Below are 72089 nucleotides of genomic sequence, written 5' to 3' on the forward strand. Positions count from 1 at the left end.
CGTGGACCGGTCCTGGTTCGTGGCCTGTTAGCAACCGGGCTGTGAGTTGTATAATTATTTCATTATATATTACAATGTAGTAATAATAACAATACAACGATGTTGGATTTATATCCTACCCTCCACTCTGAATTCTCAGAGTGGCTCACAATCTCCTTTACCTTCCTCCCCCAGAACAGAGACCCTGTGAGGTGGGTGGGGCTGAGAGAGCTCTCCCCAGAAGCTGCCCTTTCAAGGACAACTCTGAGAGAGCTATGGGTCAAAAGTTTTTTTATTTTCCAACATACATATTATAAAGAAAATAAGACATACCTATATTGCACCAACTAAAGCAAACAAACAATAACAAAAAACAAGCTTGAGAGTAAGGGTTAAAGTCTGTTATTTACAATATATCGCATCATTCATATTCTCATCTACTACTTTTCCTTGACCTGTTTCATTTATTTCTGGTTTCTACAACATTCTTACTTACTATATTTCATTTTCACTTCATTTCATTTTCATCTGAGAGAGCTATGGCTGATCCAAGGCCATTCCAGGAGCTGCAAGTGGAGGAGCAGAAAATCAAACATGGTTCTCCCAGATAAGAGTCTGCACACTTAACCACCATACCAAACTAATAGAAAAAAAGTGCACAATTGTATCATCCCAAAACCATCGCGGCCCCTCCCCTGGTCTGTGGAAAAATTGTCTTCTACAAAACCGGTCCCTGGTGCCAAAAAGGTTGGGGACCACTGGTTTGTTGCATATGTGCTATGAGCAGTACTGAATTGAGCATCAGGCATACACACAACCATCAAGCCACAAACCAACACCAAGGTAAGCAAACCTGAATCCAGTGCAATCAACACCATGGTGGCTTGTGGCCTATATAGCTGTTGAATACTTCTCCATTTGGGAAACAGTCAGCGTTAATTTCCAAAACTTTAAACTGGTTACAGCTACTGAGGTTTCTACTGGTGACGTCCATCAGAGTTCCATCAGCATTCCAGCTGGGGTGGGAAGATGTGGCCTTCCTTCTTTAGCCTTCCTCAGACTGCCATAACCTCATCTGCAACACCCCACCCATGCTTAGCCATGCACATGTCTCCTGTTCTGTGGAGCTGGCAGAAGCACAGGGAAAAGGAAAAGGAGCAGCCACACACGCAGCAGGCATTCAGAGTTCAGTCGTGCAGTCACTAACTAATTACAAAACAAAAGAGGCAAGGACGGGAACATAAAAGGATTTAAATTGCTTCTAGTAATACTGGGTGTTAATTAAGAGGCAAATAAAAGTCTGGCTGTTCAGCATCCTCCCAGGCATTGCTAGCTTTTCTATGATTCTGTTTAACAACCTTGTTGAATTATTCTCCCTTTCATTGTAGCACCCTTAGCACCACACAACTGTATATTCAGATGTGGCTCCATTGGTATCTAAATTTAACAAGGCTTCATCTTCATGTAAAGTACCTGGTTATTGTGCTGCTACATTATGGGACTTTAAGACTGATGAGCAAGAAAAGCAGTTGCAAGGAAATTATGGAAATTCATGTCTTTTTTTTTACAGGTACCTTATAATGAACATTTTTAGAGATCTGAGGTTCCATCATTTGAAACCAAGATTCCATCATCTGAAACCAAGATTCATTTCTCTGTCCCTCATCCTCCCATTTCATAGGGAATCATGTTTGTCTGTCCTTGAGTTGGCATAATAAACATTTTTACTACAAAGGACACCATTAGATTTTATTAATAAGATTGGCATCTCCCCAAATATACTGCATTTCTGCCATGTACTGGTAGTTATTTATCTTTTAAAAAAAATACTGAATTTATATCCTGCTCTTTCTCCCCTGAATGAAACTCAATGCAGCTTTTTGTAAGACCTATAACCCCAAAGTGTAAAGATAGAATTCATATACAGTAGTAGAAAAGAGCAAGAGTCCAGTAGCCCCTAAAAGTCTAACAAAATTCATGGCAGGGTATGAGCTTTCACGAATCACTGCTCACCTTAAGTTATCTGAAGAAGAGAGCAGTGACGCACAAAAGCTCCTACCCTGCCACAAATTTAATTAGCTTTTAAGGTGCTACTGTAAGAAAAAGACCCCTAATTTCAGAACATCGTAGTCACCCGTTTGGTTGCCAGGGTGCCTGGAGACTCAACTCACACACATCTGCCAGGAAAACATGGGTTTGCTCTACCAGACTGTAAGGGACTTATGTGAGTACTAACAGCCACAATGTTGCAGCAGCACTCCGTGTCTCTGGAAGAGTGCTAACCAGGAGGAAAGATGGGTTTCCAGTTGCTCCGTGAGCTCACCATCTTGGCCGTTGCAGCAGAAGAAGTTGCGCCGCCAGGAACTGTCCAGGCAAGCGGATTCCAGCCTTGACCATAGAATCCATATGGGAAGGCTAACATCACCAGCAACTATCTTCCTGCAGTGCCAGACTCCATTACAGCGAAGCGGGAGGCTCACATACTCAATAGATGTCACGTATGCATAAGGCAATCAAGCTTATCTTAGGCGTGGATCCTGTCAGACTGCCTAAAGCCTTTGTCCAACGGAACCCAAGACAAAGGATGGTGCCAGTAGAGGAATGAAGAAGAGGAAGAACATCTTCACCCAGAGCCAAGTTTCTTTGTATAGATCAGGTGTTACCTTAGGTAGCAATTTGGCCATCTATTGTCACCTTTTAGATAAGCTTTGATAGCCTTTTAATCACCTCCACCCTAATAATTTCACCCATTCTTTCCCTTAATGGTCAACCTGGAGCCTTCCCCTTTTGGCCCATTGTTAACTGGAAGTCCAGTCAGGTAACCAGGGTCAGGTCTGCTCATTGGCCAGGTATGGGCATCCAATCAGGTGCCCCAATAAACTGGCTATTGGCTACCGCATAAGTCCAGCCCTTATGGTCATTGTGGAGCCTCCCCTTTTTCTGAGGTCATGAACCAGCTGACCACCTGTCATCCGCTCCTGTACCTCCCATCCCCTAAGGGCTCAAGGTAGTCCTTATAACCACAGTCCCAACTCCCCACAGGTGTGCATCTAGCAGTACCCCATTCCTGCTGTTTAGATACATCTTGGATTCTTGGCCAGTTAAGGGTCCCCTTCCCCATCGTCCTCGTTTGTCGCCATTGGAGCCTTCCTTGAAGACTACGATCGGTAATTATCACCCTGTTTGTCCATCCTTATGTTACCTCTATGATTACTCTCTATTTTTATTAGGTCTGTATGTATGGTGTATGAGTCTATTATCTTGTATGTGTGTGTTCTATATTTTTCTGTAATAAAATCATAATTGTTTTACTTAATTAGTGTCCTTGGTAAATTTAGCAATAATTTCTGGAAGTGGAATCCTGTATACATAGATTCTAGATCCTTTTTAAGCCAAAGGTGCCCACCTGTCAATTCCCCAACCTCTTTTGAGGGCATTTTGGCTTACACTACTGAACTCTTGCTCTTTTCTACTCTTACAGACAGACTAACACAGCTAAGCATTTTGATCTGTCTTCAAATATAATACAACTACTTATACAGTACAGAAGGGGCTCATCTACATGGGAATATTTTTCAGAAGTTTCCTGGCTGCCAGTTCAACTCAATGGCAATACAGCTTCCAAATGCAGTTTCCCCCTGCATTTTTTACTGTTAAATCAGTATGTCAGTCCCTGCCTGTCAAACTCTCTCAAGGCTGTCCAGTCCTAAGGTGTCAATTGAAGACACATAAAGAAGGAGATATTAACAGAAAAGTCTCTCTAAAGTATTCAGTGTCTACATGTTTGTAGAATTTCCATACTTAATTTCTAAAGTCAGAATTTCAAAAATACATTATGTGGTAGAAAATGGATCCAGTTGAGCCGCAAAGTGTTGCAGAAGTCTAATTAGATAACATATGCCAAATAAGTATGGCTTGACAGTATATAAAACAGTATAAAATGCAGGGGAAACTGCAGAGTGGAAGCCCTGTTGCCACTCTGTTGAATTGGACTCCAGAGCAGCAGCAACAGGAAAACCTCTGAAAAATATTCCCATGTAGATGCCCAGGTCTGTGTTGGAAAATACCTGGAGACTTTGGGGGTGGATCTGAGAGAGTGCAGAGTTTGGGGATGGGAGGGGCCTCCATGGTACTATGCCATAGAGACCACCCTTCAAAGCAGCCATTTTCTCCAGGGGAGCTGATCTCTGTCAGCTGGAGATCAGTTGTAAAAGTGGGAGATCACCAGGCCCCACCTGGAGGCTGGCAATCCTAGTAGATGACCCCCTCTTCTGTCCTGTGTAAGTGATTACATTATATATGAAGTGTAGCTTATCATACTTTAGGGCTATAAGTCTTACAAGAAGCATTCAAATCATTAGTAAGAATCCACACTGATACATCTGAACTGTGCAGGTTTTTTCCCAGCCTGTTACAATCCAAGGCTTCAGCCAGTTCGGTGAACTAACATAGCCAATTCTTCTTTGCTACCAGGGTGCTTTCCCCAATGAAATGAAAGCCAAGTTTAACTTCATGCCTGGCAGGCATTGTGCAAACAAAGCAAGCTGTCTGAGAGCTGCACTCTATAAAATAGAAACTGTGTGGCTTCTTTTCTACATAAAACAGAAGTGGCATATTATGCTGGAACTTGCAAATGATAGAACTTAAATGTGAGCCAGTCCTCCATCTTCCAGCATGACTGCAGAACAAGTCATGCCTTTTGCTTTTGTCCCTGATTCCTCTTTCAGCTGCCACGTATGTGAAGAAATTACAGTTATAATTATCTTGCTGGCTCTGTCATTTGGTGCTCTTTATGGGTAGGTTTTACTTCAGGCCAGAATACGAAACTTTAAGCAGCTGCCACGTTGCAACTATCAAGAGAGGTGGTTCCTCTCTTTAAACTTTTCCAGATGTTTTTGTCTTAGCAAGTTCGAACAGCTGTACTCTTTCGATGCCTTGACACCCAAGGCATAACTAATCTATGGCAGAGAACATTCAGCCCTATTGGGGCAAAGCAGCTGAATATAGGGCTGGAAATACTAATGTACAACACCCATTAGGGCTGCCACTTTTTTACTGGCCATGCTTTGTTGCATTTAATAATAGCCTAAGATGCTGACATTTCTCAGGTAAAGCCTTTTTATCATGCTTTTTACCACCAGGGAAAGTTCTGCTAGCAGCATGTAAGATGCCCATTAAAAGTAACATGGACAGGTTCAGAAAGCGGGGAGGGGGGCAGCTGTAGAACCCATATAAATGGGGGGGGGGGTCACTTGATTCCCAACAATCCTCAAGAAAAATACATCAATTGGACATTAGACACAGAACAGGCAGTCATTTCCCATACTGAAGCATTCTCCACGCTTCAAGCCTCACAATACTGTACCTTGATTTTCTACTACTCACAATAGTCATGGAGAACTTGGGTTGCAAAAGTGTGAAGCAGTCCACACATAAAAATATGCAGTATGGGTACAAGGAACTCTATGTCAAATCACATCTTCTTAACAATTATTTCCCATGCTTTTGGTTGGGTATCAAAGCTCTATCTAGGCACTGGAGCTTGTGGGATGGGGTCCCATACTCATCATCTCTTTTTCTATTTCTTTGGGACTGGAAAATGGAGTGGGCTGGGGACAGGGAGGGTTGGATTTTGAGCACCCAATAGACCCTCTTGCTGCATCGCAGGCTCTTCAGGGGAGGGACGGTGGCTCAGTGGTAGAGCATCTGCTTGGGAAGCAGAAGGTCCCAGGTTCAATCCCCGGCATCTCCAAAAAAGAGTCCACGCAAATAGGTGTGAAAAACTTCAGCTTGAGACCCTGGAGAGCCGCTGCCAGTCTGAGAAGACAATACTGACTTTGATGGACCAAGGGTCTGATTCAGTATAAGGCAGCTTCATATGTTCATATATGTTCAGGCACCAGAGGCAGGCAATGTTTTTGATTCAAGAGCCAAAAAAAGACAACATCTACCTGCAAACAAAATTGGGAAGAGAAGATGAGGGCTGTACCTGGCCAAATGTATTCAGAGTTGGGTTGCCAGCTCTGGGTAAAGAAATATCCGGAGATTTTGGAAGTAGAGCCTGGGGAAGGCAGGATTTGGAGAGGGGAGGGACCTCAGCAGAGTGCAATGCCATAAGAGTCCACCCCCCAAAGCAGCCATTTTCTCCATGGGAACTGATCTCAATTGTCTGGGGATTAATTGGAATAGCAGGAGATCTCCAGGCCTCATCTGGAGATTGGCAACCCAAACTGAGAGAAAGCTAAACCGCAGTAGTACCGTCAGAATCTCAGGGGATGGTGCTGGACTTAGCTTGTGACTGTGCAGACCTGGAAGGTGATGACAGGTCCAAATCATGCTTGTTGCTTTCTCCCATACTGCTGACTCCAACTGTGCTGCCAGTACTTGGCTCCATAGTTTTGCCAGTTCTTGGGCAGAGATTTGGCCCTGGCAGCCAAACAAAATGGTTGCTTACATGCCACTGTCAGCATGTAAGAGACTGCCAACCTGTAGACTGTGGCTCAATTCAGACATCACAAACAAATTTGAATGTGTTCTAGGGGGGGTTGATACCCACTGGTTCAGTGTGGTCTGGTCATCTGCCGCAAACACAGAGCCATTTTCACTGATATGTTAGCTGTTATGGAACAATTCAAACCCTTTAGCTTTCTTTTTACATATGCAAATTGTCTAGTCAGTACAGTGCAATTAGCAGCATTTTGTGCACATTCTCAAATAATCCAGGGGGAGTCTTACTTCACTCCACATGCATCTGTTGTGTTGCTGTATGTTACACCGCCAGACATTCGGTCGCACCATGACGTGGCTCATTAATGTAACACCTACCACCTGGAGGACTCGCTGCCGGCGTCCCGGCTTACTGGGCCATGGCAGATGACCCAAAGGTGAAAGGGTGGAGCCAGTACCGCGCACACTGTGCTTCACCTAAAAATTCCTCTGCTCAGGCCTGAAGGGCATATTCACATCCACAACCCACAACACACCAAGTGCTGCAGGTATGGGCAAGGGGCGAAACGGCAGGTGGAAGATGCCACTGGAAGCCGCAGTCCCAATCCTGCATGTAGGCGGTTCAGGGTATTGGTCGCCTGATGCTAACCCGGAGACGAAAGCATTTTTCGGCAGCACCCTGAACGACCAAGCAGCCTTATCTAGGGACAGCAATGCTTGCTCCGCACGGAGAGGGGCCTAGAAAAGGTGGCCTAAACAAAGCTCGTCTCCCCCACCCCAGTTGGCTAGCCGCGGTCAACGGGCATCCTTACTTGCGGTCAAAAAATAACAACAAAGAAAAGGCATGCACCTGCCTCACAAAGTGTGCAAAGACTAAAGCTTGCGTGTTGGAACATCAGAACCATGCTTGACACAGTAGACAGTGGTTGCCCTGAACGACGCTCTGCTCTAGTTGCCCACAAACTTCTCAGGTTGAATATTGACATAGCAGCTCTCAGTGAGGTCCGTTTCCCTGAGGAAGGTAGTCTTCAAGAACACGGTGCTGGCTATACCCTCTACTGGTCAGGTAAGTCAAAGGCTGAGAGCCGCCTTTCTGGCATTGGCTTCATGGTCAGGAACTCCATTGCCTCCAAACTCGAAAACCTGCCAACAGGTCACTCAGATCGCATCATGTCCATGCGCCTCCCACTTCAAAACAAGCAGCACGCAACACTCTTCAGTGTGTATGCCCCAACCCTTCAAGCAGATCCTGCAGAAAAGAACAAGTTCTATGCTGATCTATGCAACCTCGTACGGAAGACCCTACAGAGGACAAGGTGATCATCCTTGGCGACTTCAATGCCAGAGTAGGTAAAGACTCGGAAGCCTGGAAAGGAGTACTTGGCAAACACGGCATTGGCAACTGCAATGATAACAGGCGCCTCCTGCTAGAATTCTGCACGGAGCACCAGCTCACCATCACAAACACTATCTTTCAGCAGAAGAACAGCCTGAAGACAACCTGGATGCACCCACCGTCTAAGCACTGGCACCTTATCGACTACATTCTGGTGCACCAGAGAGACCTTCGAGATGTCTTACACACCCGAGTAATGCCAAGTGCGGAATGTCATACGGATCATCGTCTTGTACGCTGCAATCTCCGTCTTCACTTTAAACCCACACCCAGGAGAGGAGGTATCCCTCGGAGGAAGCTTCAGGTTGGCAGCCTTCAGTCAGCCGAAGTTAAAGCTGCCTTCCAGGCAAAACTCCAGTCAAGAATTGAGGACCTCAGTTGCCCCACAGACCCTTCTCCAGAAGCACTCTGGGAACACCTAAAAACTACCATCCTGTTGATCTCTGAAGAAGTCCTCGGGTTCTCCACAAGGAAGAACAAGGACTGGTTTGATGAGAACAATCAAGAGATCCAAGAATTACTAGCGAAAAAGAGATCTGCCTACCAAGCACATCTTGCTCAGCCCTCCTGTCCCGGGAAAAAAGCAATCTTTCGCGCTGCATGTAGCAACCTCCAGCGCAAGCTTCGAGACATTCAGAACAAGTGGTGGACCAAGCTTGCAGAGAGAACCCAGCTGTGTGCAGACACTGGTGATTTAAGAGGGTTCTAAGAAGCCCTGAAGGCAGTATATGGCCCATCATATCAGGCTCAGAGTCCCTTGAGTAGTGCAGACGGCCAAGTGCTCCTCACAGACAAGGCATCCATACTGAACCGGTGGTCGGAGTATTTTCAGGTTCTCTTCAGTGCCAACCGCGTAGTTCAAGATTCAGCAATCCACCTCACCCCACTTCAACCAGTGAAAACAGAGTTGGATGAGATCCCCACCCTAGAAGAGACTGTTAAAGCCATCAAGCAACTGAAAAGTGGCAAGGCAGCGGGAGTTGATGGAATCCCACCAGAGATCTGGAAGCATGAGGGCATAGTACTACATAGCACACTTCACAAAGTACTTGTCACCTGCTGGGAACAAGGCAAACTACCACAGGACTTTCGCGATGCAATCATCATCACCCTATACAAGAACAAAGGGGAAAAGTCAGACTGCTCCAACTACCGGGGGATAACCCTGCTCTCCATCGCAGGCAAAATCCTTGCCAGAATACTCCTGAACAGACTGGTGCCCACCATTGCAGAAGAACTCCTCCCAGAGAGCCAGTGCGGCTTCAGAGCTAACAGGAGCACCACCGACATGGTATTTGTTCTCAGGCAGCTCCAAGAGAAATGCAGGGAACAGAACAAGGGTCTATATGTGACTTTTGTCGACCTTACCAAAGCTTTCGATACCGTTAGCAGGAAAGGCCTGTGGCAAATCTTGGAACGTTTAGGATGTCCCCCAAGGTTCCTCAGCATGATCATCCAGCTACATGAAGACCAGCGAGGCCAAGTCAGACACTGCACCGACCTCTCGGAGTCCTTCCCAATAGGCACAGGTATAAAGCAAGGCTGTGTTCTTGCACCAACTCTCTTTACGATCTTCTTTAGCATGATGCTTCAAAGAGCCGCAGTAGATCTAGATGATGACGATGGTGTCTACATCCGCTATCGCACTGATGGCAGCCTGTTCAACCTGAGGCGACTAAAGGCTCACTCCAAGACAATGGAAAAACTTATCCGAGAGCTATTGTTTGCTGATGATGCTGCACTCGTCTCCCACTCGGTATCAGCTCTGCAGCATATGACGTCCTGCTTTGCAGAGGCTGCCAAGCTATTCGGCCTAGAAGTTAGTCTGAAGAAGACAGAAGTTCTCCACCAGCCTGCACCCCAGGAAGATTATCACCCTCCCTGCATCACTGTGGGTGAATCAGTTCTGAAGACAGTCCAGCAGTTCAGCTACCTGGGGTGCATCATCTCCTCAGATGCCAAGATCGACAAGGAGATTGACAACAGGCTGGCAAAGGCAAACCATGCATTTGGCCGACTGCAAAAAAGAGTGTGGAGCAACAAGCATCTGAAAAAAGGCACAAAGATCAATGTTTACAAAGCGGTTGTGATGACAACCCTCATCTACGGCTCCGAATCGTGGGTTTTATACCGTCATCACCTGCGACTCCTTGAGCGCTTTCATCAGCGCTGCCTTCGCACCATCCTCAACATCCAGTGGAGTGACTTTGTGACCAACACTGAAGTCCTCAAGCGGGCGGAGGTTACAAGCATTGAGGCACTGCTGTTGAAGACGCAGCTGCGCTGGGCAGGGCATATTTCTAGGATGGAAAACCACCGCCTTCCAAGATTGCTCTGTATGGCGAACTTTCCACCGGCCATCGAAATAGAGGGGCACCAAAGAAGAGGTACAAGGACTCCTTGAAGAAATCCCTTGGCACCTGTCACATCAACCATCACCAGTGGTCTGACCTAGCCTCAGATCGCAAAGCATGGAGGCACACCATCCACCAGGCTGTCTCTTCCTTTGAGAACGCACGCATAGCTGGTCTTGAGGACAAAAGGAGATTGAGGAAGAATCGCACTGCTACAGCACCTACCCCAAATCAGACTTTTCCCTGCAGCCACTGTGGCCGGATCTGCCTGTCCCGCATTGGTCTTGTCAGCCACCAGCGAGCCTGCAGCAGACGTGGACTACTGCACCCTTCTTAAATCTTCATTCGCGAAGTCAAGCCGAGAGAGATGTTACACAGCAGCCAATTGTATAATACCTACACAGAAGACTCTATTATATTTTTTTCAGGGTTGTACTGTTTGGTGTTTGTCCATGTTATCACACAGATTTATGGGAGGCAGATATTAAATATGTCATTTAATTATCCAGTCCAACCATTCATGATATTGGGTAGAATCATCTCTCGCAATGTGTGGGTGCAAAAGCCCTACAAGATAAGGAAACAAAATCCACCCCCCACCCTACACACACAGTTGCAAAAGCTGCTCTACAGACTAGAGGACCAGTTGATAGGGGATCATAGCTGTTGTATATGGTATGTTTACCTTTCAAAAATGGTCATTGTGAAGGTCATGGCATCTCTCCTTGATCCTTGTAGGCACAAATCTGGTTAACTGACACACATGCCAACTCTAACCTTCACTTCTATCTTCCCGCTTTCTATCATTGATATCAATATAGAGCTTTTCTTTTCTTTTTTCTTGCTACTGGTTTGCCTGCCTTTCTTATTCCCAAACTTTTTCCATGAGCTTTTTTCTTACAGTTGGGCTTAAATTGAAATTTTAATCTGTATGTCTATGGGGAAGCTGTAATTAACATCCTGATTTCTATATTTTGATAACTGTTTTACTATTAAGATCTGAATTTACTTTCAAAATTTGCTTCTCAGAATATTGAAGAAGGTTCATTCCATCAATATAACAGTGTTTCTGGCCACATGTTCTATATTCTGTAAGGAGAGTAAGTTAAATAAAAAGAACAAAAAGAGAAGAACATCCAAAAAAAGTAGCAACCCTATCTTGCAGTTTTATTCATCATATGCTAGATGTGCTCTGATTGACAGATTCTTTGCAGTGTGTTCTATGCATGTGCATTGAACTACAGATAGTGATAGGTACAGTACTTACTATTTATCACATCTGTAGCTCTCTTCCTTCCTCCACTGAATGCAGAACACATACATAAAATTGTTCCATTTTATTCTTACAGCTTTCTTGTAAAGTGGATTAGACTGATTGACTTAAGGTCATATGGGAAAGGCCAGAATTGAATTTAATTTTTAGTAGCAACCTCCTGTTTTGTTTTCACAATGCATAGTTACACTGTCACTTGTGCGCTGTTGTGAATACACACCGACATTAATATGTACCGTGGTTTAGTTCTTACCCATATATTTGCAACAAAATAGACACTGTATATCTTTTCATATAGACATTATATCAAGGTAAGAAAAGCATCATGGGGGGGGTCAAGCTGTTGTTGACAAATACAAGAGAAAAAAAACTACTACAAGCTTCCTTTTCTAAATTCCATGAGTTACATGTTGCTGCTGTTAAGGCCACAGTTGTAGGTCTGTTCCTTGAACTGTCAAGTTGGATTTTTCAACAATGATCACTTCAACAGCAACCACTTCACTTTTTCAAATACACACTGGCACATTTCCAGTCCCATTTGTACAACTATGACCCAAGCTAAGCTTCATCTTCTTTCCCCACTCTCTTGAACACGTTTTCACTGATGCTCTGATTTTCTTCCACTTTTATATTCCTACATTATGGCTTTATTATCTACTGTTATGACAGCTAATATGACAAATTGGCTATGAGACTGAAAAAGCAAATCCTCTATTCTGATACTTTCTTAGCCAGGAGCCCACTTAGGTTAGCTACAATCAAGCTACAATCTCTTACTATCAGCTGTAAGCCAAAATGCCCTCAAAAGAGGTTGGGGATTTGACAGGTGGGCACCTTTGGCTTAAAAAGGATCTAGAATCTAGGTATACAGGATTCCACTTCCAGAAATTATTGCTAAATTTACCAGGGACACTAATTAAGTAAAACAAGTATGATTTTATTACAGAAAAATATAGAACACACACATACAAGATAATAGACTCATATAACATACATACAGACCTAATAAAAATAGAGAGAAATGCATAGAGGTAACATAAGGATGGACAAACAGGGTGATAATTACCGATCGTAATCTTCAAGGAAGGCTCCAATGGCGACAAACGAGGACGATGGGGAAGGGGACCCTCAACTGGCCAAGAATCCGGGATGTATCTAAACGGCAGGAATGGGGTACTGCTAGATGCACACGTGCAGAATGTTGGGCCAGAGGTTATAAAGTCTACCTTAACCCCTAAGGGGGTAGGAAGTTCAGGGGTGGATGACAGGTGGTCAGCTGGTACATGACCTCAGAAAAAGGGGAGGCTCGGCAATGACCATAAGGGCTGGACTTATGCGGTAACCAATAGCCAGGTTATTGGGGGCACCTGATTGGATGGCCATACCTGGCCAATGAGCAGACCTGGCCCTGGTTACCTGACTGGACTTCTAGGTAACAATGGGCCAAAGAGGGAGGCTCCAGGATGACCATTAAGGGAAAGAATGGGTGAAATTATTGGGGTGGAAGTGATTAAAAGGCTATCAAAACTTATCTAAAAGGTGATAATAGATGGCCAAATTGCTACCTAAGGTAACACCTGATCTATACAAAGAAACTTGGCTCTGAGTGAAGATGTTCTTCCTCTTCTTCATTCCTCTACTGGCACCATCCTTTGTCTTGGGTTTCATTGGACAAAGGCTTTAGGCAGTCTGACAGGATCCACGCCTAAGATAAGCTTGATTGCCTTATGCATTGGTGACATCTGTTGAGTACATGAGCCTCCCGCTTCGCTGTAATGGAGTCTGGCACTGCAGGAAGATAGTTGCTGGTGATGTTAGCCTTCCCATATGGATTCTATGGTCAAGGTTGGAATCCGCTTGCCTGGACAGTTCCTGGCGGCGCAACTTCTTCTGCTGCAACAGCTGAGATGGTGAGTGCATGGAGCGACTGAAAACCCATCTTTCCTTCTGGTTAGCACTCTTCCAGAGACATGGAGTGCTGCTGCAACGTTGTGGCTGTTAGTACTCACATAAGTCCCTTACAGTCTGGTAGAGCAAACCCACGTTTTCCTGGCAGATGTGTGTGAGTTGAGTCTCCAGGCACCCTGGTAACCAAATGGGTGACTACAACATTCTAAAATTAGGGAAATTAGAGAAAAAATTTTCTCACACATCTTCCCCCCTCCCCCAGGTTACTTGTAATACTGGAGAAAGAAAAATACCTGTCTCCAAAACATTATTGTAAAGATTAGTGAGATCATATATGTTAATACTCTCAGGTGGTTGGTATAGAAATAATGTATACAGTTAATCAAATAGTAGATGTCCAAAGAGTGTATATTTGCACCCATGTGCCCTCTCACAAGTGACAAGAGCTATCTATGTCAGGAAAGGACAATGCAGATTCTCAGTACTTTTAATTAGTTATCATACACTGAGAGATCATCAGTGGTTTGAATCGTATTCCAGATCAACTGCACATCACCATGTAACAGACTTCCTTTGGATTGCAAGCCCTTGGTTTGTCTGAAGAAGAACAGTGCACGCCCCCCCCCACAGCTTGATAATATTGGGGGAGGGGGGATGCACAAAAGAAAAAAATGATTGCACTGAAAAGCTGAATTCTGGCAATATTAAATGTGACCATCAATTTCATTCTGCACCCATTCTGCTTTAGAGTTCGCATAAAGGCACTGTGTGGTTTTTCCTCTGACACTACTTGATTGCTCTGGTCTATCGTGTAGCTTTTGGCTGCAGCCACAGAATATATTTTAGGAGAAAGGAACTGGGGGGGGTGGGATGTGAAAGCCAACCCACTGTAGCCAGAGAGAAAGGATCAGATTTGGTAAACAGAGGAGGAGAAAGAAAGACAGACAGACAGAAACCCAGCCCAGCAACCCCCCTGAATGCTTTCCTGTTGCCTCCTTCTATGACATTCAGATTCCTTCAGATCCTTCACAGAGGCTGAAGTTTTCTCAGCTCCATCGCCCCTGTCCCTGAGGTATGGCATTAAATCCTTCTTTTCCATTCTCTACTCTCAGTTATTTCTCAGTCTTCAGGATTCTTCTCTTTATTTCTAACAACCTATTACATGAGATCTAACACTCACAACTTAATTATAAATTAGTAGGAAAAATTGTGGTGTGGGAGAATATTCTGCATTTTGTTGACTTTCCATTCCTACATACTTTAAAGAATTTTGCTCTATTTGCCTTGCTTTTGATAAATAATTTCCAAAAAATGAACTTTTCTTTATTATTCTAAAAGATTCAGAAAAATGTTGCTTATTCCAATATTTTCTTACAATATATGGATGCATGTATTTCTTTGGAAGAGGCTGCAGACATTTTTAGGCATGTTGTTACACTGTCATTAGGCTTTCACAATTGATCCTCTCTAATTAATTAGGTTTGGTGCATGGCATACACCCTGTCATTGAGCACTTCAGATCACAGTCCTTTTGAAGATCTAAACCGATCAAGAGAATTTCTTTTCTTAACAAATTTCACCAAACCATATTTTTCTTTTCAGAAAAAAATGTCAGTTTTAGTAACATCCCCTCTCCCTCACAATCACACATATCATCCTGTCTTTATTTCTCTCACCATTTTTCTCATGACAGAGTTTAGAAGGCAAACATAACAGAAGGAGAGATTCTTTCCAGCCAAGAAATCGTGGACATTAAAAATTAGGTGTTCACATTATACATCTGTTCAAAAGGACAAATTTACTGCCCTTAAAGGCAGCACATGCCTCCTCCACTTCCTCTGAGGAGAATAATTGAATTGCTTTTATTGTTGCTATCCTTCCCTCCTGGAACAGTATTTTATTTTGAAAAAACTTGCCAAGGAAAAGACAGTTAACTTTAAAATTCCCATGGAAAGATTCTATCTGGGACGAAGCCACTAAGAAAGCACTTCATTGCCCCGAGCATTCCATTCTCAAGGGACAAAACATTTAAAAAGCAGCAGATTGTTAGCCTGGAAGGATGATAAAGTTGAAGGGAAGAGGGTCGGTTTTTTGTTTTGTTTTGTTTTTTGTGAGGGGATTAAAGTAAATGCCTGCACAGTTCTATGAAACAGTCCAAACAAAGCCATTGTCTGCCACATAGGCAAACTCAGGAGATGAGGAGGGGGGAAGGGGGAAGAGAGATATCGACTTTTCAAACTTTTGCCAAGCTCCACCTACTGGGGGAAAAAACTCTTTTCTTATATGACTCTCCCACAGTGGAATGTCGGCTTCCATGGAAACCCTTTCAGTGTCTTCTGGTTCATGAGATGAAGGGCCTTTTTGGCCTTGGCTGTGGAAAGGAAAGGATGTGTCCAGTTGCAGCTCCCCCTCCCCCAAATTAAAATGTGGAAGAGTTCAAAAGGGTTATTTTGAAATATTGCTGGTTTGGGTCTGAATTGCCTTCCTACATAATACACATAGGAAATAGGCATAAAAGAGACATAGCAGATAGTCTCTCTCTAGTTCTTGGAAATATATATGGTATTATTCCTGGACTGTATTCTCTACATTCATAGCAAAGTCAGGTTTGTACTGCACACATAATTCTTTTTAAAGGCCCAAATTACTCAGACATACTAAAGTGCAAGGGTTAGGGGAATGAAATACAATTGTAAAGGAACCTTCCCTAATGCAATAGCCAATAGTTCATCCAGAAGCTCAGGTAAAATACATTTAAAATTGCCTCTTTTTCATACATCAGAAACCTGGCACATTTAGAACTGCTTTTCTCCTTTTTCATTTAGAATTGCTGTTCTGCTTTTTCACAAGTGCACAGCACACCAACAGTGTGAGAAGGGCTGAAGTAGCTTTAAATGATATATGAACCCAAACTCGCTTTTACTCAGTATCTTTAGGAATCATCAGGGGTCAACAGCAGAATCTGTGTTCAACATGTGGTTCAAATTCTGGAACATGAGCAGCAAAAATATAAAGCAAAATGCTCTAGTACATACACAAAGTGCCTTTTTCCTAATCACAGTCTGTTTTTTTCCATTTTGGATTAAGGAATATTGCTTCCAGGAAGGCTTAAACCCCAGCTCAACTTCATTTAGACACTAACAACAACAACCTCAGATTTTTCTACACAACTAGTATTTAAAATACTGAAAGAACAGCAATTAAGTACATACTGTTATTTATGCCAGTTTTATACTGGATTTTATTATTTAAACAAAGGATTGCCCAAACCTGCCTTTAATTAGCTTGCTAGTATTACCAGAAGTTTAGGTATTCTTTGTAACTGAGGATGTTGCTGATACCTTTTAGCACTGCTCTGTGTGTGTGTGCATGTGCATGCACACATGTGTTAAGGAGCTTTACAGGTGGTGACCATCTGGGCTTCTATCCAACCCAAACTTCCGGCCACTTTCCCCTTGGGACACAGTGTTGAGAACTGACAACATGACTGCTGAACACCTGGACTTGCATACATGGTGGCAGTGCATCCATAAAATAGCAGCAAAATTAGATGGAAAATCACAGCCAAACCAAGCCTGACTTTCCTATGCTGTAAAGGCCTTATTTTCTCTTTTAGGTGGTAAACCTCTGTCTGGGCTGTACCATCAGAATGCTGGTGGGGGACTCATACAATTAAATGTTTATTATTATTATTGCTGCTGCTGTATAGAAAACCAGATATCAAGGAGCAGGATTGTGGTCTAGTTTTTACCATGCCATGATAGTTTTCTATGTGGAGGGATTTAGAGAGAGAGCCCAGTAAAGGGAAACATTCAGTTACGTAACCTCTTGCTTCAGAGCCAGCATCAGCAGTGGCTGAAGCTAGGGATCCGCAAACTGTCTGAGAAGCCACTGCCAGCTGGACATACCATGTTAAGTATGTTGCTGCTCTCCACAGAAATCTGGCCAATCACAGTCTACAAATTTTCTGACTATGTAGCTCTGGTGTTCTGGCAGGGCAGACTTCCCACTGCAAATTGGAAGATCACCTCAAAGGCCCCTGTAATGACTCACACTCCTTCTGGCCCCACCAGTACCAGCCTTCTTGTTGAAACAGGAATATAAGAACTCCTCTCCTGTCCTTGACTGAGCTGTTCCCCTCCCAGCTCCCAAAGAAAGGAGTCCCCCAAGGGGAGAAATGATCATGACTTGTGCTTCTCTGAATCCGTCAGCATTAAATTAATTTTCCTTAAAGTACTTGGAAAAAAGATGTTCCCTCTGGATTCAGCAACAAGCCCTGCCCATGAAGTTATGGGACATTTCCACAGAGGCCTCTGTGGTGACACATGGGTTGCTTAAGCAAACTTTCAATTTTTTGGGGGGAGGGGGTACTAAAGGGAACCAAATGCAGAGCTCTTGCAACCCATTTGCAAGGATCAGCATGCGTGACTTGTTGGTCTTAAAGGTGCAGTATAGGCTGCAGCCTGGCCCAGCTTATCCACTGCCACTAGGCATCCCCCCCCCCCCCCACCACCACTGATCAACACCTAGAAATTGGAGACTGGAGGCATCAGGAGGAATAGGAAGCTTTCTGCTGTTCCTCTGGGGAAAATGGCCCATCCCTTGCAGCCCACATATTTTAAGAGGCTTCCCGAAAACATCTTATCTGAGGAACTGGCAAAAACCTGAGAATGGCATCTCCCCATCTGTGGTCTGATGTGCTACAGTTCAGACACAGGTTTTTTAGATCAGTCCCAGATGCCTTCTGGTAGATCTCTCACTAACTTGGCTTCCAACTGCCTGGGGCTCTTTTTGCAACTTCCTCATACAGGGCAAAGCAGTCACCTCTGGCACTCTGGGGAGAAGCAAGTGAACCCAGAACAGAAGCAGCTGCATCCTCTCTCTCCTGCTGCTGGCATGTGCCCAGCCTCTTTACAAAAAAACAGATATCAAGGAGAAGCATCCTCCAGCCAAGTCTTCTCCCTTTCACAGTGCTGCCATATACAACTGCCTGCCCTTCCATGATAGTGCGTATTGTCTACCGGCCTATTTTCTGCTGGTAGTGGCACCTATGTTGGCAGTGGCAGATGCTCCTCTAGACACTGGCCAGCAAGATCTTTCTGTGAGATGGTGGGTGGTGGCAGTGGGTCACCCAGGGTCTGTGAGGTTCTGCTAATTGCCCGGTGGAGCCCACCCCTGAACACAGACCTCCCATCAGCGAGAATTAGATATCAGTTCCTTAAAGATTATAACAGTGCTTGTAAATTGATTTTATTTTAGAAACTATAAACTAATCCAGTTTGGAATGTGTCTTCTTTGTAGCAATAGCTAGATCATATTCCTGATCTTGTACTTAATAGTTTTTTCTTATATGCATTGAAAATTGCTTTCTGCACTTCTCTGCCTTTAGGTGATAGATATTTTGATAGAACAATATTCTTGCAATCATTCCTCCCTAAGGCCATATATTTGATGCTGAGGACCTAAACGCAGTACTGAACAACCTCTCCTTATAAGGGCACAATAAAAAAAGCAATATACCGTATCTGTTTCATCAAAATGTTAGAGTTAGGGCAGGCAAGTGTATTCTTTTTTTATCGAGATGGAACTGAATAGAAATAAGGAACTGGAGACATGCCCTTAAGATCATACCCGCAGTGTTAGCAACAGAATCCCAATAACAGCATTTCCCACATAGTACTTTTGCTGGCTTTTTCTTACCATAGTCAGTGCGGCCAAAGTGTAGACCTAGCTAGAAATTGTGGGTTCAAACTCAAGGAGAAATATCAAGTTACTGAGCAGCTTTAAACCTCGGGCAAGTTGCTTCTTTTCAGACAATTTGCAACTCCAAAATTGTAATAGTAATTAACAACCCAGATTATAGACATTTTCTGCAGGTGAAGAAGGTAATGATTTTAAAGCACTTTGTGCACTGCAAGTATCATATTTTTAGCAATATTATTAGGTTTGCCAACTCTGATTTGGGAAATACCTGTATTGGGCATGGAGTCCGGGGAGGGCACAGTTTGGGGAGGGGAGGGACCTCTGCAGGATTTATTGCCATAGCATCTGCTGCCTGCAGCAGCACTGAACTGTTTCATGTAAGCGGGTTTATGGTGGTACACAGGCATTCAGGCCAATTCTACATGTGAGTCACAACAATAACTGGGAACTGCCATATCATCAGATTTAAAGTTGATACTGTGCTCCAGGGATTTATGTACATTGGTCTTCAAGCTTTCCTGTTTCCCTTAAAAAGGTTCACTTAAAAATATACTACAGCTAAATGGCTTTGTAGAGTCACTCTGTATAATTCCTTGTGACACCACTCTATTAGTAGAACATTTCTTTGTGACTCTACAACTATGGTTTGTCATAGGCTAAGCTGTCTACAAGCTGTATAATTTTTGCTTTATCATCTAACTTATATCAATTAAACATGTCAAAGTAATTATAGAAAGGTGCCCTTTCTTTTAAACAATTAGTGATAGCTTTTGTTTATGATATTTGTAATTTAAATTTACAATTTACTAAACTTATAGTTAAAAAGGAAAAATCTACTTTTTTATGTCTGTCAAATTATTGAAACAAACTGTTGTCTCAAAAACAAGCATGCCTGTAATTCTGTGTCCTCTACCATTACAATTTGGTGCCAATGAATAAAATCATCTCCATCAATTAATCAACTACATCTGTTGTTGATTAATCTGCTGCTTAAAGTTTACATTCCTAGCATGAGCAACTTTAAAAGGACTATCATGTTTGGGGGGGGGGGGGTTGTAGAAAAAGCCCAGCAGGGAGTCATTTGCCTTTTAGCCACACCCCCTGACATTACCATTGTTTCACACAGCAGGAACTTATTTGCATATTAAGCCACACTCCTGATGCCAAGCCAGTCGGAGCTGCATTCCTGTGCATTCCTGCTCAAAAAAGCCCTGATCATGTTCCCCAGACTGTGTGTGACCGTGAATCTACTCCCAAGTCCAGCTGCAAGTCCCTACTTTCACCATTTCTTTAACCCTTAAATTCAGTTAGTACATCACTAAGGATTTCAGGTTAGAGGAAGTATGGGATTGTCTTTCACAGCTTTTAATGATGACTTAATTTATAGGGGTAGCCTCTTATGGAATATATTAATCTGTTACCTGCTGGCTGCATATAAAGTACATGGTGTCACCCTGACAAGAAGAGACTATACCATCATCCCCTTCAGTGACAGCTGGATGTATCGTATTGTATTTGACGACATGGCTGTGGGTGGTTTAGTGGTAGAGCATATGGTTTGCATGCACAAAACCCAAAGTTGTATCTCTGATATTTGAGGAAGAAGGTATGGACAAAGAGTAGTGCTGGTGTCAGAAGTCAGTATCATTGGGCACAAGTGCTCCCAGAAATAAAGGGCCCAGTATAAGTGAACATATTGATGATTATTTGCAGTATGGCCACTTTAGGAGACCTATAAATCAGGAAACTGGTATTAGCTCACTATAAACATTCCCAATATGATTTTCAGCACATATTTGAAGAAATGAACTATTTGTCATGAAAACAATCAGTGTTGTTGGTCTTTAGGCACCAGTGGATTTCTGCTTTAATTTGCTATTATAGACTAGCACAGCTACCCTTTTAGAGCTAAGAAGCAGAGAAAGGAGCTCACAAAACTATTCAACCAGTCTACCTCAGAGTTTGAAGTGCAATCCAAGCTTCTTCAAAGCCTTTTTCTTTTTTTTAAATATCAAGAGAACATTATGTTGCAAGTGTGTAAACCCTAAAACTAGGACTGGATAAGTTACCAAAGGAGAAGGGCATAGTGTACTTGAACATGTCAGGGGAACAAATAATTTCAGATGAAAAGATGAAGCATGAACAAAGGGGATGACAGACAAAATGCAACTCTGTAATAGTTTAATGACCCACAAGCAAAAATTAGTCTTCCCCGGGAATGGGAAAGAAAGTGGGTCATGTAGAAAGCAGCAGTAAGCAGTGCTACCCTTAGTGAGAAAAGATAATAGGGCCTCTGTTGATCAGAATGCACATTTTACAGAAATAGTTACTTTCAGTATGCAGCCACATAAAATTATTTCAAACAAAAGGGGATTCTTGGTGGTTCCTATTTTGTTCCCTGTTGCTGTACCTAATGAACCAATTCTTCCTCTTCCCCAATCTACCTAATCTCTCAGTTATCTCCTCCCTCCTGAAGACTCTAAATGCCTGTTTTCTTTCCTTCTCCCAAAGCCACAAAATCAACCAGTTTCTCTCTCCTTAGGCAATTCTATGTTTTTCTTTTTATGTCTGTGCACGTGCAAATGTTGGCAGGTTACTTTTTGTAGTTTTTTGACCCACTATTTTTGGGTTAAACTCTTTATATTTTTCTGGACTTTTGAGCCACATGAGAGAATCATCCATCACTGTTAGAAATATAATACCGTATATTCCTGACTAATCCACTTAATCCACATACATTGCCCATGGAAGACACAGAAACAGGGTAACAGGGTCATTTTAAGATTACTAATAAGTCAAGTCATTTTCTAATATAAGATGTTGCTTTATTTCTGGAATGAATTCCAGGCATAATGAACAGCCTTGAAGAGTAAGTGAAGTCAGTTGAAAAAGAGTTCTCAGAGCAACTAAGGATGAAAGCCTGGAGGTGTGTAGGTCATGGCTCATATATTACAGAATGAAACAGGATGGACCAAGACCATGAAGTGGCTTAAACCTAAGGAGAAAGAATTTTTATTGTAGTGGCAATGAAGAGCTAACCAGGAAGAAGTTAAGCCTGCTAAACCAACCTTGCAAAGCATTGGGGGTTTCAAGGCTTCCTTAATGTTATAATAGCTATCTATCTCAGCTTTCTCTTTTGTGGAAGGACAGACTAAAGTGTTATCAGAGTAGGGTTGCCAAGTCCAACCCCAGAAATATCTGGGGACTTTGGGGGTGGAGCCAGGAGACTTTGGGGGTGGAGCCAGGAGACACTGGGGTGGAGCTAGGGGGAGGGGGAAACGGCACCGGGGAGCGTGGCGAGCCGCCCCGCAGCTGCCACCTCTTCTCCGCTCGCCGTGGCTGCTCCTCCGAGATAGGCTCAGGCTGAGCCCATCTCGGAGGAGCAGCCACGGCGAGCAGAGAAGAGGCGGCAGCAGCACGGTGGCCTCGCCCGCTCCGCCTCTGGGGTGGAAGTGGAGGGGGGGTGGAGGCGGGCCGGGGGCGTGGCGAGCCGCAAGTCCGGGTCCTAGAAGGGCCCGGATTCGCGGCTTGCCATGCTCCTGGCCTGCCTCGCCCTCCTTTGCGCTGCTGCCGCCTCTTGGCTGCTCCTCTGAGATGGTTCAGCCTGGGCCCATCTCGGAGGAGCAGCTGCGGTGGGCGGGGAGGGGGCGGCAGTGGCGCGGCGGTCTCGTCCGCTCCAGGATCGGGCGGCTCGCCATGCTCCCAGGTGCCGTTTTCCCCCTCCCCCCACTTCCGTTTTTTGGGGGGAGCGGGGGAAGAGGGTGGAAATCCTGGGGTCCCCCGCCAGGGCGGGAGGGTTGGGAAGCCTATATCAGAGGAAAACATAAAATAGAAACACACAAGTATATTTTAAAATATCTAAATATCCAAGTACAATTTAAATAAATGTCAACAAACATCATTTTGGAACAAATATAAATCTCATTGAACCAATGGGTAGAATAACATCCTCACATTTTTCTAAGTTCTAGAGCAGGGGTGTCAAACTCATTTGTTATGAGGGCTGGATCTGACATAAATGAAACCTTGTTGGGTCAGGCCATGTCATGTTGGCCCGAGGCATGTTGGGCTGGGCCATGTGTGTACCTATTTAAGATTAGGTAGCAGAGATATAAATTCTATAAAGAACACAAACACAAATAGATATATTTTTAAAAAAATTAAAACATGCTTAAAACGTTAGCACTCATTGGTCTTAAAGATGCTTTCTTGTATTTCTCCAATGGGATCCAGGGAACTGGGCAAAGGAAACTCTGGCTCTTTCCTTCCTTCCCCAGGGGACTGGGGGAAGGAGCCTCAGCCAATAGAAGGAAGAGAGGCTTGGCTCAGTAGCTCTGCTGTGTGATCGAGAGAGACTGGCAAAGCAAGCTCTTCTTCCCCCCTTCTCCCCAAGGGAGGAGCCTCAGCCAATGGAGAAAATAGAGGTTTTGCTCTGTAGCTCCTGTGCAAGCTTTTATGCAGAAGAAAGCAAGACACAGGGAGAAGAAAATGACCGCCAGTTGTTCAGGGGCCTGGTAGGAGCCCTCCAGGGGCCTGATTTGGCCCCCGAACTGCATGTTTGACACCCCTGTTCTAGAGGCTTACTTCCCCCCCCCCCTTTAAATGGAGATTGGAATATTCTTTGAGTCAGAGTCATTTTGTAAAAAAATTGGTGGAGCTCATCCAGGGATTGTTATGCAGCTTTACCTACTATTCAATGGACAAGGTAGGTAGGGGGGGGGGCGTCAGAAAGGTTCAGGAGCTGTGCTCCTGTGAGCTCCTGCTGAATCCAAGGCCTGCTTTTACTGTAATGCTCAGCCCTACCTTGGCTGAACACCATATTTACTGAAAGGATATTTACACAATCACTGCAGATGTGCAGGGGCTGATTCCTAGGGGAAGGCAGAAAGGATGACATGAAATCTTACCAAATGATTAGATTTCTCACAGGGAGAAAAACGTTATTGGAATAATGCTTGTATAACAGGAGTCTTGGAGTACTTTGCTCTCCATGAACAAAGCAGAAGTGAAGTATGAGCTTGTTACAACATAGACAGATCTGTTTATACTCCAAAAATTACAGTTCCTCACTTAGGCAGTCCAAATTCTGCAACAAGAAAAACTGGACTACGAACCAACGTGTACATTTTTCTATTTGACCAATTTTTTCCACTCCTGCTAATACTGGAAACAAAAGATCTTCAGAACTGCCATCCATTTACCAAATGAAACCTTGTCAGTTCCCCAAGAGGCTCACACACTTTCAAGCCCAGCCGCACATTTTTAGACTAGAAATCTCTCTCTCTCTTTCTCTCAATAAAAATGTAAATTGGGAATCCCATGTTGCTGAACTTTGTGATCAGTACTAATTTCTGTTCTTGTGAATGGGGGCTGCAGACAGGCCCTTCCAGGAGCATACAATGCTTTGTCTACCAGAAATACTCCTGCAAACTAGTTATTTTCACCAGTTGCTTCTGTGCTGTTGTGTTGAGCAGCCATTTCAAACATTTCTTACTTGAGCCTGTGGTGCACTACAGGCATTACATGGACAGAAATGTGTGTGTGTGTGTGGGGGGGGGGGTTTGAGGAGAATGGATCTTGTCACCATTAGGGGGAGCACAGCAGCTCAAAACAGGCTATCTCTGGTTCCCTGCCTAAACTTCAAGTACTTTAAATAATTTTATTCAAGTTTCCCTTTCTCTAGCCACTTTATAGCTAGAGTCTATAGTGTACTTTATGATGTCTGTGATTAAGACAACCTTTACTTTTGGATTTCTGAATAGTATAGGATTTTAAATAAGCTGGGTTGCTGGAGATCTCAAGTTTCATCCTGGAGTTCCTAATTTCTGGGGTGTAGTAGATCTATTGGTTCTTTGTTTCTTTTCCCCACCTTCACTACTGGCAATAGATTGTGCCAACAGATTGCACTATACTCTGCATTAAGAAAAACTTGAGGAAGTTGTATGTATTGTCTGTCACTTGTGAAAGCAGGTTGTTGCTATCCCTGCAAAAGCAGTTAATATATATTTTTCTATATATGTATTTGGTTATATTTATATAACCTGCCTAATAATTCAATTACTCAATGTTCCTGCCTAATAATTTAATAATCATTTCAAATAATGTTCTGTCTTAACTCATGACAGAGTAGCCTTTCATTTAACAAGCAGCCCTCCCCCTCCCCCCCGCCCCCCCCAATTCTGGCTACCAGCTTGACTCTAGAATATAAAAACTGATTGAAGAAAGGAAAATGTAGTGGGAAATGTTCTGTCCTCCAGCCCCAGCCTCCTCCCGCTGCTCAGTGCAGCAGCAAGAGGAAAATGGTGGGTTAATTGCTGTTACGTTGGCATTGTAGGGTTGCCATGTCTTCTTTGCTCCTCATGGGGGGTGGGAGGGAGCTCTCTGGGAGTGTGGGGACAAGATGACATCACCGTGTGCAACGTCCCCAATGCGATGGCATCACACAGAAGTGTTGTCATCACTCTGGGGATGCTGCACAATGACACTCTGGTATTTTTGGCAAACTTCTATGGTTATCACCTCTGCATGATGTCATCATGCTGGAGATGTTGCACCAGGTAATGGGGGCAGGACTTCTTCCCACCAGCTAGCTGGCCAGTGATGGATTGGAGCCTGCCAAATCAGGAGATCCCCGACTCCCAATTTGGGGCTGGCAGCCCTATGACATTGTGACATTACTTTGAATGCTGCTGCTCCTGAAACACCTGCTAGTTGCCAATGCTCAGCTGGCAACCACAGTTTGCATGACTTCAGTCTAGGGCCTACCCTAAAGTCATGCAAATTGTATTCAAGTCATATCAACATGTGCAAACAAAATAGGCTGATTAGTAAAATCTCAGTTTTTGAGATATTCAAAGCTTGGTTTTACAGTGAACAGGGTGACTGCCACCACTACTACCCCATAATCTGATGTCATTAAAATTAATTGATAAAGAAGTACTAGTTATACCTGTACTGGCAGTGGTGGTGGCAGCAGAACATTTAGAAACTTTACCTTTTGTTTTTTGTTTTTTTTTGGGGGGGGGGTTGGGGGGGGGGGTTGAGACAGAATTTCCAGATTGGAAATAGCTATGGTGATTTATTCCCAAGAAAAGAAGACTCTGCACATACTCAAAAACAATCTTTTTAGCGCAAAATTTAAAAATCTCATCTAATGCAAACTATCCTACTTGGAAAGTAAAATCACTGTATGTAGTAATCCATAGCTGACAGTTTTTCTGTACCAGAACAAAGTTTGAGTCTTTATTTACTAAATAAAACTTTGTTGGTCCTAAAGGTGCCACTGGACTCAAACTTTTATTCTGCTGCTTCAGACTTTAAACCAGGGCTTTTTTTTTTTAGCAGGAACGCATAGGAACACAGTTCCGGCTGGCTCAGTGTCAGGGGGTGTGGCCTAATACGCAAATTAGTTCATGCTGGGCTTTTTCTACAAAAAAAGCCCTGTGTGGAACAATGGTGACACCAGGGGGTGTGGCCTAATATGCAAATTGGTTCCTGCTGGGCCTTTTCTACAAATAGCCCTGCTTTAAACAGAGTACATATCTCTTCAGATTTCCAGTTTCTTTTGAAGAGAAAATGCGGGGGCTTGAAAAAGGAGGTTGTACTGACAAAGATATTACAAACAGAAAACAGTCTTTAAAAAACATGTTTTGGGCCTAAGGCCCTGTCTCAGAAATTCCCCTGACAGCTTGTCTCAGATCATTTTTTTTACAGGCAGTTGCTTGATGGCTGTGAAGCAGATCCTTACTATAAGAGGTCACATTATACAGTTGACAAGTATCTTATTGCAAAGCATCAAGGACCATGCTGGACAGCATCAGAGCCAAAACCTCTGTGCAACTCCACTTTAAAACATTTTTTAATGAGGCTTTTCTTTGCATTTTGTTTTTGAAATAAACTGCTTCCTGTCTTGGGCAACAGACATGTATGCAAAGCTTGTTTGCTCACTGAGTTTATACATGCTGCTTCTACCTCCAAACACAACAGTGGCAGTTCTGACTAGTTGCTGGCTTGTTGTCAGATTGACTCAAAACCCTCAGCTCAGAAGACCCAGTTCTTGAAAACTGATGTTCTCTGGGGTAGGGGCTGCTGCTGAAATCTCAGTCCAGACAGCGATCAGGGATGTGGGGGAAGAGGGTTTTGGAATACACCCCCTTGACACTCCACTCAAACCTGCAAACCAGTACAAAGAACATCTACAGTGGACATAAATAGAAAGCAAAAAAATAAAATAAAAACATCTCTGAAAGGAAAAGCACAAGAAAGGTCCTTATAAATCGAGGATGAGGGAAGCAGCCAGATTCAGCTGTACTTTTCCACACACACACACACACCCAAAAGGCCTTTGAAAGGGGAAGAGCTGTTGACCTCAGCTTTGGGTCTTGGCAGCTATGGAGGATGCTTTCAGCAGCCTCCAGAGCAAATAAAGGCGAGAGGAAGGGACTTGGTGTACTGAACAGGAGTTGGGGTGGGGGGGAGGCAGAGCAACATGCTGTATTCATTTGGCAGCAGCCAAGTCAAAGGGAAATGGACTCCCCATTTTATCTGTGTCTATCCAGGGCTTCTAACCAGAAAGTATCTGTAATACTGAAATCAACCACATTTATAATTAGGTGGGAAACCATACTGCGTGATTTCCATTAAAATCCATATAGATAGGTATATTTCCATCACATGAACAAATGTACATCATGCAAAAATAACTGAGGAGTAGAACAGCAGGCAGTCCTCCAGATAAATGCAGAGCACAATTTTTTTTTCCAGTCAGTTTTAATATAAGGATTTGTAAAGCCCACTGCAGGTGTGGATATAAATACCTGAAAAATTCAGAGGTATCAAGCATTTGAGATCCCTCATTGCACATGAAAAATTCATTGAAATAAAGCCTCTTGCAATCTTGCACAGAAACAGCAGAAAAAAAATATTTGCATTCCATTTGAAATATACTGAATGTTGGGGGGGGGGGGGGATCATCCACATTTTCATATTTCAAATATGTTTATACATATCAGCTTTTCAAATCTGAATTGGTAGTTTGGAGTTCAAAATTCAATGCTGGTGTGTTAACTTTTTTGTGACTTTTCACATTTAAGAGTAGACCTCAGCTTCAGGTGAGTGACTGCAGTGACTCACTGCATTCGAAATAAATGCATATTTATTTAGAAGTAAACTCCACTGTGTCCAACAGGGCTTCTCTTCAAGAAAAGATATGTTGGATAGCAACATGTTCGTGTTGAAGCTTGCTTTTCTCTGAGCTAACTTGATTTTCAACATAAAAAGATAGGGTAGGAAGCTCAAATATCACACTTCTTTTTGCTTAATCATCAATTATTTGGAGGGATTTTTTTTTCCTTGTTTGAGGCCATGCCTAATGGAAATATGTTTATAATGTTTGGTGAGCTCAGAACTCTAACATTCAGTGTAGCCTTACAGCCCTGTATTTAAGGAGGAAATTTTATTAGATCTTCCTCATCTTCTCAAAAACTCATACCCCAAAAATCTTGCTGTCCCCATGTTGCTCATCCATCTTGTGTGGTTGTGGAACTTCACAGGCAGCTAGAGAACTACTAATACTTCATTCTCAACTGCAGCTAGCAGAAGGGGATAGCAGGATGAAGATGAGGTGGGGGGGGGGGTTTAAGTAGCAGAACCAACCAGGAAGTGCTTTCTTTGCATTCCATCCAAACCTGCCTTTTCTGTCTATGGTCAAGCTCTGAAAAAATTTTCTTCATGTTTGCAGTAGAAGACAGGGAGAGAATCTGCAAGTCTGACAGCTGCATGAACATTTGATTGATCATCATTACCAGTTTCAGTTGTGAAACCAAACAGAAAGCCAGGCTTGCACTGCAGCTGAAGAATTCATTACCAGCTGTGTTTTTATATTACATCTGTCTTCATGCTCAGTCACACAAATCTGCTACTGTCCATGAGTACAAGTGCTAAGGTTGCCAGCCTCCAGGTAGACCCTCCCACTTTTACAACTGATCTCCAGCTGACAGAGATCAGCTCCCCTGGAGAAAATGGCTTCCTTGAAGGGTGGACTCCGTGGCATTGTGCCATGCTGTGGCCTCTCTCCTCCCCAAACTCCACCCTCTCCCAGATCCACCCCCAAAGTCTCCAGGTATTTTTAGGGTTGCCAGGTCTATGTTGGAAAATACCTGGAGACTTTGGGGGTGAATCCAGGAGAAGGCAGCATTTGGGGAGGGAAGGGGCCTCAACATGGTACAATGCCATAGTCCACCCTTCAAAGCACCCATTCTCTCCAAGGGAACTGATTTCTGATAGCGGGAGATCATTTGTAAAAGTGAGAGATCTCCAGGCCCCACCTGGAGGCTGGCAGCCCTAAGTACAACACTGCCATTTATGGAAGATTATCAAGTTCATCCCTACCATTTTATATTCTTATGAATGTCCCTTCCCTGTTCAAAGCAGAAAATGAGTAATGAACAGATGTTATCTGAGCTGTTGTGAAGGCATTTACTATTCCCATGATATTTGGTCTGCTGTGATTCCATGATAGTAAACATCAGCATATCAATACTCTATGAGTGGCTATGCAAGTAGTCAAGGCAACCTGTATTGTATAGAATTCATTTGTCATTTTACAGCATAAGACAACAAGCTCAGGTTTTTTTCAGCAGTGTCTAACCTCTGCCATACATTAGATTCTTGTCTGCCTGCCAGGCATAATGAGTATTATCCCACCCTCCCAATTTACAGCACCTTACATGGATATATTTACATTAGATGTGGTAGAGATGAGAAAGTTGCCAACCTTAGTTTGGGTTCATGAAAATAAGGCCCTTGACCAGAGCTATGAATCCCTATCAATAGTCTCTGCAGAGGGAGAAGCAAGTTTCCCAGTGTTTGAAATTATTTTAGATGGAGTAGTACCTAACCAACAACTGACAAGAAGTCTCTTGGGACTCCCTGCTTTTCCATGGGCCAGCGCTTGCTTTGAAAAGTAGATTCAGAAGCTGAGAGGCTTTAGGCCAACAGAATTGCTTGGATCCTGCCTAAAAGTTTCACATATAGAAGGGGAGGGGTATTTCTCCTGATTTCCCTGTCATGTCAGGCTAACAACTCCTTAACAAGCTACTCCTGGGGGAATCCCATTCCCCTCATGAACAGCATTTTGATGAGGGAGTTTGGGTTGCAGAGGGAGGGGAAAGTAGACAAGTTTTGTTCCACAAACACAAATCCTTCTGCCCATGGAAACTTTAGGCAATTTCTGAGCCAATGCAGGGAACAAAAAGCACAAATAAATCATATTTCTTATTCACCACAGTGGCTTATAAATTTAGATGTTAAGCTTTTGCATCCCTCACCATGTTCTGACACACTAGCTCCTGAATAACTTGTGCATATATCCATGAGGGGAAGCAAGTATGCATAAGTCAGGATATTACAGACATTACAAAAATGGGAGGAAGCCATGAAATCAGTGCCCCCCACTTCTGCTGTTATGATTCATAAGAATGACCTATGTGGATCAGGTTGAGCTTTATCATTTTATTTCCATGTTGCCATTTCTAGTGTTGTATGTGCAGTGAAGATACTTCTAGCACTAGAGTGCTGGAGCCATTTAATTCTGCCAAATATAACAGTCAAACTTGCTCCATTGTGATTTCTGACTAGTTTACTGACAAATGTCTTCTGTGACCAGGATTCCCCGGGTATACCGAAAACAAAAGAGGCTTCATGACTTCCTTTATTTATCAGCCACCTAAAAATCAGTGACAGCAAGCATATGCAGGGACCTGGGTGGGCTTGAGACAAAAATAACCATCGGCTGGTCTGACAGCACTGTAGATTTATAGTGGGATTATGCCCCATCGCGCAGAGTGTTAAAGCTGCAGTACTGCAGTCCTAAACTCTGCTCACAACCTGAGTTTGATCCCCGGCAGAAGCTGGGTTTTCAGGTAGCCGGCTCCAGGTTGACTCAGCCTTCCATCCTTCCAAGGTCAGTAAAATGAGTACCCAGCTTGCTGGGGGGAAAGTGTAGATGACTGGGGAAGGCAATGGCAAACCACCCCGTCAAAAGTCTGCCGTGAAAACGTTGTGAAAGCAAAGTCACCCCAGAGTCGGAAATGACTGGTGCTTGCACAGGGGACCTTTCCTTTCCTATGCAATGTATGGGCCAAAATCTTGCAACTCTGAGACCATTTTTTCTTTTCTGCCATAGGTCAAAAGCAGTATAAATGCAGATGCATACTATAGTCCTTCACCTATAAACATCACATCCTGTTCTACCCTTGGGATCTTTTGCAAGTAGAAACAGGATTGCTCTTTTCATGCTCCTGGCTATGGTATTCTAATTTTTTCCTGCAGCTACAACATTCTTTTGTCTGGTGTTGAAAGACTGGCCATTACGTACTGAATTGCATGACACTTCAAAGGAGATTTGTGAAAATGTAAATTCCGCAAAGGCGGTGGGAGTGGGGAAGAGTTCTCTTTAAACTCACATAAACTATTCCCTTCCTCATGAGAATAAAACTTAATAATATTGTGGCTTTCTCTACATCTCTTCAAGACTTGAAGTTCTTCTCTCAGTTTCTGTTCTGTTTGTTTCTGCATTACATTCAGATAAAATATACTAAATATAACCAATCATAGGAAGTTTACTTGGGAACCTTTCTTTTTCCTTGCCCCCCCCCCCCCCAAGGTTAATTTTCTGTGCAATCCTAAATTCACACCCTTAGTTAGACCCTTCCAAGATCATTGAAGCAAGTATTACTATTTGGATTAGCAGAGATCAGATTATAAATGATATACTGAAGGCCTGGGGAACAACTAGGACTGCCAGATTCTCTGCTAGAGATGGTTCACCTTTACATGTTCCATTCCCCCCATTCTTTCTTGTCTGCTTGCTGTGAGACAAGTCTGGAGTCCTGCTAGGCACAGCAGGGAGACAGGTGAGGACCGACTGAAGAACTTAGTGGGAGGCACAACAGTCTCAGCCTTGCAGCAGGATCCACCAGAGAGGCACTAAGGAAGCATGTTTAGGACTTCAGCAGCAGCAGCATGTACTAAGTCCAGAGGAGGTGATTCTGGGTATAGCTTGACCACCAGTTGCCTTCAATACATGAGTTGTTAGGCACAGATTCCAGCTTTTAAGTCACTTTAATTACTTTGTTTGAGGGGGAGTCTTTAAGGATGCTAATCCTTTTGAAAAGTTTGATACCTTAGAAACAGATTAACAATTCTAGTAGTATCCTGAGACTGACTATTGCATTATAACAGCCTTCGTTTTCGTTTAAAAATACAGCACAAAATAAAGTGACATAAAATCTATGATCCATTATTTCTAAGAATTTAAGTCGTCTTTTTTTTTTTCTCTTTGCATATCCAGGCTTCGCTGAAAGATGCAGACTTGGATTTTCTTCCTCCTCTGCCTGGCAGGGAAAACCCTGGCCGCACCGGTAAGTAATAGAAGCGTCTCTTTCTTATAATAGCTTTCCATTGCTTCTGTCCAGAGTAGCAGCATTTGTAGACAATATGAAAGTAAAAGTTTAAGGGTCCAAATATACCACAGAGTTGCCACTTTGGGACCTTGCTTGTAGAAGAGTTACAGGAAATGTGCACAGCGTGGTGCCCAATTTATGGAGCAGTAGGCAGGCATGTATGCGAGCTGCTTGAATTCTGAAGAGGCCAGTTTTAAAGACTGTGGCTCACTCTACATACCCCCCTGAGCATAGTAACCTCCAAATACATATGGGGGGTGGGGAGAGGCTTTTCACACACAAACACTGCTCTGAATGGCTTCATGGGAAGAGGCCCCTCAGGCTCACCTCTGCAGTCAGGCAGGCTGGAATGCAAAAAGCGGTGGGGGAGGGTCTTGATGTATGGCTCAGAGACTGGAAATTGTCTAATGTGGCTTACTTTGTTTCATAACTGAGACTGAATAAATTAAGCTGTTGAGCAAAAGGCAGAAGGCCAACGGGTATAGCCAGGGCCAGCGCTGGGGCTTTTGCCACCCCCAGCAAAGCTCTGCCCCTTGCCCCTCCAGTAGGGGAGGGCCCCCAGTGCCAGCCCAAATGCGGGCTCATAGCATGGAGGACTCCTCTTGATGAGCCTTCCATGCAACTCTCCCCGCCCCCCCCCCCCAGCTCAACCTCCCTGCGGCGCTGGGAAGCCAAGTGGGGCTGGATGGAGAGGAGCCCTCTGTGCCCACACCCCCTCTTGATCTTCCCAGGGTGTGGGTAAGCCAAGCGAGGCCGGATGGCCCTGTTTGCAGAGCAGGCTCCTCTTGAGGAACCCGCCATGCAAGACCCCCCCCCCAACTTTCCCACGGCGTGAGAAAGTCTTGGGCAGGGGAAAGAGGTAGCATGGGGCCTCTGCCTCACTCTCAGGCTGCCTCCCCTGCAAGGAAGTTAGCCTGGGAGTGAGGCCAAGCTGCCTCTTTCCTCTGCCTGAGTCTCAGGCAGGGGAAAGACGCTATGGGCCAGCTGGCATGTGGGGAGGGGGCACCTAGTGGAACCCCATAGGCCATGCTGCACCCTAGGCAACCGCTTACATGGCCTACTCCCATGTGCTGGCCTTGGATATAGCCTCCTTCGTCACCAGTGTAGAGGGGTGGGAATTGTTGACTTTCTGCATGCCATGCCATCTTCTAAAAGCCCAGAATCTCTATCAGGAAATAAAAAGTGGCAGCCTTTGAGTGCCAGATCTAAGAGCCGGCTTGTCAACCAGGCAGTGGTCAGAATGTGCTTTTCAGCTATGTTATGATGCTCATGGTGAGTCTGATCTAGGGTACTTGAGTGCCTGAGACAGGGTAATTCCCATCTACCAGAGGCCCTCTTTGGTTCTTACAGAGCATTATTTTAAAAGTCCATAATTTCCCTCCAGTGAGGGAGACAGGCCCAGCTGATTAATGGGCTTGGGTCCGAAACTAGAGCAGTGGAAAAGAGTGGAAAAGAAGGAACTAGTGATGCAAGAGAATGGGAGACATCTGTGCCTTACCTCCTTTTTCCTTCCATACAGCAGGAGGATGTCTCAGAAGATATGTATGTAGTGGCAGACGATCCTGTAACAGAGGTATGATATTACACAACACTGACTTCCTTTCATTTCTGACATGCAAAATTCTCCATGCATGTCATGCCAAATTCTCCATTGTCAAATTCAATCTTCATCACTTTGACCAGAAATGTTTGCAAACTTGACATAAGAATAACCAGAGTATTTTTCCTCTGCTTGCAGCAGACACTGGACTAGCTTCTTCTTATCTTTCCTCTCGACCTCTTCAGGGGGGAACACAATTTGTTCTCATATTCATGAAACAACAGGGACAACACCAAAGAGTATCTAGGCCCCATTCCCTCCCTCCTGCCACTCTCCATACTTTCTATTACACTGTTTCCCTGTATAGAACAAGAAAAGAAGCTGCAAAGGGAAAATTCTTTGAGAAGCAAACACAGTCCCATCCCCCAGCAATAATTTGCAGAAGGCGAAGTAGCAAGATTCACTTTGTCTAGAAGAGTGATACAGTGTTAGATTTCAAGAAAATTACATCTATTGATAATTTTTTAAATTGCCAGTATTTAATATTAGCAACTAAGAACTGAAACATTTTGCTGGCTCTGACCTTCCTGGGCTTTTACTAATGATGTGCATTTATAGATTTGGCATCCAGGTGGCAGAAATCATTGAGCACATTTCTAACTGATATTCTCTGTTCAGGAACCTGTAGGCATTAACCCAGTTCAGGTGGAGGTTGGCGAATTTGAAGAGCCCACGGTGGACGTGGAGGAGGTGGCTTCTGAACGTAAGTGGTCTCACACTGAATACCAAGCTCTGCTGCTCAAAAGCAAAGCATGACTTCACACATGATTAGGGCAGACTGACCATGTGGGCCACAGCTACGGAAGGCCACTGGCGACCCGAAGCAAGCTGAACCAAGGAATCCCTGCAACGCTGCCAGCACAGTTCAATCCGCTTGCTTCAGAGCCAAGCCATGATGATGATGGCAGTGAGTGTAGGTCTGTCAACAAGCCTTTGCCCATTGCTGTCATCACTGAGGCCTAGATCCAAGCTGAGCTGACTCTGCCACACTGCCAGCACTGCAGGGACCCCTTGGCTCAGCTTGCTTGTTTTATTAATTATTAGTATTAATGAATTATTACAACATTTGAATCCTGCTTTTCCATATAGCTCAAGGCTTACAATGTATAATTAAAAGAATGACATCCCAGTCTACTTCTGCAGAGGAAACAATGTCTTTAAAAAACCCGGTATATGTAAACATTTCATGTGTGTGGAACAAATGCTTGCATTATACCAGGAACTGGCCAAAACTAGCAATGGTCACCATGCAATATATAAAAAGGTGCTCCAGAGGGGGGTGGGATCACATAATTGCAAAGAGGAGCTGAAAGAAGATATGTGGGACTAACACATAGTGCAGGGAGTTCCAAAAAGAAAAGTAAAGAGTCTGTCAAGGAGAAGGGGGAATTCTGAATCTTCCCTGGCATAAGAACACTCCTATAGATTATAGTGGTGGTGAAGAACATATTCTCTATATCAGGGTTTCCCAAACTTTTCTTTCCCGTGGCCCGGTTATTTTTACACTTTCTCCTTCGTAACCCACTAAAATTTGGAGGTGGAGCCGGGAGACAGGAATTATGTCATTTCCTGTGGTGTCAACTTTACTTTATTTGATTTATATCCCGCCCTCCCCGTCGAAGCAGGCTCAGGGTGACTCACAGTATAAAATCACTACAGACAATTAAAATTAATAAATATTAAAAATTAAAAATTACACATTCGACAGTTAAAACAGAATATTAATTTAGTGCTATTTCAGTGGCAACGGCATTTCTTCCAATTCCCTGAGATACAGGCACCATGTCAGTTAAACATCAGCCGGAAGAGGGCTTGCAGGCCCTGCGGAACATCAAGGGCCAAGTGATGTCACTTCCGGGGCACACTGAACCAAAACTCCACCTTTTCCTGTGATGTCACTTCCAGGACACTCCCCCAAACCTGCCTCTTCTTCGGAAGTAAATTCATTTTCAGAAAAATCTCTCTGAAACTCATGCTGAGCCAAAATGGGGGTGGAAAATGGGCGGTCCTCTCTTTTCACCCCCACACCTACATGCACCTATCTGTTTGTGTATTCTTCTCCAGCTTGCAAGCACTCCTAATACCCATGTTCAATTGCCTGCACTACCTACACATCCCTTCCTCAACAGCACTGGCCAGTGTATGCAGTTGGGGGTGCTGTTTGCCATTGCCATCAGGAATGCCAGCACTGTGTACCACCCACACTGGGCCCTAGCCGTTGCTGTACCTCAAAATATGCTGACACATTTAGTAGGCCCTTCCTTCAGCTGCTACTACTGAAACCCTGCCTCAAGCCACAACCAAGCTTGCTTGGTTTCAAGAAAATCTTTCAACAGCTATTTTTCATACTTTTCTTTGGTTGAAACACTGGGAAATTGCTGTGAAAGACTTGTATTGCAATTAATGAATTAATTTCAAGTTATATGAAGTTCATACAAGCTATTCTGCAGTTATCCCAAAAAGGATATTTATGAGGGGCTTGCAGTTTTTTACTGGTTGCATTTCCTATGCCTTTAAAAGCAACCTGTTGTGCAGATACTTAGCCAGTGAACTATTTTCATCCTTTTAAATATCTACAGGAAGAGTTTAATTTTGGTGTCAGACAGCTGCTAAAAGGAGAACCAGTACATATGAACATATGAAGCTGCCTTCTACTGAATCAGACACTTGGTCCATCAAAGTCAGTATTGTCTTCTCAGACTGGCAGCGGCTCTCCAGGGTCTCAAGCTGAGGTTTTTCACACCTATTTGCCTGGACCCTTTTTTGGAGATGCCAGGGATTGAACCTGGAACCTTCTGCTTCCCAAGCAGATGCTCTACCACTGAGCCACTGTCCCTCCCCGAGTAAAATGATGCCAAGTTCATAGTACCATCTCTTCCAGTGCTGTTGAGATATACTGCAGTAATCGCCAATAATCTCTTTCTACCCCACACCTCTTACTCTCACTCACTCATACAGAAATCTCATAGAAGGCCACCTGGCTACAACTGGGGGTGCCAACTTTTCATTGGCAGAGCTTCTATGCCTGCAACAGGTATGATGAAAATGGAAGGAAGGAAAGAAAGAAAGGGAAAGAATCATAGAGTTGGAAGGGACCTCTAGGGACATCTAGTCCAACCCCCTGCACAATTCAGGAAACTCACAAACACCTCCCCCTAAATTCACAGGATCTTCATTGCTGTCAGATGGCCGTCTAGCCTCTGTTTAAAAACCTTCAAGGAAGGAGAGCCCATCACCTCCCAAGAAAGCCTGTTCAACTGAGGAATCGCTCTAATGATCAGGAAGTTCTTCCTAATGTTGAGCCGGAAACTCTTTTGATTTAATTTCAACCCACTGGTTCTGGTCCTACCTTCCGGGGCCACAGAAAACAATTCCACACCATCCTTTATATGACAGCCCTTCAAGTCCTTTTAGATGGTGATCATATCACCTCTCAGTCACCTCCTCTCCAGGCTAAATATCCCCAGCTCCTTCAACCTTTCCTCATAGGACTTGGTCTCCAGACTCCTCACCATCTTTGTCGTCCTCCTCTGGACCCGTTCCAGCTTGTCTATATCCTTCTTAAAATGTGATGCCCAAAACTGAACACAATACTCCAGATGAGGTCTTACCAGAGCAGAGTAAAGCAATACCATCACATCATGTGATCTGGACACTATACTTCTGTTCATACAGCCCAAAATTATCTTTGCCTTTTAGCCTCCGCATCACACTGTTGACTCATGTTCAGTGTATGATCCACTAAGACCCCTAGATCCTTTTCGCACATACTACTGCTAAGTCAAGTCTCCCACATTCTATAACCATGCATTGGATTTTTCCTACCTAAATGCAGAACTTTACATCCATCCCTGTTAAAATTCATTTTATTGGGTTTAGCCCAGTTTTCCAGCCTGTCAAGGTCATCCTGTATCCTGTTTCTGTCTTCTTCTGTGTTTGCAACCCCTCCCAATTTAGTATCATCTGCAAAATTAATAAGCATTCCCTCTATTCCTTCATCCAAATCATTGATTAAAATGTTGAACAAAACAGGACAGATCCTTGAGGCACTCCACTTGTCGCTCCTCTCCAAGTTGATGAGGAACCATTCACAAGCACTCTTTGGATGCAATCTGTCAACCAGTTACAGATCCACGTAATGGTAACAGAATCCAAACCACATTTTACCAACTTGTCAACAAGGATAGTATGTGGAACCTTATCAAAAGCCTTACTGAAATCAAGATAAACGATGTCTACAGCATTCCCCTGATCCAGCAAGGTAGTCACTTTCTCAAAAAAAGAGATCAGGTTACTCTGACATGACTTGTTCTTGAGAAAACCATGCTGGCTCTTAGTAATCACATCCATTCTTTCTAAATGTTCCAAGACCGACTGTTTGATGATTTGTTCTAAAACTTTTCCAGGTATAAACATCAAGCTGACGGGTTGGTAGTTACCCGGATCCTCTTTTTTCCCTTTCTTGAAGATGGGGGCAACGTTCACTCGCCTCCAATCTTCCGGCACCTCTCCTGTTCTCCAAGAATTCTCAAAAATAATAGCCAGAGGCTATGTGGTGGGATGACACTCACAACTGGAATATTAGGATTCAGGGGTACAATTTAGTTTAAAGCCCTCCTTATTAGGTTACAAGGCTGTTACCAAACACCCTTTTCCCTACTGCTGTAAGGTGCAAACCATCTCCTGATAGAAGACCACCATCTCAAAAGCATAAGCCATGGTCCAGAAATCTGAATCTTTTCTGATGACACCATCGACGTAGCCAGTCGTTTATTTGAAGTATTCTTCTTTCTCATCCTAAGCCACGGCCCTCAACAGGAAGCACAGATGAGAACACAACCTGTGCACCCAACTCCTTCACCTTCTGACCCAGAGCCACATAGTCTTTTCTAATATGTTCAGGGCTTTAATGGCAGTATCATTCATTCCCACATGGATCAGCAAGAAAGGATAGTAATCTGTGGGCTTGATAATGGAAAAAAAGGAAAAGAAAGACATGGAAAGAAAGAACATAAACATAAGAGGAGCCATGTTGGATCAGGCCAGTGGACTATCCAGTCCAAAATTCCCTCATACAATGCCCAAAAAGCACCAGAATGTCCACCAGTGGGGCCAGGGCACTAGAAGCCCTCCCACTGTTGCTTCCCCCCACCCCCAGCACCAAGAATACAGACAGAACATCACTTGCAGGGAAAGATAGAAAGAGGGGGGGGGCAAAGAAAAAAAACCCCTTCCTCACCATCAGATGACCCCTGTCAGCAAAAATTCTGCCCAGGGGTTGTTTGTTTAAAAAAACAGCTACTGGAATGCCCACTCCCCGTCCCTCCCAGCTGAAAAAAAACCCACGTACGCTTCTTTGCTACCCAGGCCTCCCGGGGAAATCTCCTCAAAAGAACATACTGCAAGGCACATAAAAGCTCATACCTTGAAGAACACTTAACGGATCTAAAGTGCCAATGGATGCCAACTTTTCTCTCAAACACTGGGACTGGGGGAGAAGGAAGGAGAGGCAGCCAAGCTCCTCTCTGCACAACACAGAGACAACGCGGGGCTAGCTTTGCTGGGGGTGGGGCTAGCTTTGGCTTTTCTTGTGACCCGGTAGTGAGGCTTCTGTGGCCCGGTATCGGGTCATAACCCTGCAAATGGGAAACACTGCTCTATATAGAATAAGGCACTCCTGATATGTGATCTCAGGTGGTGTGCAAAGGAAGCTTCCCATTGGAACATTGTGTGGAGAACAGGTTAGTCATGAACCTGCCTTACACTAAATCAGACCATCTATTAAAGTCAGTTGTTGCCTACTGTGACTGATAGAGGCTCTTCAAGGTTATAAGTAGAGGTCATTCATACATCTACTTACTACCTGATCCTTTTCTTAAAACTAGAGATGCCAGAAGTTGAACTTGATGCCTTCTGGCTAGTCCTGGTCTAGAATAAGCTGTGCTGAGTTACCATCAGGGCCAGCCTTAGGGCACATAGTGCCCCAGGCAGCCTCACCACCCGCTGCCCACCCCCTGTGGCGCCATGTGGCGTGGCATGGCATGGCTCGGCGCCTCCACCTCCTCCCTTGTCCCATCGTCACAATTTTAATGACAAAGAAGCGGGAGTGAAACGGTGCACTCCTGGGCTCTTTAAAAGCCGACCACCACCACCCTGCTGATTAGTTGATCAACAGGTAAAACCGAGCCGGGGCTGGGGGCTCCTATGCTGCCCCTTGGGAGCGCTCAAGATCAGCGCTGGGCAGAGGCGGTGAGCCAGCTGCTGAAAGAGTGGCCATGCCGCTGCCTCCTCCCTACTTCCTTCCCACACAATCCAGGAAGGAAGTGGGGAGGAGAAAGCAGTGTTGCTGTTCTTTCAGTAGCTGGCTCACCACTGCTGCCCCAGTGCTGATCTTGAGCATGCCCAAGGGGCAGCATAGGAGCCCCCAGCCCACGGCGCAGTTTTCCCTGTCAATTGAGCTGATTGGCGGGGAGGAGGGTGTCAGCCTTTAGAGAGCCCAGGAGTGCAGGTAAGCTGAGTGCAGGAGAGAGGCCGAATTTGGCTCCCCTGCCCTGCTGGAGCCCTAAGCAAATGCCTAGTTTGCCTCTTGGGCAGGCCAGCCCTGGTTACCATCTAGTTATCTGATGGCATAACAAAGTTCATTATGACATAACCTTTTATTTTGTACCCCATGACTCTCGTAGAGTCCTGTTGTTGAATTCTCAAGACACCCCAATCATTTCCTGTGTTATTATAGATTTAGAACAGGCAATATTGCGGAATTGAAATGATTCCTCACCATAACCAAGTGGAGATAAGGACTATTCATAAACATTATCCTCATGCTTGTGTGGAACATTGATAGCAGAGAGCAGAGACCATTGTCTTCAGGGGCCACATGCCTTCTGCAGGAGCCTTTAAACGGCAAGGGGAAAATGTCTCAGTGGAAAAGAGAGAACAGGCCAGGCAGGGCATACACCCTCTGAGGTCAATGAAAATTTCAGCTGTGAACTTTTTTTCACCACTGCCCACTTTTTAGGATTCACTGGTCAATTGAATGATAGTGATTTTTAGTACATTAGATACTGATATATGATTGAATTTCTGCCATTTATAACTTAATTTGCCAACCAGATGCAGGACTTCTGGTCATTTTCTTATAACCTTAGCCTGTAACATACTCAAAATAATGGACCACTGAGTACATATCTCCATGATTAGTGCTCCAAGTTTTTATGAGGCATTTTTTGGTTTCTCACCTTGTTTTTCTGGTCCCACTTAGACCCCTGCCAGAACCATCACTGCAAGCATGGCAAAGTCTGTGAAGTGGATGAAGATAATAACCCTATGTGTGTGTGCCAGAATCCTTCCAGTTGCCCACCCAGCACTGCAGTGTTTGAAAAGGTGAGAAGAAACTTGATGATTCAATACAAAGATGAGTGAACCCAAGGCAATACAGCAGATAGGCAAAAAATGGAAGCCTTGAGAACAGTGACATGGAGTACATGGAGCTCTCAGGTTCTATGTGTATGTTACACAGAGCAGGTGGATGCTGCTATTTTTGAGATTGCTGCTATATTGCTCCCAGTAATATCTGCAATTTCTACCCACATAGTTCTGGTAAAAAAAATCATTGGGGAGGGGACTAACCAAAGGAGCAATGCCTATCCTATTCACAGAGCAGGTAGATGCTGCTTTTTTGAGATTGCTCCTATATTGCTCCCAGTAATAACTGCAATTTCTACCCACATAGTTAGGGTAAAAAGAAATCATTTTTTTGGGGGGGGGGGGTAATCCAAAGCAATGCCTATCCTATTCATAATTTTGGTATGGAACCACAGTATCCACCCTAACCATATGAAGAGAAATTTCAAATGCTATTTGGAGCAATTGCAGGATGGTAGACCATGCCATTCCAGAAAACATGCACACAAGTCCTTGGTCAGACCACTAAAGGTCATACCATCTTGACATGTCGAGACTACAATGATCAAAACAGGACATTTGGCTGAGAAAGGACGTTGTCTCTGCCCACTCCCTTTGAAGTGAGAGGGGGCGGGCTGCACATTCATGCAAAGCGCGTGCGGCCCAATAACATCACTCCTAGAAGGGGGCAGGGGCACAGGATTCATCCTGGAGTGCCAAAACCCCTAGCACCAGGCCTGATTGCCCTGACTCTATATCTAGAGATGGGCAGAGACTGTAACTCTGCATATTCTTCTGGACACTTTGCTGGGTTTTGATATAATACTATCAAATCCTTGTGAGGAGGAGAAGAAGAGGAGGAGGACGAGTTGGTTTTTATACCCTGCTTTTCAGTACCTGAAGGAGTCTCAGAGCAGCTTACAACTTCCTTCCCTTCCTCTCCCCACAACAGACACCCTAATGACAGTGGCACGAGGGGCAGTGCTTGGCATGGTTTTGCTCCTACATGACTGGTCAGTGCCAGCATGTAACAGTGGTTAGTATGTACCCTAGGCTTTGACCTATAGGATAATACAAGGTTTACATCTTGTCCCAGAGGTCCTTTGTCATCTCTATGCAGCTTCTGGGAAAGATCATTCATCAGTTTGCAATGTGATTACTGGTAACATTCCACATTTTTCTTTTTCATCAAATCCAGAAGCTGAAATGAATGCTTAGAGGAGGTTTGGGGCTATATGAGGTCTAACTAGTACAGGCTTAATCCAGACAAGACATGTTGATGACAGTGGATTTCAAGAATGGCTAGTTTCACCAGTTCTGACTGGGATTTACCCTTTCCCTAAAGAGAATGATGAGATAGATCTCTAGAGTGTGGGCACCAGTACAGATGAGTTATGGCTTCTTTGTAGTGCTGCCCACACTTAGAATATGCTTCCATCAGAAGTGTGAATTGCTACTTCTTTCTTAGTGTTTTTGTCATTGGTCAGTGTTGGCACTTCAATGTTGTCCAAAGGTTTTGATTTTATTTGATGTTCATATTTTTTAAAATATTAACAATTGTTGATGGCTTTTCAGGTGCATATTTGTGGGTGTTGATTTTTTGGAAATTATTTTTAACATTTTTTTTTAATGTTGCATGCTGCTTTGAGTGTAATTTGGCAGCAGAGTAGTCCAGAAATGTATCAAGAGCCTTCTTCTGTAACCTTCGTAAAAAAAATGAATCCTTACTACATTTGAGCATTTTTCTCATTTCTAATGCAACTGCTCTTTTTGCAAAGGTATGTGGCACTGACAACAGGACCTATGACACCTCCTGCCACTTCTTTGCCACCAAATGCACTTTGGAGGGAACCAAGAAGGGACACAAGCTCCACCTGGACTACATTGGACCTTGCAAATGTAAGTTTTCATCCTTGGGCTGCAGAACAATTGAATTAGAAAGTAATTTATCAAAAATTTAGCTACCTTTTTCTGGGCTTGGGCATCTGTGTGATCTAAGGAATAACCAAAACAATTTCCATGTTCTTTTAAAATAAGCTAGCGTGGGACTCTACGGGGAAGTGACAAATGTAAATCACAAGGAATTGTATAACCAGAATTTGGATAATTGGCTTCCTTCAGATTGTCCATGGCACCAGAATAAAAGATGCTAATATACAAAGCCACATTCACACTAGTTTTTCTCAAAAAAAAATCCCACATTCTTATTTAAAAGCATTTAGGACATTCTGTGACAATGGGAAAATATCCAGAATTGTGGCCAAAGTATGACCACTACATAGATAGCCAGGGTGATATAGTGGTTAAGAGCAATGGACTCTAATCTGGAGAACCAGGCCTGATTCCCCATTCCTCCCCATGAAGCCTGCTGGATGACTTTGGACCAGTCACAGTTCTCTCAGAACTCTCCCAGACCTATCTACCTCACAGGGTGTCTATTGTGGGGAGAGAAAGGGAAGGCAATTGTAAGCCTCTTTAAGATTCCTTAGATAGAGAAAAGCAGGGTATACAAACCAACTCTTCTTGTTGTTAGAAATAAGGGAGGCTGGGAGATGGAGGGAAAGTGATCAAATTCTTCATTACCTCACCAATAATGCTGTATGATTGTTTTGAGGTCAGGTGCAGAGGAAGAGACAGGACTCCAAAGTGCTTTGAAAATAAAACTGCAGCTTTTACTGATTACAAATTTTGCCCCAGCAACAAGCATGTGTCACACTCACCAAATAGCTGGCCAGGCCAGGTTTCTTTGATGCTGATCAAAAAGGAAAGAACCTTCAAGTGAGGATCTCTTCTGTCTTCTGCATTATACAGTTGGTTTTCTCCCTCTGCCCTGCCTTCCTGTCAGGTGCTCCTGGCCACATAGAGTCACACTGGCACTCAGGGATCTTCTGCCTGTAAGCCAAAATGCCCTCAAAACGAGGTTGGGGAATTAGTTTAATGGACACTTGGCTTTAATAGGAATCTTTTTATCAATGTATACCAGGCTCAACCATTCAGAGAGTGATGCTCAATAAACTGGACTCTAATTTAATAAAAACCAATTGTAATTTATTTAGAATAATAGTTCTTTCATACAAGGTAAAAATACAAAACACTCACACATTCACACAGGTCTAAGGAAATACAGATAGATTGATAGGGGTAACATATATGGGTAGACAAACAGGGTCATATTTACCATCGTCGTCTTCAGGGAAGGTTTCCAATGGCGACATAAGAGGACAGGGGAAATGGGCCCAAAACTGTGGCCAGAATTGGGGATGGATCTAGACAGTGGAACTGGGATATTGTTAGATGCACACATGAGTGGAGTTGGGTCAGAGATTAAATAGACTCTCTTAGACCCCTTAGGTGCTGGGAGGTCTTGGGGAGGAGCAGGGGGAGGCTCTATGATGACCAAGGAGGCAGGACATTAGCAGAGCCAATGGTGAGTTCCTTGCTGACACCTAATTGGATGCCAGTTTGGGCCAATGAACTTCACCTTAGTCCGGTGAACCTGGAAATTTCCAAGCTGCAATGCTGCCTGGGGCAGCTCCAAGGTATTAGACTAGGGAGAGAATGGGAATGGCTGGATACTTAAGGTTAAATGGGATTATCTGGAAAGGTGACAATAGGGAATCAAATACTGGCCTAGGTATCACCCGGGTTAGACAAAACACTTGGTTGAGACAGGAGATGGTTTTCCTCTTCCTTATCTTCTTCCTGGGCAAGAGTTATTGTTCTGGTATTGCTGAGCAATTAGGATCAACAGTGGAGCTATTAATCCATTCATGAGGTAAATGGGTTGCTTGCAGGCTAGGGTGTGTACGTGTGACTTTCCCACTAAGAAGGAATGAGTTCAGCCTGGCAGGGTATGCTTGGGTCAGGAAAGCAAGATGGATTCTGCTGTTGTTAGCCTTAGGTCCATGGAGGCAGGCTGGAAACATGGTGGCCTGGCTTCTTCCACTGCAGTGGCCAAGACTGGGCACACAAGGAGCAGCTGGAGCATGTCTGTAGTTCTGGCTAACACTCTTCAGAGATGTAGAATGCAAAGCTGAGGCCTATGGTATCCACATAAGCCTTAGAAACTGCAAGCAAAGTCCACTTCTTAGAGCAGATGTGTGAGAGTCAAAACTCCAGGCACCCTGGCAACCATACTGGTGATCATGATGTCCATGTGTATGAAAAGTAGGGGGCTTTTCCTCACATGCCCTAAATAGACATCCTAGTACCCACTGACTTAGGCCTGTGGTTTGCTTGCCTCAGCATCCAGTGGACTGATAGGATAACTTCTGGCCTCAGAAATATCTCTCTGTCCCCTGCAAACTCCCTTTTTCTCATGGAAAGGAGCTGATGACTGCACAAGCCATCACTCTCAAGAGTCTTGATTCTCTTTGGATCTCCTCCCCTGTTGTTTCCAATCCAAATTACGAAGTCTGAAGTTTTAACACAAAAAGAAGTTTCTGCAATGAAGAAGACATGATTTGCTGTAGTTCTACACAATATCTCCACACATACTCATTAATTTCAATTATCTTAAGACTGAAGTAGCTCTGTGTAGGATTGCACTGTAAATCCCCCAGTCTTTAGACAGTGGTGGACAACCACAAGTCCAGTTAAACCCATATAAGTTTAAAAAAAAACAGTTCCAAGTACTAGTCCCACCGCTTAGTGACTGAGTCAGAGAAAGATTCAGGTGGCTAGTCACATTGGTTTGAAGCAACAGAACAAAGTTTGAGTTCAGTGGCACCTTTAAGATCAGCAACATTTTATTCAAGACAAAATGTGCACATGAAAGATAAGCTTTGTATCTGAAGAAGTGTGCATGCACACCAAAGCTTATACCTTGAATAAAACTTTTTTGGTCTTAAAGTTACTACTGGACTCATACTTTGTTCTGAATCAGAGAAACTTTGTGCTTTCACTATCCATGTGTACAGTATCCAAGAAACATTTGCTCAAACATGTGCTCAAATTGCTGAAATTCCAGGGCTTGTCCATAGATTAAGGGAGCTGGTATTCTTTTGCTCTCACCAGTAATGTTATATTCTCTTCTTTGCAGGAGAAGCTGAATCTGGATCTATCAACATGCTATAGTTATTTAAACCTAATCCTAAAGTCTGATAGTTTAGGAATGCAAACAGTCTATACATGACCTTGAATAACATTGCTCCATAAAAACCCCTCAAAACCAATAACTCATGAAAACTATTGTAGAAGGCAGCCGTATATTGCTACATGATCCAAGGAAGAGCACAGCAAATTGTATAAGCAGGCCTAGTTGAAGCACTTGTCTAGTAACCTTGTGAGGTTACTATGGGGACTAATTGGCATCTGGTTGGATTTCAGTAATTCCTGACTGCCATGATGCTGAGCTCGGTGAATTCCCTCTGCGTATGCGTGACTGGCTGAAGAATGTACTGGTCACCTTGTATGAACGTGATGAAAACAACAACCTGTTGACTGAAAAGCAGAAGCTCAGGGTAAGCAACAGTAGTATATAAGCACAAACTCACAGCTTACTGTGTCCACCTAATTGGGAGTTACAAGAACATCATGAACATTCAAGGTCAAGATCTACCTACCCCTACCTCACCAAGACCTACACTGACTATATTACTGCCTACTGAAACCTAACTGACCAGAGAACACATTAAGCCCAGAGCTATTTCAAACTCTGTGTAACTAAGTTTTTGAAGAAGAGACTAAAAGTGTCCAACAAACATGCATTTGCAAATGCAAGTATAATTCCAGCACACAAATCAGAGAGACAGGATTGGCTGCAGATCTCTGTCAAGTGTCCAGTCATGGCAAACCCAAATGTGTTATCATGTAATGTGTGAAATACCATTATTTGCCCAAGCATGAAGCACAACATAATTCATAAATCCTCCCCATAGACATCGTCACCAATGTAGACCTTTCTGCTGCAGAAAAATGCATTCTGCCAGTGATTCCAGATAGAAACTTGTCTTTGGAGAACAAAGGCATGCATCAAATTTCATTCTACATATTTCTTCCAGTGTTTTTTTTAAATAGTTCAGCCTACTTTTAGTGCTCTTTCTTGCCTATTCCAGGATTATTTTTTTTCCAGGAGTGACGGTACAACCGTTGTTGCAGACTTTTTAAAAATGGAAGTTTTGTCTTACTGGACAGGTGAAGAAGATTCATGAGAATGAAAAGCGCCTGGAAGCTGGTGACCACACTGTGGAGCTGCTGGCACGTGACTTTGAAAAGAACTACAACATGTACATCTTCCCTGTGCATTGGCAATTTGGTCAGCTTGACCAGCATCCCGTTGATGGGTACGTACCTGCATGCTTATAAAAAGAAGAGGTTCTTTCCCTGAACTCGGATAAGCTCTGGCAAATAATTCACATCCATTTAGATTAGCCCTGAACAAGACCAGTGGCTAAATGAATACTTCAGGACCTGAGAGGGTTGAGTCCAAAATGGATCCACTGTAGGGTTGCCAAGTCCAATTTAAGAAATATCTGGGGACTTTGGGGGTGGAGCCAGGAGACATTGGGGTGGAGCCAAGATCAAGGCTGTGACAAGCATACTTGAACTCCAAAGGGAGTTCTGGCCATCACATTTAAAGAGATGGCACACCTTTTCAATGGCTTCCTTCCATAGGAAATAATGAAAGATAGGGGCACCTTCTTTTGGGGCTCATAGAATTAGACCCCCTGGTCCAATAGTTTTGAAACTTGGGGGATATTTTGGGGAGAGGCACTAGATGAAGTACTGAAAATTTGGTGCCTCTACCTCAAAAACAGCCCCCCCCCAGAGCCCCAGATACCCGCAGATTAATTCTCCATTATTTTCTATGGGAATAAATCTCCATAGGGAATAACAGAGTTCCAAACAGACATTTCCCTTCCCTCCCCCCGCTTTCTGACAATCTTGAAGCGGGGGGAGGGTCTCCAAACAGGGGGATCCCCTGCCCCCACCTGGGGATTGGCAATCCTAATCCACTGATCTCCTGCTCTGATTTGTCATTTTTGTCTTGAGAATTGGTCTTAAGTTGCCATAATGATAATGTACTTCAGATCTAGCTCAGTCCCCAGAATCTCTGGTTAAATATGGTTCAAGTAGTAGGGGATGTGAGAGCTTTAGATTTTAGAAAGCTGCTGCCAGATCATGAAAGAACGATTGTTTGACTTAGTATGACAGCTTTACGTGTTCAAAATTCCTATACCAGTTTCCCCATCCTACACTGGGGTTATGGTATTAATGTGGGATATTCTGAAAAAATTAATTCCTCCCATGTAGTTCCTTCATTTCATACATAGTAGCAGAGCTTTTTTTGTAGCAGGAACTCCTTAGCATATTAGTAGCCATTCCTCCTTACAGGACCTTAGCATATTAGTAGCCATTCCTCTTCTTACAGGACCTACTGTAAGCTCTTGGAGGATTGACTACATCAGGGGGGTGTAGCCTAATATGCAAAGGAGTTCCTGCTACAAGAACAGCCCTGCATAGTAGTATAAAAAGGAGCCAGCATTCATGCTGCTCTTGTAACATATGGGTCACGATCTTGCTAAAAGGAAGAACTTGCCATTAACCATAAGAAGGAGACAGGGTGTAGGTGAAAAAGTGGAAGCCACTGGTGGCTCAAATTGCTGCCATGGATTGATGGAGCATAGGCTGAACTCACCATTCATGTGCTTGTTGTTTTGATAGGGCCATAGATCCAGCAAACATAGCACTTCCTATTGAATAGACATAGTCATCAAAGAGTACAAATTGGTGGAAGTGGCAGACTGGTGCAATGAAGTCATCCTGCAAGTGCCTTCAAGGCTCATCCTGCTCCAACTCCTTTAGGCAATCATTTTGAACAACGGGAAGGAAGATTTTTTTTTTTTACACTGAACCTTGTGTCATATTATAGATACTGTGATCATCTTGTTGTCTCTTTCAGGTACCTGTCCCATACTGAACTGGCCCCATTGAGAGCTCCTCTCATTCCCATGGAACACTGCACCACTCGCTTCTTTGAGACTTGTGATCTAGATGGTGACAAGTACATTGCCCTGGAGGAATGGGCCAGCTGCTTTGGCATTAAGGAGAGTAAGTGTCGTGCTTCTTAGTAAACCACAGCTGAGAATATGCTAGAGAAAAATGCAGCCACTAACCCCTGATATCTCATGGTGTCTCTAACTAACCACAAGCATCAGAACTATGTGACAAGAACAGAAAACAATACCAATGACTGAGTAAATTAGAGTGAGTATAAATGGTCAGTCTTCGCAGTGGAGGACGGTAAGCAGTGGGGTGCCGCAGGGCTCAGTACTGGGTCCCATGCTCTTTAACTTGTTCATAAATGATTTGGAGTTGGAAGTAAGCAGTGAAGTGGCCAAGTTTGCAGACGACACTAAATTGTTCAGGGTGGTGAGAACCAGAGAGGATTGTGAGGCACTCCAAAGGGATCTGTTGAGGCTGGGTGAGTGGGCGTCAACATGGCAGATGAGGTTCAATGTGGCCAAGTGCAAAGTAATGCACATTGGGGCCAAGAATCCCAGCTACAAATACAAGTTGATGGGGTGTGAACTGGCAGAGACTGATCAAGAGAGAGATCTTGGGGTCGTGGCAGATAACTCACTGAAAATGTCAAGACAGTGTAAGATTGCAATAAAAAAAGCCAACACCATGCTGGGAATTATTAGGAAGGGAAGTGAAAACAAATCAGCCAGTATCCTAATGCCCCTGTATAAATTGATGGCATGGTCTCATTTGGAATACTGTGCACAATTCTGGTCACCGCACCTCAAAAAGGATATTATAGCATTGGAAAAAGTCCAGAATGATTAAAGGTTTGGAACACTTTCCCTATGAAGAAAGGTTAAAACGGTTGAGGCTCTTTAGCTTGGAGAAACATTGACTGCAGGGTGACATGATAGAGGTTTACAAGATAATGCATGGGATGGAGAAAGTAGAGAAAGAAGTACTTTTCTCCCTTTCTCACAATACAAGAACTCGTGGGCATTCGATGAAACTGCTGAGCAGTCAGGTTAAAACGGATAGAAGGAAGTACTTCTTCACCCAAAGGGTGATTAACATGTGGAATTCACTGCCACAGGAGGTGGCGGCGGCTACAAGCATAGCCAGCTTCAAGAGGGGGTTAGATAAAAATATGGAGCAGAGGTCCATCAGTGGCTATTAGCCACAGTGTGTGTGTGTATATATATATTTTTATTTTTATTTTGGCCACTGTGTGACAAAGAGTGTTGGATGGGCCATTGGCCTGATCCAGCATGGCTTCTCTTATGTTCTTATGTTAATTCCTGGCAATACTCTTGATGAGAATTGGTTACAGCAACACTCTAGAGTTATTGGTGGTTCTCTTGACAGTCTAAGTGGTTCCTTCCCAAGCCTCGGCGAAGTCAGGAAGGCAGCGGGCGTGAGGAGAGGGGGTGCCTCGTGGCACCCTAGGCAGCTGCCTACTTGGCCTACTCCCACGTTCCAGCCCTGGTTATTATATTGTTTGCCTATATCCATTTCTGATCTTGGATCATAATAAACTGCCTGACTGACTTTACCTGTATTCCACTTTTGCGCTGAGAAGTTCGGAGCAATTTATATTTGCTTCCTAGGCAAACTTCCTTCCATGCAGTTTACAGAGCCAGAACTGCTTAACTTCAGTGACTGATTTCCAGGGGCTTAGACTGGGATATTTCCACAGAGGATTACACTGTAAACATCTTCACATAGTCAAAGTAGGGTTGAAAAGCAAACAATGCGGCAGCCTTCCTGAAGTTAATCAGGTCTAGCTCTGGGCATAATCGGTGCTTGGATAGGGGATCTGCAGGGAACTCTGTGTAGGCCACCTTGATGTCTCCAATGGAAGAGAGATACAATAAAATAGTATAGTTAATCTAATATATCAACTAAGTTGTTCTGTGCAAGTCAGCCAAGCTCTCACTTCTTTCTTATCCTTTAGCCTGTTTGGATTGAGGCAGGGTGGGGTGGGGGAGAGAAAGTTATGTTTGAATCCTGAGGCTTTAACTATTGGCATAACTAATCACTAATAATTAGAAAAAGTTGCCAGGGAACCACACTAAGACTAACAGGATTCATGTATAAATTAGCAATTCTGTTCTTACAGGTGTTCTCTTCTTTTTTTTTTTTGCAGAGGATATTGACAAGGATCTTGTGATCTAAATTCAGCAGCTTCCACATCTGTTACCAACAACTCCACATTTTCTTTCATGTTTTAACCGTTTGGGGTTTTTTGTTTGTTTTACTGGGGACAAGGTGCTAATATAGATCTAAACATATATTAACGGTGCTAAAAAAAAGAGAGAGACAGAAATTTGTTGTTAGTAGCCTAATCTATACCACTAGATTACCCTGCTCACACCTGTGTGTTTCTCTCAGGCCTTTGATTTGATCATATCAGTACAGAGAGAAATCTGTTTCTGTTCTAGGCTATCTACATCTCCTTCTGACCTGCTCATTTTGTGTGTGTTTTTAAAATCCTTAATATGGTTTTGCCTATTCAACTCTCAGGCTAAAGTATTCCAGACCATTAACTCCCTAATTTTCAGAAGGCAAGTAAGGGAAGGTGTACCAAAAAGTATGTTGGGTGATTGGGCTTTCCAAAGCCAACTGATGCAACTGTTAATGAGAAGTTTAGGTAACCTGGATTGTATTCACTAGTAGGATGGAAAGAGAGGGCAGTGAAAGAAGCCTGCAAAATCTAGAAGGGCAACTTTATAAATGCTTTTTGAATGTAGCAGAATTGGACATATGCTCGCACCAAAGGAATGATTAATGAGAGCAATCAAGTTGTATGAAAAAACAGTCTTGTACAACCCCCCTCTAAAATAAAACGTTAAAAATGCTACCTGCTTCATTGATGCTGACTGATGTATTCTTAATTGTTGTATTTCCTTTGCTTTAAAAATTAGATTTGGTGCTGATCTCTGTTTGGTGGTGGTTTGTTTACTTGTTCCTGCTGTGATTCATTTGTAACTGAGAAGCATGGTTGAGGGGAAAAACACATTCCCCCATTCAAACAGATATAGAGGTATAAAAAACCAGAAAGGAGCGTTATGTATACTTATATCAGGTTTCTGAATTGATTGATGACTATGCAAAAAGGCTGAGGGTCAGCTACACTTCAACCTTTCTGGGGGTGTGATTTTGGCCTTCTCTTCATTCCCAGGTCTTTTCTGAAATACCCATCTGCTTCAGGCAGCTAGTTTTAGAAATAATGCTTCTACTCCAAAAGACATGTATAGTACAGTTTGCTGTGCATCTGCACTTGGGGTGATTCTTAAAACTTGGGTGGGTGGGAATTGTTTTCATATGAAGGATACTGCCAATACCAAAAAATTTAAAAAGTAGACTCACAGACTGAGAATTCTCTTTTACTTCTAAATGTTCCCTGTGCCATTTGTCCCCACAGTTTTCCACAATCTGAACAGTCAGAATAACCCTTGAAATCTCTATGCCAAATAAGACTGAAAATGTTTCTGTGGAGTTTCAAGTCACCCTCTTCTCAGGGAATCACATGTGTGGCTCTTTGCTGCAGACTAAAATGTGTGTCACTGTATTTCATTTGAAAAATTGTTTACCTTATATTTGACAAACTGGTGAAAACAGGCACAATTATATGTGAGTCTGACTGAGAAACAGGGACTACAGAGGTAATTGTTTATGTACTTGCTGTGCTGAACCCAGGTGACATCTTTCATTAATATATAAACTTTCAGGGCCTACCTGCATTCCAGATTGACATTGGTTTTATTATTGTTTCCTTATCCCCAGAACCGCGTAAAATGTAAATTTGTGAGAGTGCTGGCAGTTTCTAACAGGATTCTCCATCTCCATACCGAACTACAATCATCAGGATTCTCTGGAGGAATCCATGACATTAGTATAAAGCCAATAGGAAGTGTTTAGGTCAGATGTCCCCTTAAAGTTTAACTCTAGAACTGTTTATTCAAGTGAACAAACCTTATACCTATTCCCTCCCTTTCTTTGATTCACAGGAGCACTCTCAGTGAGACGTAGGAATAAGAACTGGAAAGCAGCTTGACTTTGAATTTATTTATATGCGGGGGATACAAAAGTCTCTGTAGTTAAATAGAGGAACACATTTCACGGAAAGTTGAGTACAACTCAAGCTTCAGTCATAAATGGAGAAAGTTTAACATATCTCAGCTGTTACCATATAGTGCAACCAAGAGTCCAGCAGTGGAATAAGCATCTTCTCTGAGAAGGGCAATGGCAGAGAGCTGATAGGTCAGTGCAAATAAATTATAAGTAGAGGGCACTTTTTGCCTGTTGCAAGAAGCACCAAATGCTGAATTGCTGCTGAAACTCGCAAATGGAATCACACATTTCCTGACAAGCTACCCCCCAACGACAACCAGTAGCTTGGTGGTGATGTACATGCTTTATTTAGAATAAGTCTCAGGCTCCATCTATGCCATTTCCACTTAAAGACCTTCAGGTTGCAGAGGTTGGAAGGGAGCTCTTCTTGAGGTTCTGAAAAACTGCTGTGGCCAGAGCAGATTATACTGAACTACTGAGTATAAGACAGATCTATATGTTCACAGGCTATTTTCTTCATTCAAAAAGCTAGTGCAATATAGTGAATAGAGGACAGATGAGGACTGGGGAGACATGACTGCCTACCTGCTACCTACATCTTATGAAGATAAAATCCAGGTAAGAAGAATGTTTGAGTTCCTTGGAGGAAAAATGGGATATAACTGTGACAGTACTCCAGATGTTAGAACAGCTTGTGCATCTCTCCATGGAGGAGACATTTGCCTCCCTTCCTCACACATTACAGCAGTGATTGCTTCTTCTAAGGCACAGAGAAGCCCTAGAAAAGTGGAAAGGGGCTGTAATTCCACACAAAATTTCCTCTCATGTTCTGCAGACTCTCATTTTCAAACATACTAGATGGAAATGGAAAGAAAAACAAACTTGGTGTTATAAAAACAGATGGTGTTGGTTATTTTGGTCAGTGCAAAGTCCCAAGCGCTAGCCTTTGGTCAGTGCAAAGTCCCAAGTGCTAGCCTGGGACTCTGATGACCTTGGTAAACCATTATGTCACCAAGAGTTAGTCAAGGATATAAAACTGTCAGTGTTTATTTCCCTCTAGCTACATCATCTCCAATTTTCATGTATGCTGGCATTCTGAGCACCAATGCCCAGTGAAGAGCTCATTCACTGAGCCTGAAAATCCCAAAGGTACATATAACCAGGGACAAGAAACAGAGCAAGAGAGACAACTCACGGGAAGAGTAGAACAGGGAAGGAAGAATCACATATGCCACTCTGAGCTCTCTGGAGGATCAGCAGCATGAAAATGTGCTGGATAGTTGAAACGCTTGCTCAGGTTGAAATCCCTGCTCAGTCATGAAAGCACACTGGTTTCAGCCTTATCTTCCTCACAGAGTTATTGCAGGTAAAATGGCAGAGGAAAGAATCTTGTAAGGCACCCTGAGCACTTTATAGGAAAGGGCAATAAAAATGTGTGTATACATCTTATATACATTTTTATATAAGTGTGTATGTGTACATAAACAAACATACATCTGGAAACCAGAAAAAACTTGCAGCATCAGCCGTTCCATTTCCCTACCTTTGCTTTTCCCTCTCTCTTATCGCCCCTTCTCTCTGTCTCTGTCTCCCACTCCTTTTCTTACTTTATGTCTCATTCTTTCTTATGCCTTTTTCTCTTTCCTCTCTCCATCATTCTACTGTCATTCTTCTCTTTCTCCCTTCACCATCCCTATAACTCTGTCTCCCCCATTACTCTTTGTGGCTGTACTGGGGGAAGCCACATGCAATTTCCTCCTCCCCACTTTCTTGTGGGCCTGTACCCAGAGCAATTCTCAGGCTACCATGCCACTGATGCTGGGCCCACTGCAGGTTCTGAGCTGCTGTGCCTCAGTTTCTGGCTGCTGCACCACCGGTACTGGGCCCAGCATGGCTTCTGGGCTGTCATGCTCCTGGTCATAAGCAGCAACTGAATCTCCTCTGTGTATTTTTTTTTTTATTTCCAGGTTTTTCTGCACATCTGGGGAGTTTCCCAAGCATGCAGAAAAATCTCTTTAGCCTCCATGTGGCTGTGGCCTTGATCTGCAGACTTAGATATCCACAAATTGCAGCCACAGGTGACTAATAGTATACAGACAACTGGGAACCAGATGGACTTGTGGAAAGCATCTTATTTCTCCTTCCCCCATTATTTCCTCTTTCCCTTTCCTGAAAGCCCCCATAGTCCCCCCCACAGCCTCTCCCCTTTTCCAGCTTCCCTCTTTCTAGGGTTGCTCATCAATCTCCAGGTGGAGGCTGGAGTCTCCTGGAATCACAACTGATCTCCCAACTACAGTATGTCACAGAAGTGAGTACACCCCCTCACATTCCGTAAATATTTATCTTTTCACGTGACAACACTGAAGAAATGACACTTGGCTACAATGTAAAGTAGTGAGTCTACAGCTTGTATAACAGTGTAAATGTGCTGCCCTTTCAAGGACAACTCTTTCAACAGCTATTGTTGACCCAAGGCCATTCCAGCAGCTGCGTGTGAAGGAGTGGGGAATCAAGCCCAGTTCTCCCAGATAAGAGTCCGCACACTTAACTCCTATACCAAACTAGCATACCTGAAGGACTGCTTCCACCTGTATAGTCCAGCCTGCTAGCTAAAATCCTCTTCTGAAACCCTTATCTCTTCATCCCCACTTTCAGAGGTTGATGGCCCCTGAGAAACAAGGCTTCTTCAGCAGCGGCGCTTTAGCTTTGGAATACCCTCGCCCATAAGGCTCACCCAGCCCCTATGCGACATTCCTTTTCACTCAGGCTTCTAATTACATGGTTTTATGTCTTAAACTATTTATGATTTCTTTCTGGCCCAAGGATCACTTTATCTACATCATTCTAAGTTAATCAATTAGTATTTTAAGCTTACAGGGATGCAGTGGGATATGAGCATTCCACATAAGTGAATTACAGGATTCAATTGGTGAGCTCATTGCAAAATCAGTGACGCCTCTGCTGACATATAACTCTAGTAACACAACCATATTGATGCAGCAAAGGATTCTTGAATGTTAAAGCTCATAGTAACTGTAACCAAACTGGTGAGACCAAGGAAAGCCTTCCTATATCCTGTTTCTCAAGCTGTATTTCAGGAGCCTCACCCTGATGTCTCCAGTGTGCTCCAAATGTTGCACAACTCGGGATTTCCACAGCTCTGAAAAGCAGTGTGAACGTTGGGGAGGGGGAAATCAAAAGTTGTGAGAAACAAAGTGAAGCTGGAAGAATGCATCTTCTTTTGACGCGCACACACACACCCCCGTCACACAAACACACGTTTCTCTCCCTAAGTAAATGTATTCAACTGGGGAAAGACAACAGTAAGAAGTAATGGCATAACCTGCTTACCAGTCGCTCCCTCAGAGCCAAGGGTTCCCTATCTACATCTGCAGTCAAAACAAGGGCAACGTTCCATCCAATTGAGCAGCGTGCTGAGCCCTCCCTCCGAACTAACAGCAGTCTACCAGACAAACTCCCGCTCTTGTTCCAAACCGCGCCCCCCCCCCCGCGCGCGCTTTCTTTCAGAGAAACCCTTTCCAAGCCTCCTCCCCCTCCCTGTCGCCTTCTGCCGGAGTCTGCCCCCATTTCTTGCAGGGAAAGGCGGAGGCAGCTCCGAGAAAGCTAGAGAGCGCCCTCTCGTGGCGCATTAAGTCCAGGCTCTCCTTACTAAGTCCCAACCTCCCCAAAAGAGGCGCCACCTAAATATAGTATGTATAAATAAGCAAGCTTCCTCCAGCAACATTTTGAAGAGATTTAAAAAACAAACACACACCTAAATATACAAACAAATACAGCTAGAAGCTTTTTGTGTTGTCACATTTTACTTTGCAAGGAAGAATTTTTTTAAAATAAGGCATCTTTCTCCTAGCCATCTAAAATTTGGTGGGGTGGGGTGTGAGAATGCAGGATCTCTTGGGTAATTCCGCACTTCATCCCAGCAAATGAGGGAAGCTAAAGTGGGAAACAGTTATGATTAAAGAAAATAATTACAAGTTAATATAGAAATAAAGGGAAAGACTGTAAACACATTAAAGCAAAAATTTAAGAAATATTAAATGTCTGCATGTTGTAAGAGCAATGAAACCTCCAGGAACAGAACAGTTTAGGGCTGCCAACCTCCAGGTGGTCACTGAAGATCTGCCACTATTACAACTGAGAAAGATCACTTCACCTGGGAAAAATTGCCACTTTGGAAGGTGGACTCTACAGACCAGGAGTGGCCAAACTTGCTTAATGTTAGAGCCACATGGAATAAATGTCAGATGTTTGAGAGCCTCAAAACATGAACATCAGATATTTGAGAGCCACAAGACATGAAAGATGGGAGGAAGGGAGGCAGGCAAATAGATGGAGAGAGAGGGAGAGGTGGAAAGAAAGCAACTTTTAAATGCCTTATTCAAGTTGGTCGACAGGGTAGTGAGGGCTTCGAGAGTCACACAATATGTGTGAAAGAGCCACATGTGACTCCCGAGCCACAATCTGGCCACCCGTGCTATAGACCCTATGGTAGACTCCGTGGATTTTATGGCCTTTGAAGTCCTCCCCTTCCCAAACCACACCCTCTTCAGGCTCCAGCCCTCCAAATTTCCAGGTATTTCCCAACCTGGAGCTGGCAACCGTAGTCCAATTACATAAAGCTCAACCTACTGTAGGGTAGCCAGATCCCCAGTCCAGCCAAGGGATCCTCCAGTCTTCAGGTTGCAATCTGCCAGCCTGAATCTGGCTGGTGGGAGAAATCCCACCCACAAACAAGGACATTGTGCGATGTCCCTGACATGATGCCTCTGATTCAAATCTTACCATTCTTCTCAGCTCCTGCTGTATATGACTCCTCAGCTTCATATCTTTTCCTGAGTTATATTTTAATCAAGAATTTCCCTTCCTGTTGCCAAGATTAGTCATTTCTATAGTTTTCTCCTGATAAACTGCCCAACTCTCAAGTATTCTTTTACCTTCTGTTGTAATTTGTTTCTTGAAAAGAACCCATTTCATGCTATGGGCCCAAAACGGTATAATTGGCCTGGCTTTAGAACCAGCAATTGAAGTCTGATCATGGATACCAACAGAACTTCAACAGACTATAGTGTTGATGTAAAGTCTGAGATTAGTTCCATTTGAAATTGTGGAGTGGTGCCTGTTTTACAAAGAGCTGACATATCAGAGATTCTACTGATGTCAGAAAATCTTCAATGTTAAGCCTTGGAAGAAAGCTGACTTGCCTGGTTTCTAGAAAATCTAGAAAATCTCTGGTTGTTTTGTAAAAAGTTTCTCTTTATCTGAAGAAGATATCAAAATGAATGATATAGCCAGAATCCTTGTCTCTGCACGATTTTTGTACTTGGTTTGCAACCAAGATTCTTTCTACATGATTTTTTCATTTGACTTGCACATATTGCATATGGAAAATTGATTGAACTTTTCACATGATTTGCTAATGAATTTATTGTATATTTCAGCATGTAATTTTATATATGAGATTCTCTGATAGTAGTGATTGTGTGAGATTAGATACAATAACTAAATACAATGGTTTTTACATATATATTTTTTGTTATTATTAGCATCCTTTTTTTCACAGTAATTTTTTCTTTGGCTAATACTTTGCATACCGTGATCCTTTCGTATGGTGCATCAGCCAGAGAGCCCATAAACTAGAAAAGGGCTTTGTTTCGTTTGCTCTGGGAGCCTTGGAAGCAGTCTCACAACCCAGGCTGAGAGTCTTGCAAGAGAAGGAGTTTAAACAGGGAAACAGCATGCACCTATGAGTGATAGTGTGTGGCTAACAGTTGCTTAGAGTTGGCAGATGTACAATACCTTTTGTGTGTGTTAAGTGCCATCCAGTTGCTTCTGACTTACTGTGACTCTATGAATGAATGATGAGCTCCAAAACATCCAATTGTTAACAGCATAGCTTAGGTCAGAGGTGGCCAAAGGTAGCTCTCCAGATGTTCTTTGCCTACAACTCCCATCAGCCCCAGCCAGCATGGCAATGGTTGGGGCTGATGGGAGTTGTAGGCAAAAAACATCTGGAGAGCTACCGTTGGCCACCCCTGGCTTAGGTCTTGCAGACTGAGGGCCGTGGCTTCCTTGACTGAATCAATCCATCTCATGTTGAGTCTTCCTCTTTTCCTGCAGCCTTCAATTTTCCCTGGCATTACTGTCTTTTCCAGTGAGTCCTGTCTTCTCCATACCAGACCTTTAATGGCATAACAGTTGCGAATAAAAATACACAGAATATAAAATTTAAACATTGGAGATAAAATCAAAACAAAACCAAGGTTACAGATGCATTCATACATGGTCAAATTTAAATTTAAGGATGTTAGCCAAAAATTTTGCCACAACCTCGCTAGCCTCCCACTCAGTATCGATCAATAAATAATAACAGAGTGGCAGAATAGACAAATCTGGGGAGAAAGAAAGCTTGCAAAATAAATCTTTACAGAGGTTATGATAAATGGAACAATCAAACAATATATGCTGAATTGAGTCCAGAATAATCGCTCCTCAGGAACAGAGTCTGTCGCCTAAAGGGACTCGATGAAATCTCCCTTGTAAAACTTTGGAGGGAAATGCATTTAGTCTAGCCAACATAAATGCCCTGCGATGACTTGGAATGGTTAAGTCTGATAGATAATGGGGCATTTTGCCACAGAAAGCATAAAGACCTAAGGATGCTGGAGAGCAAATATAAGGGTCTGTTGGGCATAGTTTCATTTCCTCCAACAATCTCAATTTAATACATCTGAAGGTATATGACTCATCAGATGAAAAAAAATCATCAACCTCTATCCTCAACTGGTTAAGTTTGGACATAAGCACTGCTGACCAGGATGAGATATATGGGTCTCTTTTCAGACTATCAAGAAGGCTGCTAGGATCTGTTCTAAAGTGAATTTTGAGCCAGAATTTAAACACTGCAATCCAGGCTTTAGTCTCCACCAAAGACTGACCCACTACAAAGCAGAGAGCAAAGTAGGACCCACATTTTGGCATACCAAGAATTTGTCTAAAGAATGAGGCTTGAATGTCCTCCACTTTCCTGGTAAATGCTGAGATCCATATAGGGATAACATAGAGAATTTGGGCTAGCGTTTTAGCTTTGAACACTTTAATTGCTGCCAGAACTGATTGGTTGCCCCAGGCAAAGAAAAATGGTTTAATTTGAGCAACCAAATATTTAGTCAAGTTGACAGTGTTGTTACAATGTAAAACCCAGCTTAATTTATGACTAAAAGTGATCCCCAGGTATTTAAAAAATTTTGTTTGCTCAATTGTTGAGTTGCCAATAAACCATCTCTGTGGGCACCAGCAATTTGAAAAGACAACTACTTTAGATTTGGCATAATTGATAGAGAGTGAATTACAATTACAGTAGTAGAGAGTGAATTACAATTACAGTGAATTATAATTACAGTAGTCATAGAAGGCATTCAAATACCTTTGCAGGCTCACACGTGCAAGAGAGGATGGTAGTATCATCGGCATAAAGTAATAAGGGGACCGCTCAGCCTGCTAGTTTAGGCGGATGACCATTAATAGGATTCAAAAATTGTTCCAGGTCAGTTAAAAATAAATTAAAAAGATGCGGGGCCAGCACGCATCTTGTTTAACCCCCTTTAATACTGGAATTGCTAGTCAAGTCACCACTAAAAGAAAATTTCACTTGGCAAAAGGTGATGGAATGAAGTTTCCTCAAGAGAAACAGCAAACGAGTGTCCATTCCCAGGTATCCTAGCTTAATCCATAGTTGGGCTCTATCTATTGAATCAAATGCGCCCTTCAGGTCAATGAAGGCAGCATATAATTTTTTTGTCCTGGTATGCATATCTTTTTCAGCAAGGAAGGCCAGAGTACAGCAATGGTCCATAGCAGATTTGCCTTTGGAGAAGCCAATCTGTTCAGGACCTATGATGCTATCTAGGCGCATCCAGTCAGTTAATCTAAATGTTTGGCATACAATTTGCCCACTACAGATAATAAACAAATGGGGCAGAAATTTTCTGATAACTCCACCCCCCCCCCCTTTTTGTAAATTGGGATAATTATAGAATCAAGCCAAGAATCTGGGATGGAACCATGCAGATCAATAAAAGAGAACAATTTTACAAGGGGCAAAAGCCACCAGTCGGCAAACTTTGTGACTACCTCAGCAGGAAGGCCATCGGGGCTCAGTGCTTTACCCACTTTTAAATCCTTCAATAAATCACTGATTTCCTCTATAGTTACTGGAGGCCAGACTGGCATATCAGTAACTATGGGGTTTACTAAGATGGGAGGGGATACACATGGAGCAGCAAAAATATCTTCTCATAATGTGACCAAAGTATGCAGGGCTTTTTCTGTAGCAGGAATTCCTTTGCATATTAGGCCACACACCCCTGATGTAGCCAGTCCTCGAAGAGCTTACAGGGCTCTTAGTACAGGGCCTTCTGTAAGCTCCAGGAGGACTGACTACATCAGGGGGTGTGGCCTAATATGCAAAGGAGTTCCTGCTACAAAAAAAATCCTGAACGTATGATAGCCTCAGTTTAGACATTTTAGCTTCTAGGGAGAGTTCAGGCTTGATCTGATCTAGAACCCACTAATTTGTCTTTTTGGCAGTCCATGGTATCTGTAACACTATCCTTCAGTACCACATTTCAAAGGAATCTACTTCCTTCCTGTCAGATTGCTTCACTCTCCAACATTCACACTCATATATAGTAACGAGGAATACTATGGCATGAGATAATTTGATTTTAGTTGCCCAGCAACATCTTTACACTTAAGAATATTTTCTAGTTCCTTCATGATGCCCTTCCAAATCTCAACCTCCTTTTGATTTCTTGGTTGCATTCTCTCTTTTGGTCAATGATGAAGCCAAGAAACAGAAAATCTTGAACAATTTTAATTTCTTCATCATCTACCTTAAAGTAGATGATGAAGAAATTCCCCAGTAGTCATTACTTTTGCCTTCTTGATGTTTCATTGTAATATTGCTTTGGCACTTTCTGCTTTAATCTTTACCAGTAGTCATTTCAAGTCTTCACACACTGGTAGATCTGCTCTTATTATGTTTGTTTGGAGAAATTGTTTATATTGAGACAGATTAACCAATATGTTTCTTGTTTACCATTGGTTTTTCTTATCTCTCTACTTTTTATGTTATTTTAAATTTGATTTTTTTTCTCTGTTTGAAATACGCAAGTTAGAAGGATAAAGAAATATTTGTTTTTTATGCCTATCTAAATGATGACATTGTTAAAATAACAAGTCATTTTTTTATTTTTAATATAGTTAATCTTATCCAGTAAGTTCTGTGTTGAGACCTGTGTGACTTTTTTTTATATCTATGTTTGCTGAAGAAGAATAGTTCAGACTTAAGTAATAGTTTCGTAAAAAGTGTATAATGGTAAATGAAGATGGTAGAATATAAGGGGAAAATTCAATACTTGCAGGTAGAAAGAATTAGGTATTTTGTTTTGAGGTAGAAATGTAACTGATATATTTGCAGCTTTCTTTGTTTCTGATTTCCCACTCTGTACTTCCCCCCCTTCTTGTTATGCTTGTGCTTATGCTTTTTCTCTTTGTAGTTAAAATTAATAAAAATTATAAAAGCCAGTTGCACCCAAGACTATTACTGCCCCCCTGGATCGTTTCAGCGCCCCCCAGGGGGCAATATCACCCACTTTGGGAAACACTGATCTACACAGTCAAAAACTTCCCTATAACCTATCACGAGCCCTGATGAGGAGGAGCTGGAAGGGTTAACAGACCTGGAAGAGTTGCCAGCCAGTTCCTCAGCTGAACAAACAGCAGATGGCCCATCAATCACTCTCCAGGCACCAGTATCAGCTGTTGAAAACCAATCTCCTCCAAGCTCTCCTCCTCCCATCTCAAGAGTTTGAAGCAGGCTCCGGAAAGAACTTTCAGAGAGAAGGCATGAGGCACTCTGATGCTTCAGATCTCTCAGCCCTGAGTTCTAACAGAGTCACTACCACCCAGGGAGCAGGCTGACTGAGACTTCCATATAGCTCCTACCCAGGACCTGGTAAACTTGTGGAAGCAACACGTCTATTCTCTGCCTTGCATCCACGCTCCTTCCTAATCCTGACCAGCTTGATTTCCTTGGCACACTGATGTTTTGGCTTTTGGACATTGACTTCTGATTCCAGTTTGTGATTCTACATTGGTGACTTGGCTCCTGCTTGACATTCTGGACTTTGACCTTAGATTGGCTTTGGACTTCTGCCTGCCTGCACCCTGAGAATGTGACAGATTGCTTCCACAAGACACTCACACCACAAGATGGATGAGGAGGCAAGCAGTCTTGCTTATTCAGATACAGCACCTCACTCAAATGGTGGCTCACCTGCAACAGCAGCAGCAAGCCACTGTCACAGCCCCACCCAAGTGTCCGGTGCTTCCCCCAGAGAAGTTCACTGGGAAGGTGGAGGAGTTTCCTGCATTCCTGGCACAGTGCAAAATGTCAATTGAATTATGTTCCAGAGACTTCCCCAATGACAAGACCAAGGTATGCTTAATTGACAGCCTCTTAAAGGGGCAGGCAGTTAAATGGGCTGCCCCGTTGCTTCTAGCCCCATTGCCCCGGCTGACTGACTACCAGGGCTTTCTGGATCATATGGTGGAAGTCTTTGCTAACCCCCAGCAGGCACGCACCGCCAGTCAGAACATCTGGACCCTAAAGCAGGGTAGGGACTCGGTTTCCCAGTACTCCGAGTATATCATTCAGTGTGATATGAAAAATAAATCTTTCCCAACCCTAAACTAAGCCCCAATTTTAACCTGAACATAAGTGTGTCCTGAACTCTAACCCTAACCCTAACCCTATAGTACAAAGGTTATAATGGAGAATGGAAAAACATCCAAATTTTTTCCCCATGAAGAGTATACCATTCAGTTTGATATGATATTCTCCCGCTCAAGATTATACCTTTCAGTATGATAGGAAAGGTACTTCTCACCCTAACCTGAACTTAACCCAATCTTTAACCAGAACCTATCTATGACTCAAACCCTAACACTAACCCTATGGGCCCATTTACTCTCATGAATCTCATAGGCTATAATGAAGAATGGAGAGACGTTCAACATTTTTCTTTATCGGCAGTATACCTTTCAGTACGAAACTTTCAGGATAACTCAACACAGAAAATGACAGCATTTTGCAGACCGTCGCATTCCTTCGATCGTGGGCGTCGCAGAAGGGCCCTCATGACCGCAGTGGTGGGCTGCCTTTCCCGGGTGTGCCAAAAACACTCAAAGCAGTGGATTGCAATTTTCTCCTGAAATCCAACATTTTAAGGGTTAAGTTACCCTTCAGGGTTACTTAACCCTTAAAACGCCAGATTATTGGAGACCGTTTTATTGCTTCGGTCCTTCGGAGCACAGGAGGCACTCCATCCCCGGAGCCGTGGGCTGCCTTTCACTGTAATGATTCCCATAGGTTATAATGGAGAATGGAAAAACATCCAAATTTTTTTCCCATGAAGAGTATACCATTCAGTGTGATATGAAAAATACATCTTTCCCAACCCTAATCCAAACCCAAATTTTAACCCGAACATAAGTGTGTCCTGAACTCTAACCCTAACCCTAACCCTATGGGCCCATTCACTGTAATGAACCCCATATGCTCTAATAGAGAATGGGAAAAAATCCCAAAAATTCTCCCCCTCAAGATTATAACTTTCAGTATGATAGGAAAGGTACTTCTCACCCAAACCTAAACCTAACCCAATCTTTAACCAGAAACAATCTATGACTCAAACCCTAACACTAACCCTATGGGCCCATTTACTCTCATGAATCTCATTTGCTATAATGGGGAATGGAGAGACCTTCAAAATTTTTCCCTATCGACAGTATACCTTTCAGTACGAAACTTTCAGGATTACTCAACACAGAAAATGACAGCATTTTGCAGACCGTCGCATTCCTTCGATCGTGGGCGTCGCAGAAGGACCCTCATGACCTCAGGGGTGGGCTGCCTTTCCCGGGTGTGCCAAAAACACTCAAAACAGTGGATTCCAATTTTCTCCTGAAATCCAACGTTTTAAGGGTTAAGTTACCCTTCAGGGTTACTTAACCCTTAAAACGCCGGATTATTGGAGACCGTTTTATTGTTTCGGTCCTTCAGAGCACAGGAGGCACTCCATCCCCGCAGCCGTGGGCTGCCTTTCACTGTAATGATTCCCATAGGTTATAATGGAGAATGGAAAAACATCCAGATTTTTTCCCCATGAAAAGTATACCATTCAGTGTGATATGAAAAATACATCTTTCCCAACCCTAAACGAAACCCCAATTTTAACCCGAACATAAGTGTGTCCAGAACTCTAACCCTAACCCTAACCCTAACCCTATGGGCCCATTCACTGTAATGAACACCATACGCTCTAATAGAGAATGGGAAAAAATCCCAAAAATTGTCCCCCTCAAGATTATACCTTTCAGTATGATTGGAAAGGTACTTCTCACCCAAACCTAAACCTAACCCAATCTTTAACCAGAAACTATCTATGACTCAGACCCTAACACTAACCCTATGGGCCCATTTACTCTCATGAATCTCATTTGCTATAATGGGGAATGGAGAGACCTTCAAAATTTTTCCCTATCGACAGTATACCTTTCAGTACGAAACTTTCAGGATTACTCAACACAGAAAATGACAGCATTTTGCAGACCGTCGCATTCCTTCGATCGTGGGCGTCGCAGAAGGGCCCTCATGACCGCAGTGGTGGGCTGCCTTTCCCGGGTGTGCCAAAAACACTCAAAGCAGGGGATTCCAATTTTTTTCCTGAAATCCAACGTTTTAAGGGTTAAGTTACCCTTCAGGGTTACTTAACCCTTAAAACGCTGGATTATTGGAGACTTTTTTATTGTTTCGGTCCTTCAGAGCACAGGAGGCACTGCATCCCCGTAGCTGTGGGCTGCCTTTCACTGTAATGATTCCCATAGGTCATAATAGAGAATGAAAAAACATCCAAATTTTTTCCCCATGAAGTTTTTTACCATTCAGTGTGATATGAAAAATACATCTTACCCAAACCTATACCAAACTCCAATTTTATTTTATTTATTTTTTAAAGTTTACTGGTTTTATTTACAAAATACAACATAACAACATAACATTACAGAATAACAACATGACAAACAACAAAATAATATCATCCCACCTGTTAACAATCATGCTCCAAACTCCCCAATCATACAAGGGGCGTTTGGGGTCCATCAATTTACAATCTCTATTACTCCAAATCTAATCCTTTACTTTTCACCCAAAGATAAACTGGATTCCTCGTCTCGTTACATTTTTGCATATTACCATCTTGTAATCTTGTGGTCAACGTATCCATCTCTGCAGCTTCCAATAATTTTGCAATAAATTCCTCCCTGTTTGGTATTATGGGTGTCTTCCAATATTTAGCATAAAGTATTTTGCTATGGTGCATATATGCAATAATGCTTTACTGGTGGTCTTAGGAAAATTGTTTCTACAAATACCTAAAAGGTACAATTCTGGTGTATGAGGTAAGTTTATTTTGAGAATTTTTTGGATCCATGTGCTAATCAGAGCCCAATATTTTTTAGCATGGTCACATTGCCACCATATGTGATACATGGATCCTTTACTTTTTTACACTTCCAACATTTGTTGGAATAGTCAGGATAAATCTTTGCTAATCGTATTGGGGTAAGATACCAGCGGTATACCATTTTATATAAATTCTCTTTATAGACCGCTGATCTTGTCAATTTAAGATTTTGTTTCCATATTTTATCCCACTCCTCTAATTCTATCTTGTAGCCAAAATCTTTTAACCAATTTATCCAGGCCTCTTTCACTATTTCATCCTGCATTTTATCTTGAAGCAACCATTTATACACATTAGAGATAAGTTTTTGATTCATTTGCAGTAATCAGTCCAATTCATTTAATTGTGATTTTTTCGGAAAACCTTTCTCTTTGTCCATTTGGTATTTTGACTTTACTTGGCATTGCAACCACCAATATAATTTACCAATTTCTTCCAATTTCAGATTATTTTGGTTATCTAATAAGTTTCCATACGCATTATGACTAACCCCTTCACAGCCTTCCAACCAAGAGCTGATTGTGCTCACAGGAGAGATAGAGCCTAACGTGATTACAGAATTTTTAGTGGATGCTGACCACAGTGCAAGGCCATCCTCCACCCCAGGTATTGAGGTTTCCTCTCTCACTGCTAAGGAGGAAGACCAACATGCAACGCATGGATCTGGCAACACTTTGGAAGTAATGGAGGGCACTGAGGAAAAAGACCTTTAACAGCAATGGAGAAGCTCCCCAACCTTCTCCCTTAAACCTTCTGTGCTGGAACATTGCAGGCTGGCACTCAAAGAGGGAGCATAGTGATTTCCTGGACTTTATCTCTTCTTTTGACGTCATCTGCCTGCAAGAAAGTTGGTGTGCTTATAAACCGTTTGTTGATGGGTATGCCTCCTATACATTGCCGGCCTTAGAAAGCAAAAGAATGGGCCGTAGGAAGGGGGGTCTAATTACGTTTATATCTAATGCCCTTAACTGCTGCTCAGAACAGTTAGCCTCCTTTGGGGAATATGCGTTAACTTTAAAACTAAGTACCAACACTGAATCATTACTGCTGGTAAACGTGTATTTACCCCCACGTTCCCTGAAGCAGGAGGTAGAAGTCCTAATGAAGGGTTTTCATGAATATTTGGATGTGCTGCATGAAACCTATATGGCAGACTACACAATTGTTGCAGGGGATTTTAATGCAAGGCTAGGGCTCTCAGATGAGCATCTGTTCAGTGCAGCCGGATTGGCTCCAGTGGATTGGCCAGTCATATACCCCCTTAGTGACAGGATATCTAAAGACAGTAAGTGGAACCTTAGAGGTCTAAGGTTGGCTCAGATATGCCAAAAGTTAAATTTAAACATCTTAAACGGAGCTTGGAACGACCAACCAGCAGAGCTAACATACTGGGGGTCTCGTAGCCCCTCTTTAATTGACTATTTTTTAGTATCAAACTCTTTGGCCGAGCTAATTAAGGACTTTAGTGTCCCCACTAGATCAGAAAGTGACCATCTCCCTCTAAAACTGGAATTAAACCTTGGTCCCACTGCCAAACGATTAACAATAAGTCCCTGTTCATCGGAGCTTTTAGATAGCAATGGAAGGAGTATTCCATGGTCACAGCAAGTGTGTGTTAAAATGAAGCATATTTTAGAATCCAAGGAAATGGTTGAGTTGCAGCAGGAAATACTAGAGGCAGATACTGATAAAGTGAATGGTTACAACAAGCTAGTTAAAATCTTGTAACCCAATTTGATTCAAGAAGCAAAATTCCACCTAGAGTCTGGATACCGAGGGCACCTAAACGAATGGTATGATCTGGACTGTAGAGCTCTCAGGAAATCCCTCAATGATTTGTTTTTGACGTTAAAATTGACCGATAATTGGCTAGACAGAGTTAAATATAAGCAAGTAAAAAGACAATACAAGTTCTTGATTAAACAAAAGAAAAGAGATTATGTTAAAGAAAATTGGCTAAAATTATTTATGGCTGCCAAAAATAAAAATCCGACCTGTTTTTGGAACGAATTAAACCGGTTACAACGGAAAGGCCCCTACTGTCCCAAGAATTTTATTAGCCCTAAAGAGTGGGAGATCCACTTTAGTAAGCTATATAATGCTGGGCTAGACTCCAAAGTTTCTCCTCTATTACATCTAGAGTTAACAGACTGCCCTAAGTGGGAACCGGTTACCTGTTTAGAAATTGAACTGCTGATAAAGCAGATCAGAAGTGGGAAAGCCCCAGGGTCGGATGGTGTCCGGATAGAACTGATAAAATCGTACCAGGACTGGTGGACGCCTGTTCTGGCTTCCCTATTCACCTTTATAGACGAAACAGGTAAAATGCCAGAGGAATGGAGCAAGGCTATAGTATCTCCTATATATAAGAAAGGCGGGAGAGAGAAGCCTGAAAACTACAGGCCAATCAGCCTTTTAAACATTATGGGAAAACTATATGCCTTACATCTACGGGAGAAATTAACAACCTGGATGGAAGAAAATCACATCCTGGCAAATGTACAGGCAGCCTTTAGAAGAAATCGTTCTCACTTGAACAACGTGCTAATACTGAAATTTCTAGTCGATAAGCAGGCTGCAGTAAAGGGCTCTCGTTTATACGCAGCGTTTATAGATTTTAAAGCAGCCTTTGATTCTGTACCAAGGGACAAGCTGTGGTGCCAACTGTACAGTACATCAATTGACCGTAGACTCCTATTTCTCATGATGAAACTGTACGAAAATTCTAGTATGCAGGTAAAATGCACACCCCAAGGTCATCTGACTCATCCAATTCAAACAAGTAAAGGTGTCAAACAAGGCTGTATATTAGCCCCGCAACTTTTTAATTTGTATATTAATAGCATTGTAGGGTATTTTACCGACCCCGGTCTGCATCCCCCTAAGATTGGGAAGATTGCTGTGCCCATCTTGATGTATGCAGACGACGTGTTACTACTGTCAAGAACCCAAGTTGGTTTGCGTAGGTCGCTCAGAATGCTTTCTCTCTTTTGTCTGGACACTGATCTAGTCGTTAACAGGGACAAGTCTAAAATTATAGTCTTCACTAAAAGATTCAGAGAAATGATTTGGCGTTTCAATGATGAAAAACTGAAACAAGTTAAAACATACAAATATCTGGGGGTTGTTTTTCATCATACAGGATCTTACCAAGGGCACATTGACAACGTACACTGTAACGCCCAACGCACGGCGCTTGCTCTGCAGGAGTTTTACACTTCCAAGGGCGCTTATAACGCCTTAGCGGCGATTAAGGTTTACAATGCTAAGGTTATACCCCAATTAATGTACGGAGCTGAGATTTTCTTGTATAATAAAATAACTAAATTGGAGATGGTTCAATCGAAGTTTGTACGATGTATCCTACAGGTGCCAAAATATTCCTCATCTATTGCAAATAGGCTGGAAACGGGGCTTCCAAGCCTCTCCACAGTAATGTGGAATAGAGGTTTGAGTCTCCTTCTAAGGGTGCTGGCGAATCCGGATGATATAGTACATCAAATCTTCTATGACTCATTTGTTAGCAATTGGTTGAGGAAATTAAATTCCAAACTAGAGGAATGTGATCTGAATATTGATTCCCTAGCCCTCATGTTCAAGAACGGGGCGTAATTATCAGAGACCGATTACTGGAATTGGAGTTAAAACTATCTCTGGCCAAAGTTGGGGGGACGTATATCCCAACCTTTTTTACAAGTGATCTTAAATGTGCCAGGTATCTAGAAAAGATACAGCCAATTAAGATCAGGCGGATGCTGTCCTTGGCACGCCTGAACATTCTTGACACAGCAGTACTGAGGGGCCGTTTCCACAAGATCCCGTTAGAAGACAGGATCTGTCCGTGTGGCCTGGAGGAGGTCGATATGGTTCCCCATCTCATTCTGAACTGTCTTTTCCATACAGAGGCAAGGTACAGACTTCTGCGGAACCATCTAATGCTCGCTAAATCTTTAAATCAGGCCCAAGTCATTTACTTCCTCTTAGGGGATGGGAGTGATCAACTTTCTCTGGATCTTGCTAAGTTTCTATATGTTACCGACCTTGACAGGAAGAAATTTAATGCTGTTTGTATTTGAAAGAAGATGCCCTTAGTTAAGTGTTGCCTACGTCAGATAATTTTATTACTTTTTTGATGGTTGTACATAGTTTTATATTGTTATGTTATATTTTAGCTTGGTGTTGTGTTGTACTGTTATTGATGAGTTGTGTTGTTGTTGTTGATTGGCCTAGAGCCACAATAAACTGACTGACTGACTGACTGACTATCCCACCTAAACAAATTCGGGTGTGTGGAGGCCTCTATAGGCGATAGCTATAAAGGAGTATATACATACTTGCTTCTGATCTCAAGCCACACTCTAAATAAGGATTTTCTTATTTCATGCCTTAGAAAGAGACTACCTTTAGGTGGATTTTGGTACCAAACATAGTTATGCCAGCCTCTCTCTAGTCCTGCTCCTTCGATGACCAACAACCTTTTATTCTCTAAAATAAGCCAATCTTTAAGCCATACAATACAACACGCTTTGTAATATAAGTTCCAGTCTGGAAGTGAGAAACCTCCTTTAGATTTGCAATCTTGTAACACTTTGAGCTTCATTCTTGGCTTCTTGCCCTGCCATATAAATTCCGAGATCATTTTATTAAGCTGTTGAAAAAATATCTTTGGCAGAATAATTGGGGCCATCTGAAAAAGGAACAAAATTCTGGGTAGCACGTTCATTTTAATCATTGCAACTCTGCCCAAGAGCGAGATTTGTAAACCTGCCCATCTGTCTAAATCGGATCGGATTTCTTTTAATGTTTTTTCATAATTATCACGATAGAGGTCTTTTAAGTCGTTTGTGAATTGGATTCCTAAATATCTTATTTTCTTTTCGCATTTAAAGCCAGATTTTATTTCTAGTTGTACA

At 43.1% G+C, this 72089-nt stretch overlaps 1 protein-coding gene across 1 annotated transcript; it reads left to right on the forward strand.

Annotated features, from left to right (window-relative positions):
* The first annotated feature begins 14229 nt into the window (after positions 1 to 14229).
* SPARC (secreted protein acidic and cysteine rich) lies at positions 14230 to 52431 on the forward strand. Its single transcript, XM_060240298.1, has 10 exons — positions 14230 to 14429; positions 32412 to 32481; positions 34043 to 34096; positions 34742 to 34826; positions 41385 to 41506; positions 43306 to 43426; positions 46856 to 46989; positions 47663 to 47811; positions 49431 to 49579; positions 51642 to 52431. The coding sequence occupies exons 2-10, from the start codon at positions 32425 to 32427 to the stop codon at positions 51668 to 51670; spliced, it is 900 nt and encodes a 299-aa protein (XP_060096281.1). The 5' UTR covers positions 14230 to 14429; positions 32412 to 32424; the 3' UTR covers positions 51671 to 52431.
* The last annotated feature ends 19658 nt before the right edge of the window (positions 52432 to 72089 follow it).

This window comes from Heteronotia binoei, chromosome 5, assembly GCF_032191835.1.
Source record: "Heteronotia binoei isolate CCM8104 ecotype False Entrance Well chromosome 5, APGP_CSIRO_Hbin_v1, whole genome shotgun sequence".
Classification (NCBI taxonomy): domain Eukaryota; kingdom Metazoa; phylum Chordata; class Lepidosauria; order Squamata; family Gekkonidae; genus Heteronotia; species Heteronotia binoei.

Bases quoted from the DNA above. Each gene is read 5' to 3' on its own strand.
- SPARC (XM_060240298.1), top strand. From the start codon at position 32,425: ATGCAGACTTGGATTTTCTTCCTCCTCTGCCTGGCAGGGAAAACCCTG. The intron at 34,827-41,384 runs GTAAGTGGTCTC...GGTCCCACTTAG, and splicing joins GGAGGAGGTGGCTTCTGAAC to ACCCCTGCCAGAACCATCAC. The intron at 47,812-49,430 runs GTACGTACCTGC...TGTCTCTTTCAG, and splicing joins GACCAGCATCCCGTTGATGG to GTACCTGTCCCATACTGAAC.